The following is a 72089-nucleotide window of genomic DNA, read 5'->3' on the forward strand; positions in this document are numbered from 1 at the left end:
AAGCTGAAAACTGCCACGTGTTTAACAAATGATCCAAGTATGGCGGATTCAGGAAAACTATATACCCGCAGGCCACTCGTGTACGAGCACCCAAGGGCATAAAATAATCTTTCCTGAGTTCTGCTTGCTACTGCAGATACATGTAACACTTTGAAGTCACGTTTCGTACATTTTGAGCACTTCTTTTTTATTAAACTGAACACCCAGAGTTCAGGCCGGACAAATGTCATTTTCAGTTTTAAACCAAGCCTCGTTGGTGCTTGTACACAGGCTGCAAGGCAAATGCTGTAAAAAAAGGGAAAAGGTCACACACCAGCTTCTCTGCAGCTTCACATCTCCCTAAATGACAGGCCTTGTGGAATTTATCTAGTTCAATACCATGGATGCCACTGCAAGTTCTATCAAGGGCTTATTCATTAGAACATTTAGAATCTTGCAGATAGAACATGAAACCTTGAGAATTTTGCAGAAAGAACATGGCACATTTAGAATGTTGCAGAAAGAACATGGAAACTTTAGAATGTTTCCAATAGAACATGGAACCTTTAGAATGTGTCTGATAGAACATGGAACGTTTAGAATGTTGCCATATTTATATCCGCAGCAACCCTCTGACCATTGGACCCTGTTGAACAGCACACCCCCATGTCTAGTCATATTTGGTGTTTTGGCCTCACGGATGACAGACAGTGCAAACTCCCAACTGATGGTAAGACAAGACAACCTGTGTTAGATTCCCCTTCTCTCCATAAGAGCCTGCCGCCTCCGTGGAGTTGTTTTCTATATGGTCTAATGTTGTTTGTCAATCATTATCTCAGTCGCATGTTTAGTTGCTGCACCAGGAGAGATGGCAGGAAGCCGCCCTCCAAACTCCCTGGCCAGTGGTGGCGGGGCTGGCATCGGTCCTGCCGCCAGGCTCTGTTGGTTTAACAGCCTGGCCCAGACACCCAGCCTGAGCCCAGACACTGACTCAGTACCCACTCACACAGTGCCAGAGCATGGCTTTCACAGCACCACACTGAATAATAATAACACTACACGCCACTGAGCAGACACTTTCATCCAAATCGACTTACACCACAGTACAGTGCATACATTTTTTGTAAGTGTAGGCCTTTGTAATCCCTGTGGGAATTGAAGCCACAACCTTGGATTTAGCTAGCGTCCTGCTCTTACCAACAGAGCAACACAGGACTTCAATTCCAGCCAGGCAGTTATCAAGGAACATTCCTTCAACATTCTCGGAAGCAGAACCTTTTGACAGGCATGTTCTGTGGTTTGACATCTTTATAGTCTACTGTGCCGTGACACAGGGTTAGTAGTGCCTGGAAGGAGAAGCATCATGATCCCTGTCACACAGTGTAGATGTAGATCACTTCCCCCCTCCAGCTAGTGAGCACCCTCCTAGGCACCCTTCAACTGGGGAACTAGGGATGTTTATGGCCGATTCCTCAGGAGGACATTTTAAGTGTTGTGAAATACAAATATTTTAGGCTACTAATGCAACTAACTCCTGTGTCCTATTGTGAATATAGGTTGGTAATTTGAGCATTTTAACAGTTCGTAATGTAGTTTAGACTGTGTTTGATAATATGTCCAGAAGTTTGCTCTCTTGGGTTCCTGTCATAGTGAGTGACCTTAATGAAGTTGCTAGGTCTTTTCATTACATCTTCAGAAAACACATTGTGTCAACATCTGTAGTCCTTCTGGCCTGTTGCACCAAACCTGACATATCTCATGTGAAGATTGCTAACCTTTTCAGCTAGAGCAACCCCTCTTAGACACTTTTGATTTACTTCGTCTGGAATTGCCATAAAAACCCTGTCGGTCATGTCTCCTTACTGTGAGTTATAGGAAGGAGACAGGTACAGTGATGATGTTTCTTTCATATTGCAGTCATCCAGATGAGGTCTGGTACTTGCTATTCCATGAACTTGTGGGGTTACTGCTTGGAGTGGGTCCAAGATGTTACTCAAAGGTCATTGGTCAATGATGTTTTTCTCCTATTCCTTTTCTTTAACAGATAATTCACTCCATCCCTACGCTCTTAGAAAAAAAGGTGCTGTCTAGAACCTACAAGGGTTACTTGGCTGTCCCAATAGGAGAACCCTTTGAAGAACCCTTTTTGTTTCCAGATAGAACCCTTTCCACAGAGGGTTCTACATAGAACCCCAAAGGTTCTCCTCTGGGGACAGCCAAAAAATCATTTTGGAACCCTTTTGGTGTAGATCGCTGACCTACATGTACTCCAGACCTAGGTAAAAATTGTCACCGAAACTTTTGAAGTGCACATTACTTATGTGGTTTGACCAACATACAAGGTGGGCCAAGTTGGCACTTTTGGGATTATTACATTGACTTCATTGTAGGCTAGCCTACCGGTCAAGCTAAATCAAGTGCACTTCCATTTTTTTTGAAGGATTTGACTTATATTTGATCCAGGTCTACAGTACTCATGTGTTTTACCCCTTAAGTCATATTTAGTGCCATATTGGCCCTGTTGAGTTCTAGTAGCATGTCGGTGAGGGTTGGTATTTGACCCAGTGGATCATGGTAGAAACTCAATCACTCACAATTGAACCATGCATTGTGTGCTGGATGAGTAAGTGCTCACATTAAAATCTTCAAAGATCGAGTCGTAAAACCCTTCGGGGGCGGGGGGGGGGGGGGGGGGGGGGGGGGGGGGTCTGTGGGTTCAATAAGACTCAATTGCCTTGATTGACTCAATCGCCTACAGCTATGAATGTCAACATGTACAGTAGTAGTCCCACTAAGGTTATTTATTTGATTGTAACACATGAATAACATTAGAGGTTGGGTGGGAAGGATGTTGAAGGTTGATAGGCCACAATGTGGTTTATGCATAGGGCCTATGAATAAATATTATAGGCCAATAGTTGGCATTAATGATGACTGAGAAAACAAGGTGGTGGGACTGGCCTCAATATTGTAGAGTGAAAAAAACTGATTTACTATTGATGTTATCAATATGAAAAATGTGCAATAACCTAAACTCATTTTCCCCCATCAATCTGATAAGAATCAGCCCTGTAGCTTTATAAAATACTGGTAAAGGGAGGCATCCCCGTGCTGTTTGACAACAGTGCGGTGATAGGTGCGCTTCATAAATATTCAGTGTTCCCAGTGCAGCCCCCTCGTGCAGGTTTGAATCGATTCGAGCGGTCGATCACCGTTGCTCTCTCTTGCTTTAGGACTAAACCGGGGATAAGAAACTCGCCCACCGGATTATGTAATTGAGAACAAATGAGCGGACTATTATTGTGATTGATTGTATTTAAATGAGAATCAAGGTAAGGTTTAATTGAATTTAAACTATGTTATGTAACACATTTGTGTCAAGTGTAGGCTATTGAACACGTAGAGAGAATATTGTTGTAGACAATCCAATGACAATCGTATTTGTTGCATATTGTATTCCAGATTGAAATGTTTTTTATTTATTTTTTAAATAGTGATAATAATGATGAGTTCGGTGTTGTTTGCGCTTTTAAATCAATCAATCCGTTGATTTGATAGCATTAACTTGTTCTCCGAATAATTCTCGGGAATTATGCATTTACAATCACACATTTACAAGGAAATATTTGCAGCTAAATATTATGAATAAGGCTGGGACAAATTCAAATAACTCGATAAAATTAAATTCATGAAATAAAAAAATATTTTGTAACTAAATGGGAACATTTTCTGAAGAAAAAATTGTCTGACCATATCCTGAAAATTACTGCTGTAAAGGCAAACAGTAACTGGTAATAACTTTGGTAAAATAAACAGATGATTTCACACAGAGAGCAGTGATTCTGGTTTCCTGGGTAGTCATTATGAAGTTACAGCTGCAGCTATTCCCTCAGTGGAGGCTTCATGTACAACCTGTTCCCTTTGCTTGCAAACAAACGATGATATGGCATTAGCCCAAATTGATCTGGCGTCATTTAAAGTTGTATTATGGTGTTGCCGCCCTCTAGTGTGTACAGAAGTCATAGCACTCTTCTGTGACTAGAAGTGTGTGTGTGCGTGTGTGTCTGTTTGTGTGTCTGTGTGTGTTCTGAATTAGGAGAAGTTGTCTCAAACTCATGTTTGGTTGGTTCTAGGCTGAGCTGCTGGACAAGAGATCAAGATGAGGAAGGTTGTGGAGCTGTTGCTCCTCGTGTTGGTACTAACAAACACAGCCAGGGGTCAGGGCAGGAGGAGGAAGGGCCAGAGAGACGACAACCAGGTCCTCCAAAAGGAAGGGAAAAGTAAGTGGGTTTCATTCTTTAATTAATTAATCCATTAATTAATTAATTCATGTATTCATTCACTCACCTGCAATCCTCTCCACCCTGTCTCTCTTTCCACCCCCCCCCCCCAATAGTTCTGATCTGCCCGGTGGAGATCATGTTCATCCTGGACAGCTCAGAGAAGGCCAAGGTGCTGTTGTTTGAGAAGCAGAAAGACTTCGTCCTGCGTTTCAGCACGCGGCTCATGCAGATCCAGGCAGCAGGTTGGAGACTGAGGTTGAGGCTGGCTGCACTGCAGTACAGCAGGTTGGTACTGTAGAGGTTAGAGGGATGAGGCTGGCTGCACTGCAGTATAGAAGGTTGGTACTGTAGATGTTAGAGGGATGAGGCTGGCTGCACTCATCCCTCTACAGTAAAGCAGGTTGGTACTGTAGAGGTTAGAGGGATGAGGCTGGCTGCACGGCAGTACAGCAGGTTGGTACTGTAGAGGTTGGAGGGATGAGGCTGGCTGTACTGCAGTACAGCAGGTTGGTACTGTAGAGGTTTGGGGGATGAGGCTGGCTGCACTGCAGTATAGAATGTTGGTACTGTAGATGTTAGAGAGATGAGGCTGGCTGCACTCATCCCTCTACAGTAAAGCAGGTTGGTACCGTAGAGGTTAGAGGGATGAGGCTGGCTGCACTGCAGTACAGCAGGTTGGTACTGTAGAGGTTAGAGGGATGAGGCTGGCTGCACTGCAGTACAGCAGGTTGGTACTGTAGAGGTTAGGGGGATGAGGCTGGCTGCACTCATCCCTCTACAGTACAGCAGGTTGGTACTGTAGAGGTTAGAGGGATGAGGCTGGAAATCTCTAGATTTAACTGCTCTCCATCTAACGTCTCTAGATTTAACTGCTCACCATCTAACGTCTCTAGATTTAACTGCTCTCCATCTAACGTCTCTAGATTTAGCTGCTCTCCATCTAACATCTCTAGATTTAACTGCTCTCCATCTAACGTCTCTAGATTTAACTGCTCTCCATCTAACGTCTCTAGGTTTAACTGATCTACATCTAATGTCTCTAGATTTAACTGCTCTCCATCTAACGTCTCTAGGTTTAACTGCTCTCCATCTAACGTCTCTAGATTTAACTACTCTCCATCTAACGTCTCTAGATTTAACTGCTCTCCATCTAACATATCTAGATTTAACTGCTCTCCATCTAACGTCTCTAGGTTTAACTGCTCTCCATCTAACATCTCTAGGTTTAACTGCTCTCCATCTAACGTCTCTAGATTTAACTGCTCTCCATCTAACGTCTCTAGATTTAACTGCTCTCCATCTAACATCTCTAGGTTTAACTGCTCTCCATCTAACATCTCTAGGTTTAACTGCTCTCCATCTAACGTCTCTAGGTTTAACTGCTCTCCATCTTCTTCTTCTTATTTTTCTTCTCCTCCTAGTTCTGTTTCTCTGGAGCACAACTTCCGGGACTGGCAGGATGTGGATGTGTTCCAGAGCAGAGTGGCGTCCATGGCCTACATCGGACACGGAACCTACTCAGCCTACGCCATCACTAACGCTACACAGGTCTGCATATCATTATCTAGTAGCAGTTTACTTGGATTGTCCCTTGCAGATGGTTGATGGATGTTAAACTAACCATCAACTAACCGTTCAACTAACTCTCCACTAAACCTAAACCTAACCCTAGTCTTAGCCCCAAGCCAATAGTGTTGCATATGAAAGTTTGTTGATAGTTGGATTATCCATAGAGGACTATCCCCCCCAAAAAGTCAACCCAATTGAGAACAAAGTGCACCACACCAAAAAACAAGTGTTAGACCCAATATCAAAGTACAATCAAATGATTATAACACCCAGATGTTTAGCCGTGAGACAGCGGCCAACAGCCTGAGGGTGATGTTGCTGATGACTGACGGCGTGGACCATCCCCGTAGCCCCAGTGCTGTGACCGCCGCATCCGAGGCCAAGAACCACAACATTCGTCTATTCACCATCGGGCTGTCGGGTCTACCCAGGGATATGCCCACCAATGCCAGGTTACGTTCCATCGCCAGCGCCCCGCCACAGCAGCACGTCCTCAGCCTTACAGACAACCTGCTGGAAGATAAACTTTTCAGAGAACTGGTGAGTGGTGGTGGGAGTGAGCTGTCCTCAAGGATACCAACATGTCTTGACATTGCCATAAACTTCTAGATGTTTATGTTTTCCTTCACCCCCTAAATCCCAATTCAGGAGGGCTCACGCAGTGAGTTACCTGACCAGGATTAAAATGGCTCAATTTAAACATGTACATTACTGAGCACCTAAGTGTGAGATATCAAAATATAAAGTGCTGCTATTTCTTCTTTTTTTAGAACACGCTTGTCAACACAGGGGTAAGTATGTCCCTTTTTCTTGTAACCATCCATTTGGAATGTAAAGATGACTATCTCTGAGGTGTCTACTCAAATGTTGCTTCCCTTGGTTCCAGTGCCCACAGCCGAAGTCCTGTCTGTGTGATAAAGGAGAAAGAGGTCCCCCTGGAAGCCCGGTGAGTCCACTTCTGTCTCATCGTCTAACCCATTCTTGTTTTTGCTCAAAAGCATCCTCTAGTAGCCAGTACATACCATACGCTATAACTCTTCTTCAGTTTTTATTTTGTTGTCCTCTTCTGTCTTTTGTCAATTCATTCAATTCAGGATGTACACTGACGTTTTAATTCCAATTGTCGTCATTGAAAAGCACTGACTGGATTGATGAATTGACCTCATGTGTCCAGGTTGATGTGTCCAGGTTGATGTGTCCAGGTTGACAGTACAGAGGAGCAGTAATCCTCAGACAGGCCTGTGTTATTGCTGGCATGTTCACCAGTTGGACAACCTTGGGCTGTAACCCCCCTACATATCCTTTTGTATGCAAACAGAGGTTTTTCCAGTAATAGCCCCCCTGTCTCTAACCCACCCTAAACTGCTCAACGCCCCTGTAACACCCCTGAATACTCATAGCAGGTGCTCATAGCCGGGGCATCTGGCCTCTTTGTAGGCCTCTGTGTATACAAGAGTGGTCCTGGGCATCACATCAAAGAGTAGGAAGTGTTTCCCACACTGCAAGTGTAGCAGGCCTGTACTGTGCAAGGGGTCGAAGGGTCATGGCGTAAAATAAAAGAATAGAGTAGTGGGACTTGACTAGCAGGCCTTTTGAAGAGAGGCTTTTGGCTGGAAGCAGTGGTCAAGGATAGGAGATTAAGTGTGGGCAAACACACAGGGAGGGGATGAGCATTAGGGTGTTAGGGAGTTAACTGAGGTTATAAGGTACAGAGGCCCCTGACACTATTGAGTAAACTGAGGTTATACGGCACAGAGGCCCGTGACACTATTGAGTTATTTGAGGCTATACGGCACAGAGGCCCATGACACTATTGAGTTATTTGAGGCTATACGGCACAGAGACCCCTGACACTATTGAGTTATTTGAGGCTATACGGCACAGAGTCCCCTGACACTATTGAGTTATTTGAGGCTATACGGCACAGAGACCCCTGACACTATTGAGTTATTTGAGGCTATACGGCACAGAGGCCCGTGACACTATTGAGTTATTTGAGGCTATACGGCACAGAGACCCCTGACACTATTGAGTTATTTGAGGCTATACGGCACAGAGGCCCCTCACACTATTGAGTTATTTGAGGCTATATGGCACAGAGTCCCCTGACACTATTGAGTTATTTGAGGCTATACGGCACAGAGGCCCCTCACACTATTGAGTTATTTGAGGCTATACGGCACAGAGGCCCGTGACACTATTGAGTTATTTGAGGCTATACGGCACAGAGGCCCGAGACACTATTGAGTTATTTGAGGCTATACGGCACAGAGGCCCCTCACACTATTGAGTTGACTGAGGTTGTATAGGCTACCACTTAAGGTTTGAGACTGATAATACATAGAGAGGTCACAGGAAGAGCATAGACAGGGACACGCACCGAACGACCACGGTCACCTACTGTACGCACAAATCTACATACACTATGGGGATGTTATGGGAACAACCAGTGATGAAAAAGGGCCCCAAAAAGTCACATTCTGTCCAACGATCTGTCCTCTATACTCTGATGGAATGATCTCTGCATTCCTTTGAAATCTGCAGGGGAAATCAGCCCAGCCTGGATCTGACGGTTCTCCCGGTCCAAAAGGATTTCATGTAAGTTCTTCGTTTTGTCCTGAGATAATTCCACCATGTTCATTTGTAGTGACAGAAAGAATGCAGTGTTTTTATATACGTTGATGTTCGTTGGGATGTTTTTATAGACGTTGATGTTTGTTGGAATGTTTTTATAGACGTTGATGTTCGTGGGAATGTTTTTATATACGTTGATGTTTGTTGGAATGTTTTTATAGACGTTGATGTTCGTGGGAATGTTTTTATATACGTTGATGTTCGTTGGAATGTTTTTATAGACGTTGATGTTCGTGGGAATGTTTTTATATACGTTGATGTTTGTTGGAATGTTTTTACATACGTTGATGTTCGTTGGAATGTTTTTACATATGTTGATGTTCGTTGGAATGTTTTTACATACGTTGATGTTCGTGGGAATGTTTTTATAGACGTTGATGTTCGTTGGAATGTTTTTACATATGTTGATGTTCGTTGGAATGTTTTTACATACGTTGATGTTCGTGGGAATGTTTTTATAGACGTTGATGTTCGTGGGAATGTTTTTACATACGTTGATGTTCGTGGGAATGTTTTTATAGACGTTGATGTTCGTTGGAATGTTTTTACATACGTTGATGTTCGTGGGAATGTTTTTACATACGTTGATGTTCGTGGGAATGTTTTTACATACGTTGATGTTCGTGGGAATGTTTTTACATACATTGATGTTTGTTGGAATGTTTTTCAGACGTTGATGTTCGTTGGAATGTTTTTACATACGTTGATGTTCGTTGGAATGTTTTTACATATGTTGATGTTTGTTGGAATGTTTTTATAGACGTTGATGTTTGTTGGAATGTTTTTATAGACGTTGATGTTTGTTGGAATGTTTTTATAGACGTTGATGTTCGTTGGAATGTTTTTATAGACGTTGATGTCCGTTGGGATGTTTTTATATACGTTGATGTTCGTTGGGATGTTTTTATAGACGTTGATGTTCGTTGGAATGTTTTTATAGACGTTGACATTCGTTGGGATGTTTTTATAGACGTTGATGGATATACTGTATGGATGCATTCACTGTCTGGTCTCTGGTGTCACTGTAGGGGGAACCTGGTATCAACGGAAGGCCTGGGATGGAGGGTATCGAGGTACTGTAGCATAGATGACAAAAACAATCTATACAGGTATATTGTTGAATTATAACTGATGTATAGATTTTTATTGAGATCTCTCCTGTTGTTTTAGGGTCGATCCGGCACTAGAGGGGAAAAGGTGAGATACCAGTACTACTTGGTGACCGTAAATTAATTGTGCAAAGATAATTGACCCATGATGGATTAGATACTGAATCATAGTGAAACAGCTGGTCAAGATCCCCATGCTACCCTGACAACAAACAGTAGACTATAGTGTTTGTTCTGTACTACATGCTAGCTAGATAACATCAGTTTTAATCAGTACCCTGGTCTTCTGGCACGCCTCGGGTTAAAACACTCAGCGCAGTCAGAATTCAGTCTTCTCTGATTCAAATGTTTTCCAGGGGGAAAGAGGCGAGTGTGGCGTCCGCGGGATGAAGGGAGATCAAGTAGGTTTTTTATGAATGACTCTCTCTGCTCTCTCCATGCCTCTGCTCTGTTCATTATAAATGGCTATCCCCCCACTAAGTGCTGCTCAGTGCATTCGGATGAATTTCTGATTGAGGATTAACTGCATTGTGAAGAGATAGCTATACGCTAGACTCAACAGCTTGCAAGCTTGTAACTGGGAGTGAGAGTTGCACATGTCCTTTTAAAGTTCTTGTTACTTTTGGCTGCAACCTCAATAGGCTGTTATGTCCCTCTTCCCCGCCTGACTGTGACCTGTTCCCACAGGGGCCAGACGGACCTCCAGGCCCTCGGGGACCCAGAGGAGAGCAGGTGACTCAATATAATATAATACAACTTTATTGTCCATATGTTACAGCGAACAAAATGGTCAATATGGTGGTGGCTTGGTCATTTTGGAGACATGCAGATCAATGTTTTTCCCCAGAGGCCTCAGACAATGTTTGTTTGGTTGTCGATACAGACTTGGGGCCCTACAAAATAGATAGCCAAGTCCCAGGGATAAGTCAAAGTCATTATGTCTGTCCTGCTTGTGAATCAAAAAGAAAACTCAACTTCATATCGATTCTTTCTAACACACTTTAGCACTGTACCGGGAAAATATTATATTTGACTTACCCTGGAAACTAGAGGAGGCTGGTGGGATGAGCTACAGGAAGACGGCTAATTGGAATGCATGGAATGGAATTGATGGAACGGAGTCAAACGTGTTTTCCGTATGTGTGATGTGTTTGAGTCCGTTGCAATATTCCATTGCAGCCATTACCATGATCCCGTCCTCCTATAGCACTCCCCACCAGCCTCCTCTGCTGGAAACAGTAAAACAACTAGGTTTAATTGAATTAGGCCCTGAGTATCTTTAGAATCCAGGATATGTACTTGCATGTGTTCTAAATGAATGTCTTCGATGTACATACTGAGGAGAAATCCCCATGGCTTTATACATTTGGAAGAATCCCACTCGTCACACAACGCTCTGCCCATTCATACCTGTGTGTGAATGAGTGAGTGGTCAAATTGAACGAATCCTGTGTCTACACCCCCACATCTGACCCTCCTCCTGGAACCATCAGTATCTCATGGAGATGCACACTGAGTATGAAGCTCTTCTCCCAGTCTGCACTTATGGAATGTGAGTCCTGGCTTAGTCCTTATCCCGCCATAATGGAGCCTATCTAAAGCAGTCAATCCAAGCCTGCAGTTTATTATCTCCCACCAGACTATTGTCCTGCAGGATTAGTGTTTCGGCACGTTATCTACCCCCTTTAATTCCTCCTTAAACGCTTTTCACGCCCCTCCGGCGTTAGCATGACAACAGCAGTCCATCACCTGAATACGGTGGTGGTTTTTAGATAAAAAATTTTGCCCTGGTCCTAGATCATGTTCCCATGGGGACTAGGGAGTACCTATGCAAATAATTGTAGAACTAAGGAGGATGAGGCTAGTGGAAACATAATTTGATTGACCACACCCTGACCCTCCAAACTATACATGATCTGTTTGTCATACGATAACATTGACCAGAGAATGTGAAACTAAAGCTTCGCTGCTCACACCCATTTCCAATTACAAAAGAAGTTAGGGGGGTGGGGGGGTTCTATCCAGGTAAAACTCAAAGCCCTGTGAATTTAGTCTACTGTAGATTATTTCAATTCAGGCATTGACCGAGGTGTTTTCTTGTCTCTGTGGCAGGGTCTTAGTGGAGGTCCCGGGGACCAGGGCCCTGAAGGACTTGTAGGACCCAAAGTAAGGATGACGTTAAACTTCCAATACCTCCAGAAATGTTCTAGATACAAATACAGCTAAAATGTATTGGGGAAGCTGGGGTAAGGTGAATGATGCCCCTCTCTTTCCCAGGGTGACCGTGGACCTGGTGGAGTGACAGGACCTCCAGGGGATACTGGCATCGGCTTTCCTGGACCTAAAGTTAGTTTAGATATTCTTTATTTTTGGAGGTGTTACTTCTGTCACGCAATCTCTCTAGTGATCTCTCTAGTAATCCCTCTAATGATCTTTCAGACTCTAATCCTAATTTATCCTGTATCCCAGGGCAATAAAGGAAACCAGGGAAGGCCTGGACCCACCGGTCCCTTGGGTATAGGTGAACCAGGACTGCCGGTAAGTTCATAACATTCGTTAGGTGTTATGGCTAGATACAGTTGAAGTCGGAAGTTTGCATACACCTTAGCCAAATACATTTAAACTCAGTTTTTCACAATTCCTAACATTTAATCCAAGTAAAAACTCCCTGTCTTAGGTCAGTTAGGATCACCACTTTATATTAAGAATGTGAAATATCAGAATAATTGTAGAGAGAATTATGTATTTTAGTTTTTATTTCTTTCATCACATTTCCAGTGGGTCAGAAGTTTATATATACTCAATTAGTATTTGGTAGCATTGCCTTTAAATTGTTTAATTTGGGTCAAACATTTCGGGTAGCCTTCCACAAGCTTCCCACAATAAGTTGGGTGAATTTTGGCCCATTCCTCCTGACTGAGCTGGTGTAACTGAGTCAGGTTTGTAGGTCTCCTTTCTAGCACACACTTTTTCAGTTCTGCACACAAATTTTCTATGGGATTGAGGTCAGGGCTTTGTGATGGCCACACCTTGACTTTGTTGTCCTTAAGCCATTTTGCCGCAACTTTGGAAGTATGCTTGGGGTCATTGTTCATTTGGAAGACCCTTTTGCGACCAAGCTTTAAACTTCCTGACTGATGTCTTGAGATGTTGCTTCAATATATCATCATCATTTTCCTTGAAATTATGCCATCTATTTTGTGAAGTGCACCAGTCCCTCCTGCAGCAAAGCACCCCCACAACATGATGCTGCCACCCCCGTGATTCACGGTTGGGATGGTGGTCTTCGGCTTGCAAGCATCCTCCTTTTTCCTCCAAACATAACGATGGTCATTATGGCCAAACAGTTAAATTTTTGTTTCATCAGACCAGAGGACATTTCTCCAAAAAGTACGATCTTTGTCCCAATGTGCAGTGTGCAAACCGTAGTCTGGCTTTTTTATGGCGATTTTGGAGCAGTGGCTTCTTCCTTGCTGAGCGGCCTTTCAGGTTATGTCGATATAGGACTTCTTTTACTGTGGATATAGATACTTTTGAACCTGTCTCCTCCAGCATCTTCACAAGGTCCTTTGTTGTTTTTCTGTTATTGATTTGCATTTCTCACACCAAAGTGCGTTCATCTCTAGGAGACAGAACACGTCTCCTTCCTGAGCGGTATGACGGCTGCGTGGTCCCTTGGTGTTTATACTTGCATACTATTGTTTGTACAGATGAACGTGGTACCTTCAGGCATTTGGCAATTGCACCCAAGGATGAACCAGACTTGTGGAGGTCTACAATTTTTTATCTGAGGTCTTGGCTGATTTCTTTTGATTTTCCCATGATGTCAAGCAAAGAGGCACTGAGTTTGAAGCTAGGCCTTGATATACATCCACAGGTACACCTCCAATTGACTCAAATGAAGTCAATTAGCATATCAGAAGTTTCTAAAGCCATGACATCATTTTCTGGAATTTTCCAAGCTGTTTAAATGGACAGTCAACTTAGTGTATGTAAACTTCTGACCCACTGGAATTGTGATACAGTGAATTATAAGTGAAATAATCTGTCTGTAAACAATTGTTGGAAAGATTACTAGTGTTATGCACAAAGTAGATGTCCTAACTCAACTTGCCAAAACTATAGTTTGTTTAACAAGACATTTGTGGAGTGGTTGAAAAACAAGTTTTAAGGACTCCAAACTAAGTGTATGTAAACTTCGTACTTCAACTGTATGTAAGGACCCACACCGGACAGGAGAAGCAGGTACGGGGAGTCAGACATTTATTCGGGAACAGACATAGAACAAGACAGGAACAGCGTCAGCACACAGGAAACACAGACATATGAGAAACAATGCAGCAGCGGGAACAGAGCAGGGAACCGACAAATATACGGGAGGTAATAAACAGGTGATTGAGTGAGTCTAGGTGAGTCCAAAATCGCTGAAGAGTGTGACGAGGGAAGGAAGGTGTGCGTAAATGATGGTGGCAGGAGTGCGTAATGCAGGGCAGCCTGGCGCCCTCGAGCGCCAGGGGGGGAAGAGCGGGAGTTGTCGTGACAGAACCTCCCCTCTAGGGGCGCCAACCGGCGTCCCACCTGGGCGAGCCGGCCGAGACATGGGTGCTGGGCAAACCGGCTGGGGGTAAACTCCCCGCGAACCGGCAGGGGTGTGGGAGCCTGGTGAACCGGTATAGAACACGATAGCAACAGCGTCAGAACACGGGTAACACGCACATATAACAATCAATCCCGAAGCAGGGAACAGAGCTTGGGAACAGACAGATATACGGGGAAGGTAATGACACAAGTAATTGAGTCCACGTGAGTCCAATGATCGCTGATGTGTGCGATTGGTGGAAGGCAGGTGTGCGTTCTGATGGTGGCTTGAGTGCATAATGCTGGGGATCCTGGTGCCCTCGAGCGCCAGAGGGAGGAAAGAGCGGGAGCAGGCGTGACAAGAGAACTTTCTTACGTCAACGCTTGCTTGACATAGCCCTCTACAACAACAAGCTCTCTCTACCCTTAACCTTGTTCTGAACACCTCCAAAACAAAGGTCATGTGGTTTGGTAAGAAGAATGCCTCTCCTCCCATAGGTGTTAATACAACCTCTGAGGGTTTAGAGCTTGAGATAGTCACCTCATAAAATGATTTGGGAGTATGGCTAGATGGTGCACTGTCCTTCTCTCAGCACATATCAAAGCTGCAGGCTAAAGTTATATCTAGACTTGGTTTCCTCTATCGTAATCGCTCCTCTTTCACCCCAGCTGCCAAACTAACCCTGATTCAGATGACCATCCTACCCATGCTAGATTACGGAGACATAATTTAAATATCGGCAGGTAAGGTTGCTCTCGAGCGGCTAGATGTTCTTTACCATTCGACCATCAGATTTGCCACCAATGCTCCTTATAGGACGTATCACTGCACTCTATACTCCTCTGTAAACTGGTCATCTCTGTATACCCGTCGCAAGACCCACTTTTTGATGCTTAATTATAAAACCCTCTTAGGCCTCACTCCCCCCTATCTGAGATATCTACTGCAGCCCTCATCCTCCACATACAACACCCGTTCTGCTATTCACATTCTGTTAAAGGTCCCCAAAGCACACACATCCCTGGGTCGCTCCTCTTTTCAGTTCACTGCAGCTAGCGACTGGAACGAGCTGCAACAAACACTCAAACTGGACAGTTTTATCTCAATCTCTTCATTCAAAGACTCAATCATGGACACTCTAACTGACAGTTATGGCTGCTTTGTGTGATGTATTGTTGTCTCTACCTTCTTGCCCTTATACTGTTGTCTGTGCCCAATAATGTTTGTACCATGATTTGTGCTGCTACCATGTTGTGTTGCTACCATGCTGTGTTGTCATGTGTTGCTGCCTTGCTATGTTGTTTTCTTTAGGTCTCTCTTTATGTAGTGTTGTGTTGTCTCTTGTCGTGATGTGTGTTTAGTCCTTTTGGAGGCCTTTTGCCTTTTGGTAGGCTGTCATTTTAAATAAGAATTTGTTCTTAACTGACTTGCCTAGTTAAATAAAGGTTCAATAAAAATACAATTGTAGAATTACCCTGTAGTGTGTCAGGATATCCACTAGGTTTGAGATATATTGTTAATAATTGAGCTTTGCTCTTTGCTGACGGTCATTTCTATCCTCTTTATTATGTCTACTAGGGTCCATTTGGTCCTTCAGGGGTCCAGGGAACACAAGGGTTCCCAGGAGAGGGTCTACCAGGGCCTAAGGTGAGACACCGTCACTAGCTGTTCATACCACTGAATAGTCTAGCTTGGATATGTTCTGTATGTGTAGGCTATAGTGAGCTGTGCGTGAGATATGACATGTAGGAATCACATATCTTTCTTATTTATACAGTAAAGTGTGTACCTAGCTAATGGCTCAGGGTGTATTTTGTGTTTCAGGGTGACAGGGGTTACGAGGGTCCTAAAGGCACCCGCGGCACCCCGGGTTCAGGGTTGAAAGGTGACAAGGTATGTTGGCTCTAACCCTGACCCTAAACCATCAAAATTGTCTCTCTGATGCCAAGAGGGGGGGCTTTTAAATGTTCATTCCCAGGGGCCGAGACTTGGCAAGTCCGGCCATGCACTGCAGAAGCACTGTGTTCTGATATTATGACAGTGTCCCTGATGAAGTTGCTATCATAAAAGGGTCTCAGAAGCAAAAAAAAACAACGTTTGGGAACCCCTGCACTAAGGGACTACCGCTTATCCCCTGATCCCTTTAACCTCTGACCTCCAGGGAAACTCAGGAGCTCCAGGTTTGCCAGGATTGGTGGGTTTTCCAGGTGCAGGGATCCAAGGAGAAAAGGCAGGCCTATTAAATTATTCAGTTTCCACTGTGTTCCACTATTTCAATTTGTATCCAACCGACGTTCTGGTTTGTTTTATCACTCAATTATAACTAAACTGACTAATCTCTGTCCCTCTCTCTTCTTGCAGGGAGACAGTGGTCCATCTGGATCTTCCGGCCCTCGGGGGCCACCAGGGCTGGGAATAGTCGGCCCAAAGGTGGGTGGAACTAAATATGGTGGTGGGTGACCCTTACTCAAATCCAGACCATGAGGTCCGTACTACTGCTTGTTTTCATTCTTCACCTCTAATCAGGGACTGATCCAGTTGTCTTCTCCACAGGGTGACCAGGGCTTCCCAGGAGAGCATGGACCACAGGGAGAGAGAGGAGTCGGGGAGTCAGGGTCAAAGGTGAGTTAGAGGCAAAGGTCCCCAATGAAACATACAACACTGGATATTATGTACATTCACTGTATGTACAGCTGAGATGAGCAGGTGTTGAATGTGGAGGTGAGTGTCTGGTCTATGGTCTTCTCCAGGGTGAACCAGGACCTGACGGATCTTCTGGGATACCTGGTATACCTGGGGAAGATGGAGCGGTCGGACCTAAGGTAAGCAAGAGGTCAAAGGAGGTCAAAGTTCATTGGGCCCCATTGTATATTTACTAGAGTTTAAAGTAAGGAATGATTTGCTCTAAAGTTTAAGTAATCTTTATTCGTCCAACTGCTTTAAAATGCACACGCAAACGCACAGACCACAGACATTTGAAATAGTTCATTTGCTAACTTGTTCATTGTCTGCATTTTTGTATTCTCCTTGGTGTCTTGAAACAGGGTGAGATTGGTTTACCAGGACTGCGAGGGACAGAGGGTGAGCCTGGGAAAGGAATTCCTGGAGAAAAGGTAGAGTTCTTTTTTTGAAGGTTTCGGATATAAAATGTTTACCCAGACAACCACCCACAGTCCTATAGAAACCTTTGCTGGCATACCTACATACACCTACGTTAAACACAGGATTACCTGCGTCCAGTATAGGAGTCCGACCGATTATTAAACTCCACCTTAAGCAATACAGGAGGGGACTTCCTGAATGGTCAACCTTCAAAGTACAGAATAGACAAATATTGCGCTGGGCCTTACACAATTGAGTTGAGTAAGTTTACCGGTCAAAGGGTGTGACAACAGAGAAATCTTCATCATTACCGCCATATTAAACATGCCGTATAGATCAGGCTGGATGAATAAACATTTACTGAACATTTTTATCCAATACAACTAGACTCCCTGACCAGTGCTTCACCTTTGAAAAGCAATTCCAAGCAAGATTATACATCAGAATATAATAAGATATGAATGGCACCTGCATTGGAAACAGAAGTGCAAACACAGTATTGCTGCATTCCAGAGAAGCCTGACAGTGTCAGCATCCCAAATAGCACCCTATTCCCTATATAGTGCTCTACTTTAGACCATAGCTCTATGGTATGCACATCATAGGTTGGTACATACTTTCTCTGTCTTTGCATCTACATATCATTTTTTGAATGATTTCACTTGTGTGTTTATCTACAGGGTGATCGAGGTGACCGGGGGGTGAGGGGACTACCAGGAACGCCAGGGCCCGTGGGACCTGCAGGAGCCAAGGTATGTTAAAGCCACACTTCTTAGTTTGTGCATAGCCTTAAAAAGTTGTCCCCTGCACTCTCATCGAACAAGGTGTAATTTCGAAATTTGGTTGCCCATCAGCAATCAGTCAATTAGCCCATGTCAGCTAACATGTTTTAGATTGGTAAGTTAGTCTAGTGGCCAGATATCTAAACTTGTAGTATACATGGTCAAATTTCACCCATTGATCATCAGTTATCATATTAAAAAATGCAAACATTTGTCTCCACCCTATGACAAAAATGTGTAGAATTACAGGAAATTAGCTGTAAAACTGCACATTTTCTTTCCTCCGCATGGCAAAATGTGTCGAATTGACGCAAACTTGCTTTAAAATGGCAACATTGTCTCTACATCCCATGGCAAAATGTGTTTTTTTTGTGGACACCACCCCCATCATCCCTGCTGTAGTTAGTTAGATGTTAGGGAAGGTCAGGGTTCAAGTTACATGAATGGAATGCTGCTTGGAATTCTTCAACTTCATGTTCAGTCTGGGTGGTATTCTGACTTGAGATCTTCACGCATTTTTAAGTAAGTCTCCCATTGACATCAAGGATATCTGAGTTGTACCTATCTCAACACTCAATCAGGCCCTCTATGCAAACGCTTGCTCAAATTCCAAATATGTGCTCTGTTTCCTCAATGGTTCCCATAAGCATTGACAAGAAGCCAGCAACCATTGTGTTCCATCACTACATTTTACAGCCTGGTCTCATAGACTAGATGGAACTTAGTAAAGTAAATCTGGGGACACTCAAATTAGTAGGATATGTTATGTTTGGTATGGTTACAGAAGACAGAAGGTTACTTAAAGCAAAAACAAAAGGAGGATGGTTGGTCGTAGTGGATCGGTCAGTGCATAAAGAGAACATCTAGCAACCCAAAGATTAGCAACTTTTCAACTACTTTTTACCTACTTTGCAGCTACTTACGTAACCCTTCCCCTAACCCTAGCCTTAACCCTTTTAACTATCCCTAACCTTAACCCTTTAGCCTAACTCCTAACCTTAACCCTAACTCCTCGCCTAGCTAATGTTAGCCAGCTAGCTAATGTTATCGTTAGCCACCTAGCCACCCAGCTAACGTTAACCACAACAAATTGGAATTTGTAACATATCATAGGAATTGTAAGTCGGAACATATTATACTAAATGGATGATGGACATCCCCAAATTAATACATACCATACGAAACGTAACATATCGTACTATACCCAACAAGAATATAAATAAAGTGTTGAGGTTTGATGAGCTGAAATTCAAGTTTTCAAATTTCTCTCAAATTTTGTGCACAAAGTTGTTTACATTGTGCACAATGTTAGTCTTTGCTTGGTAAAGCCCCGCCTTATCTCAGCTCACTGGTCACCATAGCAACACACACCCGTAGCACGCACTCCAGCAGGTACATTGCACTGGTCATCCCCAAAGCCAACACTTCCTTTGGCCGCCTTTCCTTCCAGTTCTCTGCTGCCAATGACTGGAACGAATTGCAAAAATCTCTGAAGCTGGAGTCTTATATCTCCCTCTCTAACTTTAAGCATCAGCTGTCTGAGCAGCTTACCGATCACTGTACCTGTACAATCTGTAAATAGCACATCCGACTACCTCATCCCCATAATTTGACTTACCCTCTTGCTCTTTTGTACCTGTATCTCTACTTGCACATCATCATCTGCACATCTATCACTCCAGTATTAATGCTAAATTGTATTTTCGCCTCTAGGGCATATTTATTGACTACCTCCCTACTCTTCTACATTTGCACACACTGTACATAGATTTTTCAATTTTTCTTTTGTGTTATTGACTGTACGTTTCTTTATGTGTAACTCTGTGTTGTTGTTTTTGTCGCACTGCTTTGCTTTATCTTGGCCAGGTCGCAACTTGTTCTCAACTGGCCTACCTGGTTAAATAAAGGTGAAATAAAGAAATGACATTGCTGTAGTGATCAGTTCTCCTTTGCCAAGATAATTCATCCACCTGACAGGTGTGGCATATCAAGAAGCTGATTAAAAGCCATGATCATTACACAGTTGCACCTTGTGCTGGGGACAATAAAATTACACTAAAATGTACAGTTTTTTCACACAACTCAATGCCACAGATGTCTCAAGTTTTTAGTGAGCGTGCAATTAGCATGCTGACTGCAGGAATGTCCACCAGTGCTATTGCCAGAGAATTGAATGTTCATTTCTCTACTATAAGCCACTTCCAACGTCGTTTTTTGGGCTGTATGTCCAACTGGCCTCACAAACGCAGAACACATTTGCAACCACGCCAGCCCAGGACCTCCACATCCGACTTCTTCACATGTGGGATTGTCTGAGACCAGCCACCCAGACAGCTGATGAAACTGAGGAGTATTTCTGTCTGTGATAAAGCCCTTTTGTGGGGAAAAACTGATTCTGATTGTCTGGGCCTCGCTCCACATTGGGTGCACCCATGCCCAGTCATGTGAAATCCATAGATTAGGGCATAATTTATTTATTTAAATTGACTGATTTCCTTATATGAACTCTTAAGTCAGTAAAATCGTTGAAATTGTTGCATGTTGCGTTTATATTTTTGTTCAGTAAATCTGGGGTGTCTAGGATTTACATATAAAATAATACGAAATACTCTCAGACCAGGTTGCATTTTAGTGTCATCAATTCGCATCAAGTCACTTCCTTACAATGCAGTTTGTTTTACTGTCAGTGTTTGCCTTCATGGCATAATTCTCAGATTTCAAAGCACGGCAGGCGGCAGGTTTCCTAGTGTTTAGAGCGTTGGCCTAGTAACTGAAAGGTTGAAAGATCAATTCCCGTGGGCTGACATGGTAAAAATCTGTTGTTCTGCCCCTGAACAAGGCAGTTAACCCACTGTTCCTAGGCCGTCATTGAAAATATGAATTTGTTCTTAACTAACTTGCCTAGTTAAATAAATTTAAAACATTTAAAGAAGTATTGCTTATGTTACTTTACAAACTATTTGAGTTACTACTTTATTGGAGCTGTTGTATGAAATGGTTTGATTAAGGATAAAGAAGACATGAACAATATGCTTTATAACGACACCAGTAAGCTCTCCCACACAACTGTATTTTACATCTCTTTTAGGCTTGTTTACCCTATGAGAGGTCTTTTTTAACAAAACATTTATCATGACAATATCAGTAAACTCCCATTAGGCTCCTTTACAGTAGATTTGGCTCATATGAGATGTGGATTTTGACTGCTGGTTCAACATGTCAGCGGGACAGGTCGTGTGTTTTTGCTGTAGTTACCTGGCTATTGTTTGTTTGTCATCCGTGAGGTTCACGGTGTCATGTATCTCACGTCTCTGTTCTTCTGGTCAGGGAGAGCCTGGCAGTTTTGGAATGATGGGTCTACCAGGTCCTCCTGGCAGGGGCCTACCTGGGTCAAAGGTAAGTGGTAAACACACACACACACACACACACACAGCATAGTGTCTTAAAAATATCAGCTCTTGACCTGTGTTGGAAACCATGGTCCCCTGCGTGCCATAAGCACGGTAAACTAAAGCCTAGCCATTAACTCTAGGAACTCATTCAAGTCTTCAGGTCTCAGATAAAGTGACTACTGAGTAACACACCCATGCATGTAATGCTCTGTCATACACAGCACTAAAACCGTATGGTCCACATTGACAGGGTGACCTTGGACCAGTGGGGCAGTCTGGGCCTGTAGGAGACCCTGGAGTGGGCATCGCTGGGTCGACGGTAACCTCAACGGACAGTTAGAACATAGCCTAGCTTTATTACATTATTGCCAAGGTTTTGGCAGCAAGCTAGTACTACAATGAGACATATTTTTCTGTGTGTGTGTGTGTGTTTCTCTCCCATTCAGGGTGAGAGGGGGAACCCTGGACCTGTTGGACCACCAGGGTTGAAGGGAGACGGTTACACAGGACCTCAGGTGGGACTATTGATGTTGGTAGTTAGTTAAAAAACCTAGTCTAGTTCACCAGCCCTGTATCTCTGTATTTGAAGTTACTTGCAGATGTGTGGGAAATATATATAATATAATATAAAAACTGCACACTACGTTTGCCAGTATCACTTGTTTATTAAGTTACATAGCATCCTCATAGCCTTCATAAGAGATTTAGTATGCATTGAAAATTAAATCCCAACACATGAACCCAGTCTTGTTCTTGTTGGTAAACAGGGCCTCCCAGGGTTGCCAGGGCAACCAGGAGAGTTGGGACCTGAAGGGAAAGGATTACCTGGCCCTAAGGTAAGCGCTGAACTTACCTTATACACACAATGTTAACTCTAATCCTTCACACAATGAATCACAGTTTTACAGGCACGGTTTTACACTCTCTCTCTATCTCTCATGAGTGTATATACTGCACTGTATGTGTACAATGAAACATTATTTCACATTATGTTTGTGTTTCAGGGTGACAGAGGTTCATCAGGACTTCCAGGGCCAAAAGGACCTCCTGGCATTGGTCTGCTGGGACTTAAGGTCAGTGATGACTGGAAACACAGGATTAGTCCAGAAACAGCCTGCATCCCGTTACTCCTACCCCCTACTGCGTAGCCCCTACCCCCTTGCCCCTACCCTTTACCCCCTAACCCCTACCCCCTAGCCTAGCCCCTACCCCCGGCATAGATCCTTCATCTGCTGTAGATCTTCTTGTAGACACCTTTTGTCAACATCTCTTGTTTCTTTTCAATGCCAGTGTACTTTTAATTAAGGTTTATTTTTGAAAATTGTAATGTGGAACTGAACTAATGTTTGTTTTGCAGGGTTCTGTGGGTCAGCCAGGTCCACCTGGTCTGTCAGGAATCACAGGAGAGGGCATCCAGGGGCCCAAGGTAGGGCCTCATTATCATGCTGGACTGGCCTGAGATAGTGATCATAATGATGATAATGGTGTGATATTTATATCATGACACAAGGTGAGACCCAGATGCAGACACAGGAGGCAGATGGTTGGAGTCTTACAATGTTTATTAATCCAAAGGGAGTAGGCAAGAGAATGGTCGTGGACAGGCAAAAGGTCAAAACCAGATCAGAGTCCAGAAGAAGTGGCAGACAGGCTCATGGTCAAGGCAGGCAGAAAAGTCAGGCAGGCGGGTACAGAGTCCAGAAACAGGCAATGGTCAAAACTGGGAGGACTAGAAAAAGGAGAATAGCAAAAAGCAGAAGAACGGGAAAACCGCTGGTTCACTTGGAAAACATACAAGATGAACTGGCACAGAGAGACAGGAAGCACAGGGATAAATACACTGCAATAAGCGACACCTGGAGGGGGTGGAGACAATCACAGGGACAGGTGAAACAGATCAGGGCGTGACGATTTATTGGATACTTATGTCATAGTGACAATCTATCAACTGCAATTCTAATTAAATGCCAATGTAATTATAGTGCAGTATGTCATTCATGGCCCCAGAAACGAAAGACTGTGCTATGTTCAAGTGGGGAACCACAGGTAATAGGGCATTGGGCCACCACGTGCCAACAGAACAGCTTCAATGCACCTTGGCATAGATTCTATACTGGTCTGGAACTCTATTGGAGGGATGCAACACCATTCTTCCACAAGAAATTCAATGTTGTTGATGGTGGTGAAAAAACGCTCTCTGAGGCGCAGCTTCAGAATCTCCCATAACCATTCAATTGGGTTGAGATCTGGTGACTGACACACACCCTTTAAATTTATACATGACCCTAAGCATGATTGGATGTTTTAATTGCTTAATTAACTCAGGAACCACACCTGTGTGGAAGCACTTGCTTTCAATATACTTTTACTCAAGTGTTTATTTTATTTTGGCAGCTACCTGTATGTTCAGAGGGAAATTGGTTTTGGTACTATCAATCTGACATGGTACAATATTCTGTTGTATACAGTATTGTGAGCTGTTTTAACATTAGCAATGATTAATCATACTAATCATTAGTCTTGTCTTTTTTCAACATTCAGGGAGAGCCTGGGTTCGAGGGGCCAAAGGGCCCCCGGGGGCCTCCAGGGGACGGCTTTCCAGGAGAAAAGGTACAAACTTAACCAATGCTTTTGATCCCTGCAGGAATTGAACCAGCAACTTGAGCCACACAGGACTGTAACTGCCAAACCCACACATACTGGTTCAATGCCAACATGGACACACAACCATTTGCTGTTCAATATAAATGTTCTTGTTGATGTTCTTAACGATACTGTTGTCATATTACTGTACACAGGGAGACAGGGGGATTCTTGGAGACCGTGGGAAGAAAGGAGACAAGGGAGAATTTGGAGAGTCAGGATCTATAGGACCCATGGTATGATCGTCTTCTGGTCCCATCATGGTCATAAAATAACATATGTCATGGTTAATTTATATGTTGATCGCTAACCTGTGTTCAAACTTGCAGGGGAAATCCGGTGAGAAGGGCGATCCTGGCTTGACAGTGAGTAGAGCACAAAATCCATACAGTTTCATAATGGCACCTTTGTTATGTCTCTCAACCATATTTTAATATCTTAAATGTTTTCCTCTTCCACCCACAGAGAGAGGAAGTCATCAAAATTATCAGGGAAAGTTGTGGTGAGTTTAAACAGCTCATTGATTATTCATACCTACAGAACATAAACACCATTGATAAAGTGTTAGCCAACATTTGCACAGAGCTCCCTGGAAAACAGTGGCAATTGTTACTATTGCTGGACAATCCTTTGCTAAATAAATAACCATGAATAAATCAAATGTGCTTCTGTTTGCTCTTTGGGTTCTAGGCCAGGTTACTGTAAAACACTATGTGACAACTGCGGATGTAAAAATGACTTTTTAAATACATTTGATTGATTGATACAGACTGTCTCTATGTTTATGTTCTCAGGCTGTGGTGTGAAGTGCAGAGAGAGTCCTCTGGAGCTGGTGTTTGTGATTGACAGCTCAGAGAGCGTTGGACCGGAGAACTTCGAGGTGGTCAAGGACTTTGTGAACACCCTGATTGACCGTGTATCTGTGAACCGCGAGGCCAGCAGGATCGGTGTGGTCCTCTACAGTCATGTGGACATAGTGGTGGTCAGTCTGACGCAGCAGTCCAGCCAGAACGACGTCAAGGTCAGTAGTATTGAAGCAGATGAGTACCTGTCACATACTGAGTTCGAATCCCGGGTTTCCTGCATGCCACAACTGTATTAGCCCTCTGAGCTAAAGCCTAGACATTCTTGAAGCAGATCTGTGTTCATTCTGCTGTATCCTTTTTCTGTCTGATGTTAATTACACTCTTTCATCCCCTGGTATGTCTATCATCTATTTATATCTATCTGTCTGTCTGTCTGTGTAATTTCTCTCAGGCTGCGGTGAGGAAAATGCCGTACCTGGGCGAGGGCACCTTTACGGGTAGTGCCATTGGGAGAGCCAACCAGCTGTTCCAGGCCTCGCGGCCCGGTGTGCGTAAAGTTGCCGTGGTACTAACCGATGGGCAGGCAGACCGACGTGACGCAGTGCAGCCCGAGGAAGCTGCCAGGGAGGCCCACACCGCCGGCATTGAGATGTTTGTCATCGGCGTGGTGAATAAGAAAGACCCGCTGTACGCAGAGTTCCAATCTGAGATGATCGCTATCGCCTCCGACCCAGACGAGGAACACATGTACCTGATCGATGACTTCATGCTGCTGCCCAGTATGTGGTTCTAGATGAAGTTCAAGACTCTAGATGAAGTTGTAGACTCTAGATGCAATTGTAGTATCAAGATGCAATTGTAGACTCGAGATGAAGTGCTAGACTCTAGATGAAGTGCTAGACTCTAGATGAAGTGCTAGACTCTGCCTAGTATATGGTTCTAGTTCGGTTTTATTTACATCCACAGTCATAGCAGTCAATACAAAATTAAATCCATGTGAACGGCATCGGCCTATCTAAATACATATGCTTAAATTGATAAAAGAACAGACAACAGATCTATTCTAACAACTCTACTGACCAGCCCCATTAAGGGGTTTGTGAAGGAGATATCTTGATTTCTGTAGATCGGCACGGAACAGTGCCAAAATTGCTTTATAACAATAACGTGATAATGATATAACTTTTATATATAAATAGAATATTTCAAATGTAAGTATTTCAGTATAAACAAACAGTGTGAAAATGCATTGCACAAAACGCTGTCACTATAGTTGCAGTATTGTAAAGTCTTTAAGTGTGATAGATCATGTTTCATCACATCCCAACTATGCTCACTGCATGGCCTGTTTAAAAAGGACATTTGGGACATTGTCACCCTTATTCGTGATGCCTGCCATCACTGCCATCAGATACTTTAAAGAACGGCTGCCTTTAAAAAGCAACAAATCCATTTGAAGACGTCCTGTCTCAATGATATAAGTCAGAAACAGTTATTCTAGTGTCAAAATTGACTACAGAGTCAAAATAGGATCATTTTGGTCATAAAGTCAGTCTCGTCTAAAACGGAGCATAGACAGTGAGACAGACCTGCCCAGCAGCTCCGAATTTGTTTACATAAGACAACATGTCACACATTTAACTTGAGAAATACTGCACCAAACACCTTAGTTAGATGTAAAATTGTGCAACATCCTCGGCAAAAAATTCAAAATGAATTACAGATTTATTGAGTTACTGTATCTTAGCTTCATTCTGCAGATTTTGAGGAGGGCTTCCACGTATACAGTGTTTTATGGGGGACAAATATCATTAACCAAATGCAGAATCGGTCAGAAAACACACCTCCAAGACTGAAATCTCATTTTTCTAATGAGCAACAGAAAAACACATGTGCCAATCGACGTGTTCAGTCGCTCTTTAAAGTTTAAACCAAAGGTCAAAGGTTATATACATGACCAAGTGGTGGAGTTCCCACACACTAGCTAGAGAAACAAGCCAGTGACATTCTATTATGACTGGTGATGATTGTTCTGTGTTTTGAATCTCCCTGGATGACTATTTAATCCTTTAATGGGTTGAAATGAACTTGATTGAGGTTGATTACAGTCTTTTAAACTGTCTGTCTTGGCACAGCCCTGGAGAGTACGCTGCTCAGCCAGATCTGTGAGCACAACGGTGGAACCCTCTTCATCCACAACCCCATACCCACCCTTGAGGTTTACAGAGAAGTCCCAGACAGGGGGGGCATACCCAACTTTGAGGACGATTACAGAAGAGTAAGAGAAAACACTTTTAGGACTTACGGGATGAAGGAAAAAGGAAACCTCACACTGCTCTTGATCGTATCACGGATATTTAATAAGCTTACGTATTGGCCTCGCGGCCTTCGTCAGAGCTTTCAAAAGCTCTGACGAAGGATACGTAAGCTTATTAAATATTAAATATCAGTGATACTATCAAGAGCAGTGTGAGGTTTCCTTTTTCCTTCATCTTGTTCAACTGTTGCCATGCACCTGCAAAAAATATTGCTACGGTGTGCGAGTGACTTTTGAATTTTGTAGGACTTACGGGAGGAACTTACTAAGACACTTAAGACGAACAAATGGACAAAACCACATTAAAGTAGACATTACAAACATTGGCCAAAACCACACTAAAGTAGACATTTCACATTATCATACCAATACACAAATTACACTCCAACAAACTATGTATTACACTCTAATAAACTACACTCTAACAAACTACATAGGGCTGTAAATAGCTGCATAAGACTCTAACATCCAGTCTGTTACCATGACTGCTGCAGTGATCACTATGTCTGGATTGCGTAGTCATTTGATATTTCTTCCTCTGTATATTTCTCCCTCCCCAGCCTGGCCCACCAATATTTGAGAATGAGAGCCCTCCCTCCTCACGGGCCCCAGAATCCCCCGGCTTCAACGAGAATGAAATCGACACTGGCAAGACATCGGTCTTCGAGGTACCCCTGAACAAGCTCCCAGACGTCATGACAGCAGCATCAGGGGGCCAAGGGGGGAAGCAGCAACCCCCTGTTATCTCTATGGTGGGACCCCAGACCCCCCAGACACCCACCAACTGGCAGTACATCCCCAAGACCACCCAGCCTCTGCCAGACATCTTTGTACCAGGTGAGTCTCTTTTTTTTATGACCATTTGAGAAATTACATTATGTAGGATACATCTCCAACTGTACAAACAATTGATTGGGAAACATTTCCTCATTATTAATTTAAAATGTTTTGTCTATGGTATTTATTTATCCTTTATTTAACTAGGAAAGTCAGTTAAGAACATGTTCTTATTTACAATGACGACCTAGGAACAGTGGGTTAACTGCCTTGTCTGGGGAAGAACGACAGATTTTTACCTTGTCAGCTCGGGGATTCGGTCTAGCAACCTTTGGGTTACTAGTCCAACGCTCTAGCCACTAGGCTACCTGCCTAGTCCAACGCTCTAACCACTAGGCTACCTGCCTAGTCCAACGCTCTAACCACTAGACTACCTGCCTAGTCCAACGCTCTAACCACTAGGCTACCTGCCTAGTCCAACGCTCTAAGCACTAGGCTACCTGCCTAGTCCAACGCTCTAAGCACTAGGCTACCTGCCTAGTCCAACGCTCTAAGCACTAGGCTACCTGCCTAGTCCAACGCTCTAAGCACTAGGCTACCTGCCTAGTCCAACGCTCTAAGCACTAGGCTACCTGCCTAGTCCAACGCTCTAACCACTAGGCTACCTGCCTAGTCCAACGCTCTAACCACTAGGCTACCTGCTGTTACCTGGTAGACTCAGATCTGTTTACTTGTTCAGGATTGTCACATCTTTAACAAACAGACGTATTAACCCATTTGTCTCTCTGTTAGTCTGTGTGTGTTGAAGTATAAAGTCCTATAAGTATTTATAAAATAAGTGTGATGCTTTATAACTTGTTATTAGGATGAAGAAGCCTTTATAAAGTCTTACAAAAACTGAAGAGAAGAGACGAGAAGAGAATCATTAGTTTTGGTACTGTCCATATGTAGTTGTTTTTGGTCGCAGCTTCAGGAATGGCTGCTGAAGTCATAGTCAATCGATCAATAATATAATAATACTCTTAGCAATGTGTATCATCCATTTAGAATCAGAACTTTTCTGAAACATCACAGTACAGTTAAAATATATGACAATTAGAAATCATAACCGGATGGTGTTCAGAGATAGTTGGGAGGGTTGAGTGGAGCTGAAGGATGGGACTCAAAACAAACAAAAGATAACTATTGTAAAATATACTGTCTCCATCAAATGTATTTAGTATGTATAATCTGGAAGGAGAAGCCTAAGAGTTGTTGTCCATTAGTTTACTCCAATTAGGGGAGGGATGGTAGGGTTAGGGGAAAATAATAAAGGAAAGAATATACAGTGCCTTGCGAAAGTATTCGGCCCCTTTGAACTTTGCGACCTTTTGCCACATTTCAGGCTTCAAACATAAAGATATAAAACTGTATTTTTTTGTGAAGAATCAACAACAAGTGGGACACAATCATGAAGTGGAACGACATTTATTGGATATTTCAAACTTTTTTAACATATCAAAATCTGAAAAATTGGGCGTGCAAAATTATTCAGCCGCCTTAGGTTAATACTTTGTAGCGCCACCTTTTGCTGCGATTACAGCTGTAAGTCGCTTGGGGTATGTCTCTATCAGTTTTGCACATCGAGAGACTGACATTTTTTCCCATTCCTCCTTGCAAAACAGCTCGAGCTCAGTGAGGTTGGATGGAGAGCATTTGTGAACAGCAGTTTTCAGTTCTTTCCACAGATTCTCGATTGGATTCAGGTCTGGACTTTGACTTGGCCATTCTAACACCTGGATATGTTTATTTTTGAACCATTCCATTGTAGATTTTGCTTTATGTTTTGGATCATTGTCTTGTTGGAAGACAAATCTCCGTCCCAGTCTCAGGTCTTTTGCAGACTCCATCAGGTTTTCTTTCAGAATGGTCCTGTATTTGGCTCCATCCATCTTCCCATCAATTTTAACCATCTTCCCTGTCCCTGCTGAAGAAAAGCAGGCCCAAACCATGATGCTGCCACCACCATGTTTGACAGTGGGGACTGTGTGTTCAGGGTGATGAGCTGTGTTGCTTTTACGCCAAACATAACGTTTTGCATTGTTGCCAAAAAGTTCAATTTTGGTTTCATCTGACCAGAGCACCTTCTTCCACATGTTTGGTGTGTCTCCCAGGTGGCTTGTGGCAAACTTTAAACAGCACTTTTTATGGATATCTTTAAAAAATGGCTTTCTTCTTGCCACTCTTCCATAAAGGCCAGATTTGTGCAATATACGACTGATTGTTGTCCTATGGACAGAGTCTCCCACCTCAGCTGTAGATCTCTGCAGTTCATCCAGAGTGATCATGGGCCTCTTGGCTGCATCTCTGATCAGTCTTCTCCTTGTATGAGCTGAAAGTTTAGAGGGACAGCCAGGTCTTGGTAGATTTACAGTGGTCTGATACTCCTTCCATTTCAATATTATCGCTTGCACAGTGCTCCTTGGGATGTTTAAAGCTTGGGAAATCTTTTTGTATCCAAATCCGGCTTTAAACTTCTTCACAACAGTATCTCGGACCTGCCTGGTGTGTTCCTTGTTCTTCATGATGCTCTCTGCGCTTTTAACGGACCTCTGAGACTATCACAGTGCAGGTGCATTTATACGGAGACTTGATTACACACAGGTGGATTGTATTTATCATCATTAGTCATTTAGGTCAACATTGGATCATTCAGAGATCCTCACTGAACTTCTGGAGAGTTTGCTGCACTGAAAGTAAAGGGGCTGAATAATTTTGCACGCCCAATTTTTCAGTTTGATTTGTTAAAAAAGTTTGAAAAATCCAATAAATCTCGTTCCACTTCATGATTGTGTCCCACTTGTTGTTGATTCTTCACAAAAAAATACAGTTTTATATCTTTATGTTTGAAACCTGAAATGTGGCAAAAGGTCGCAAAGTTCAAGGGGGCCGAATACTTTCGCAAGGCACTGTATGTATGGGTGATTGGAAATGATGCAGACGATTACATTGATGGAAGCTACAATCTATCGGCAATATTAAAGCTGATCTACCCCCTAAATATTAATAAATAAATGAAACAGTATTACAAAAACCTCTTGTCTGTTCCAGTGGTGGGGTGTAGACAGGCGTTGGACCCTGGGCCGTGTCGTCAGTATGTGGTGAGGTGGTACTACGACCTGGAAGCCAACTCCTGCGCCCAGTTCTGGTACGGAGGTTGCCAGGGTAACGGAAACCAGTTTGAGTCGGAGGCCGGGTGCAGGAGCGTTTGCGTCCGCACGTAACAGACATTTGTGCTTCGTTTAAAGAGAGAAGGGCCGTGTGCAAATTCCCCAATGATAATGTCAGAGGGATGCACTGAGGACATGGGCTCCTATCTATCTATGGCTGCGTCCCAATTCTCCTGAGGATGGGGAGTGTGTAAGTACATACTTCGCAGAAGGGTGGAGAATCGGGACATGGGCTTTCTATCAGTTACAGTTCGACCAAAGCTCAGGCGAACGACAGCACTGCTACACTGATGCTCCAGAGAGGACCTGTATACTGTCTCTTTATTTCTGTGTTCTTTATGTAGTCTGTGAACCAGCCCCTGTACTGTACAAATGTTCAACCTGTTTACATTTTCTCTATTTTCACACACTATTGTTTTTACCCATTGTGTTGCTTCAAATAATTGTCCAATAAAAAGACACCTTAATAACTTCCAAACCATAAACCCTGTGATCTGAACAGATTCTCACAGGTCAGGATTCTCATGACATAATGACATATCTACTGTATGCGTGTTGTATTTAGTCCAGTTCTATCTCAGTTTCATCTTTCGCTAACAAACTGAGTGTTATATATCGTGCTCAACCTCCAGAAATCTGTAGAAGACATGAAGTAGATACTTCTAGTTTCATATTAACAAACTACCATGTTAAACCTTTGTTTTACTGTAAGTTGTAAAAAATGAACACTTGGCTGTAAAATATATTTTTGTTTAATATTGTACAACAAAAGCAAAGAAGGAAATGTGAAGCTCACACAACAAATCATAAGCACTTTCAGCTACAATAAGTATCATATGTACTATTGAATGACATAAACAGGGGAAATGACTGACACTTGTGGTCAGTATTACAAACCTACAGTTAAAGGCAGTCTGGAAGATTCCCTGCTTCTCAAATCAAATTTGATGAATGATATACAATAAATAGTAAATGCCTTATGAGCTTACTTACTACTGTCTCACCCTTTCACAATAACTCTAGAGCTTCATTGTTAATATAGTTGTTGTCATTTGAGTCGTTGTAAACAAACCATGTATCGTTTCAAAATATGTTTAAAACCACCATGTGTCGATGAATTTGAGAGTGGTTCCAGTTCCCCAGCCTCATCGCTCAGCATACCAAACAAAGTGGCAGGGGTCAGCTGTTGTTTCTGGCATTTAAACATTACACAGTCATACATACTTTCTTCAGTGCAGTAGTCTGTCTGTGTTATCTCTGTGTTAGGCAGAGACAGGTGTGGGTGTGTTACTCTCACTTTCAGTTCCTGCAGAATCAGGGTTGTACCTGTACTGGTATCCGTAGGGTCGTAGGTTATAGGTCAGATATTCCAGCATGTACATCTGTACATTGTAGATGTAGTGAAAGGATACGGTGTGATCTGAACAACATTCTGGGCCCTGGGAGAAAGAAAGGCTGTATTAAGCCTGTGTAAAACTTTATACACCGAACAAAAATATAAACCCAACATGGAACAATTTCAAAGATTTTACTGAGTTACAATTCATATAAGGAAATCAGTCAATTGAAATAAATAAAGCCATAATCTATGGATTTCACATGACTGGTGTTGGATTCAGGGTGACACTTTGAACATTGTTATACTCAGAGGTATAGGAACATAGGTTACAAAAGAGACATGAGGGGAGCCATAAAGAAGCTTGGGAGGGGCTGAGTGCAGGGAAAACAATCCCATGTGACAGCACTGATAAGGGGAGGAACCGTTGAAGGCTCATATCACTTAGCTCCCTGATTACCAAGAATTATGCAATGTTTCGAGACAAGGAGGAGACGCCACCCAAAGCGGGGTATGAATAATACCACGGGGGAAGCCATGTCTTTTTCTGAATTACAGCAGTATCGACCCTTTGGGAAGAATAGAACTTGGTTAAGCTTCACTGGTGTCCGTGGAGTCATTTACTCTTAAAGATTAGAACCTAACACTGGGAATACAGATATCCATCTGTTGGTCACTGATACCCTAAATAAAAGTAGGAGCGTGGGTCAGAAAACCAGTCAGTATCTGGTATGACCACCGTTAACCTCATGCAGCGCGACACATTTCCTTCACATGGAGTTGATCAGGCTGTTGATTGTGGCCTGTGGAATGTTGTCCCACTCCTCTTCAATGGCTGTGTGAAGTTGCTGCATATTGGTGGGAAGTGGAACACACTGTCATACATGCCAGTCGATCCAGAGCATCCCAAACATGCTCAATGGGGGACATGTCTGGTGAGTATGCAGGCCCTGGAAAAACTGGGACATTTTCAGCTTCCAGGAATTGTGTACAGATTCTCGTGACATGGGACTGCATTATCATGCTGAAACATGAGGTGATAGCGGCAGATGACTGGCACGACAATAGGCCTCAGGATCTCGTCACGGTATCTCTGTGCATTTAAATTGACATCAATAAAATGCAATTGTGTTCATTGTCCATAGCTTATGCCTGCCCATACCATAACCCCACCATAGGGCACTGTTCAAAACGTTGACATCAGCAAACCGCTCACCCACAAGACACCATACACACTGTCTGCCATCTGCCAGGTGCAGTTGAAACTGGAGTTCATCCGGGAAGAGCACACTTCTCCAGAGTGCCAGTGGGCATTGAAGGTGAGCACTTATCCACTGAAGTAGGTTACGACGCTGAACCACAGTCAGGTCAAGACCCCGGTGAGGATGACGTGCATGCAGATGAGCTTCCCTGAGACGGTTTCTGACAGTTTGTGAAGAAATTCTTTGGTTGTGCAAACCAATAGTTTCATCAGCTATCCCTGTGGCTGGTCTCAGCCACACCTGTCATGTGGATGGTTTATCTTGGCAAATGAGAAATGCTCTCTAACGTAAGCCAAGGTTTGTGCAAGGCTACTAATTTATAATAAGTACAAAGCCATGAGTAAATCTATGAGTAAAGATTTACTTTAGCTAGTCAGTCATTACACTGTGAATGACAAACCCTAAGCACCTATGACAACTCTCCTATACTACACATGATTGAGAGAGCATCACAACCACACACAGAGTTGAGAATAGAATAGAATGGTATGAGTGTACTTGTAAGTGAACAGTTGATTAGGGGAAAGGGTATGATTACCTCACTGGGTTTGTAGTAGTCATACGAGAGAAACCAAGGCCGTTTTCTGGGTGGCTTTTTGATCAGGTACTTGTCTGGTGGGTAGGGATGAAACGTCTGCCTTCCCTTCACATCTCTGGAGTCTCCCGGCTCCACACCCATTGTCTCCATACACTTCCCCAGAGCCATGTCTTCTATGATGGAAAAGTGGGTACATTTCGCCATGTCGAATCCCTCAATGAACCTTCTGACGGCTTCTTTACTGAGGACATAGCCGGCTCCACCGCTCATGTAACCCTGGTGGACAAACGGGCGGAACCTTCGCCCAAAGTACACAGGCTTCTCCGGGTCCTGTTTGGACAAGGTGTAGCGGAGGTTTTCGATGACCACGAACGTGTCATCATCAGCTTTGAGGACCCAGTCGTAGTCGTTGCGGTGGTGTTGGTAGATGTACTGGAAGGCTCTGATGGTCTTCCAGTAGAGCTGGTCTCGTCCCTCGGTTACGTTGAGCCCCACTGTGGGGAATTCTGTCTCCACTGAACTCATGTAGAGGATTTTGTTGCATCGGTTGGCCCAGGTGGCCCGGATGTGCTTGGTTCTAGACTCCAGGTTCTTAGGTCCAGTCATGATCCAACATAGCAGACGCACCTTCTGGGACAGGTTGGCTGCAACACTCCTGTTCTCTGAAAGAGATCATTTATAGATAATTAATGAAAATTGTGGTCATTTAGCACAGTGGTTCCCAAACTGAGAGGACGCCCCCCTCCCCCCGAACTGAGTCCGGCTTTCAACTTACTTTTTAAAGTTGTAATAGTAGAATGCACAAGGTGCAATTTCGAAATTGAGTAGTTTTCCTCAGTGTGTGGATTGTTTGGGGTCAATTCCATTTCAATTTCAGTCAATTCAGGGAGTACAATTAAATTCCAACTCCAATTCCAATTATCTTCCAATGCTTTTCAATTAGGACACTTTTTTAGTTGGAATTGGTATTTAATTTACTTTCTGAATTGCCTGGAATTGAAATGGAATTGACCCAAACCCTGATATGTGTCCTCTATATGGGAATCAAACACCTAGTGTTTCCAGCACTGTGCTCTCTAACCTCTTGGAACCACAATGCTTTCAGGAGTAATAGATGTTTTACGATTCACTCACACACATCCAATACAACTCCAGGGCAACAAAAACACTACTTATACTTAGACGTAAGGCTGGATTGCACTTACACTGAGTGTACAAAACATTAAGAACACCTTTCTAATATTGAGTTGCACCCCCACAATGTAGTGTAGATTTCACATACAAATGTTATACTGTACTTCCGAATTCAGAATCAAATATGCTTCCCAAAAATACCATGGTCACTGTGGTAGAACGTTTATTTTGATTGGCAATTTTCTGCATTTATCAGAGTGCCATCAGGTAGCCTGGTTTCAAATCAAATCATATTAGTCACATGTGCCGAATACAACAGAATACAACTTACAATGAAATGCTTACTTACAAGCCTCTAACCAACAATGCAGTTTAAAAATAGACAATAACAATAGCGAGACTATATGCAGGGGGTACCGGTACAGAGTCAATGTGCTGGGGCACCGGTTAGTTGAGGTAATTGAGGTAATATGTATATGTAGGTAGTGTTATTAAAGTGACTATGCATAGATAATAATAGAGGGCAGCAGCAGTGTAAAAGAGGGGGGACAATGCAAATAGTCTGGGTATCCATTTGATTAGATGTTCAGGAGTCTTATGGCTTGGGGGTAGAAGCTGTTTAGAATCCTCTTGGTCATAGACTTGGCACTCCGGTACCGCTAGCCATGCGGTAGTAGAGAGAACATTCTATGACTAGGGTGGCTGGAGTCTTTGACAATTTTTAGGGCCTTCTTCTGACACCGCCTGGTATAGAGGTCCTGGATGGCAGGAAGCTTGGCCCCAGTGAGATACTGGGCCATACACACTACCCTCTGTAGTGACGTGCGGTCGGATGTCGAGCAGTTGACATACCAGGCAGTGATGCAACCAGTCATGCTCTCGATGGTGCAGCTGTAGAACCTTTTGAGGATCTGAGGACCCATGCCAAATCTTTTCAGTCTCCTGAGGGGGAATAGGTTTTGTCGTGCCCTCTTCACGACTGTCTTGGTGTGCTTGGACCATGTTAGTTTGTTGCTTGGACCATGTTAGTTTGCTGCTCCACTACAGCACCGTTTATGAGAATGGGGGCGTGCTCTGTCCTCCTTTTCCTGTAGTCCACAATCATCTCCTTTGTCTTGATCACATTGAGGGAGAGGTCGTTATCCTGGCACCACACGGCCAGGTCTCTGACCTCCTCCCTATAGGCTGTCTCGTCGTTGTCGTTGATCAGGCCTACCAGTCTTGTGTCATTGGCAAACTTAATGATGGTGTTGGAGTCGTGCCTGGCCATGCAGTCATGAGTGAACAGGGAGTACAGGAGGGGAATGAGCACGCACTCCTGAGGGGCCCCTGTGTTGACGATCAGCGTGGTGGATGTGTTGTTACCTACCCTTACCACCTGGGGGCGGCCCGTCAGGAAGTCCAGGATCCAGTTGCAGAGGGAGGTGTTTTGTCCCAGGGTCCTTACCTTAGTGATGAGCTTTGAGGGTACTATGGTGTTGAACGCTGAGCTGTATTCAATGAAAAGCATTCTCACATAGGTGTTCTTTTTGCCCAGGTGGGAAAGGACAGTGTGGAGTGCAATAGAGATTGCATCATCTGTGGATCTGTTAGGGCAGTATGCAAATTGGAGTGGGTCTAGGGTTCCTGGAATAATGGTGTTGATGTGAGCCATGATCAGCCTTTCAAAGCACTTCATGACTACAGACGTGAGCGAGACGGGTCAGTAGTCATTTAGGCAGATTACCTTAGTGTTCTTGGATACAGGGACTCTGGACGGTCTGCTTAAAACATGTTGGTATTACAGACTCGGACAGGGAGAAGTTGAAAATGTCAGTGAAGACACTTGCCAGTTGGTCAGCGCATGCTTGAGGGTACACGAGGCTCGTGTCATCTGATAGGCTCGTGTCACTGGGCAGCTCTCGACTGCGCTTCTCTTTGTAGTCTGTAATGGTTGCAAGCCCTGTCACATCTGACGAGCTTCGGAGCTGGTGTAGTATGATTCCATCTTAGTCCCGTATTGACACGTTGCCTTTTTGATGGTTCGTCGGAGGGCATAGCGGGATTTCTTCTAAGCTTCTGGGTTAGAGTCCCGCTCCTTGAAAGCGGCAGATCTAGCCTTTAGCTCAGTGCGGATGTTGCCTGTAATCCACGGCTTCTGGTTGGGGTTTGTACATACAGTCTCTGTGGGGAAGACGTCATCGATGCACTTATTGATGAAGCCAATGACTGATGTGGTGTACTCTTCAATGCCATAGGAAGAATCTGGGAACATATTCCAGTCGGTGCTAGCAAAACAGTCCTGTTGCTTAGCATCTGCTTCATCTGACCACTTTTTTATTTACAGAGTCATTGGTGCTTCCTGCTTTAATTTGAGCTTGTAAGCAGGAATCAAGAGGATAGAATTATGGTCAGATTTGCCAAATGGAGGGTGAGGGAGATCTTTGTATGCATTTCTGTGTGTGGAGTCAAGGTGGTCTAGAGTTTTTCCCTCTGTTTGCACATTCAACATGCTGATAGAAATTTGGTAAACAGATTTAAGTTTCCCTGCATTGAAGTCCCCGGCCACTAAGAGCGCCGTCTCTGGATGAGCGTTTTCTTGTTTGCTTATGGCCTTATACAGCTCATTCAGTGCGGTCTTAGTGCCAGCATCGGTCTGTGGTGGTATGTAGACAGCTAATAAAGATACAGGTAGATAGTGTGGTCTACAGCTTATCATGAGATACTCTACCTCAGGCGAGCAAAACCGTGAGACTTCCTTAGATATCGTGCACCAGCTGTTGTTTACATATATGCATAGGCCCCCCGCTCCTTGTCTTACCAGATGCCACTGTTCTATCCTGCCGATACAAGGTATAACCATCCAGCTGTATGTTGATAATATAGTCGTTCAGCCACGACTCCGTGAAGCATAAGATATTACAGTTTTTATGTAACCGTATAAGGATCATAGCTTTCACCTGGATTCACAAAGTCAGTTTGTCATTGAAAGAGCAGGTGTTCATAATGTTTTGTACACTCACTGTACACCTCCATATTAAGAGGAAAGAGACCCAATAACCTAGTTGTTTCAATAAAATTCCTTTTTTATAACTGAATGATATTACATTGTAATAAAAAATAAATTACAGCAATTTGTCATTTATTATCAATAATAAGTAATAAGGCAATTACCTAAGTGCATGTGTCTTGGAACCCCCCTGTCATACTGAACTCCATTGGAGTTAACCAGAAGGAAAACAGCAGGTTCTACAGTGCTAGGGTCTGAGTAAACAATGTATAGGACAGACAGAAATCCTATACACAGCCCAGACACAAAGAATACAGTTGAAAGATTGATCCTCATTCCCCTCTCCTTCAGATCAAACCCTGTGAGTGATACAAATATGAAGGAGAAGTGAGTTTGGGCAGATGAACAAAGACGTGTTACTTCAAACTTGTTAAAATAATATACAAACATGCAAATATACTGTATACAGTATACAACTAACATTAATTGTGCTATCAGTTTCAAGATCAGCTTACAAGGGGGAAAAGTCTTTGAAAAAGAATGCATTGTAATAATGGATCTCAACCAAAATCATTGTTGCTTTTAAAGTTACAAAAACACGTTTGAATATTTGAATAATTATATTAGCTTACCTGTTCACACAAACATGTCTTGAAATATTGGTATTATTCTCCTCTGATTGTGGATAATGCAACAGTGTTGAAAAATGGAGCTGTCGGGAATAATGGATTTGCTCAAGGTGTGAAAAAAGTTGAACCCAAGCAGGAGGCAAACAACTTCTATATTTAATGATTAAATAGACAAACAATAGACAGACACATGCATATGGGGAGACAGACTCGTTCTTCTGAAAGGTTCATAGCAATCTGCAAACCTCCTCAAGGGCAGGCAGGCATAAATACTCGTGATTATCTGTTTGTTCTCCAAGTGTTCCGGGACCCTGGTCAAAACAATGTAGCGTAGTTGAATATTGCATCGGGTCAAAGTAGGCTAAACATTTGAACATCTTGCTTGGGAGTCACCCTGGCTGGATTACAGCTAAGGGCCCGATTACCAAGTTACCAGGTTCTGCTTTATGGTGACCTCTGACCTTAGAGAGGTTACCCAGAGGCTAAGTACCAATTGGGAAAAAACATTCTTAACATTCTCTTTGGAGAAGAGACTATTTAAAACCCTTCCTGAAAAGGAAGAATGATATAAGGAAGGTAAAAATACTGAATGGGACTCTACTGGATAAATGTACTAGGCAGGCAAAACAACTAATTGGATATAATTGAGGGGGAAATCCTTTACAGCATTAACAATCAAAATACAATAACAACAATAATTACTTCAGGGATGCAAGGGATGCAACTTTGGTCATTATGTCAGATTACATTTCATAAAATGCAACAGGAGGTAGATAGTAAAGTAACAAAAATCGGAAGTTAACATACACTTAGGTTGGAGTCATTAAAACTCATTTTTCAACCACTCCACAAATTTCTTGTTAACAAACTACAGTTTTGGCAAGTCGGTTATGGCATCTACTTTGTGCATGACACAAGTCATTTTTCCAACAATTGTTTACAGACAGATTATTTCACTTATAATTCACTGTATCACTATTCCAGTGAGTCAGAAGTTTACATACACTAAGTTGACTGAGCCTTTAAACAGCTTGGAAAATTCCAGAGAATTATGTCATGGCTTTAGAAGCTTCTGAGGCTAATTGTCATCATTTGAGTCAATTGGAGGTGTACCTGTGGATGTATTTCAAGGCCTACCTTCAAACTCAGTGCCTTTGCTTGACATCATGGGAAAATCAAAAGAAATCAGCCAAGTCCGCAGAAAAAATTGTAGACCTACACAAGTCTGGTTCATCCTTGGGAGCAATTTCCAAACGCATGCAGTTACGTTTGTCATCTGAAAAAACAATAGTACGCAAGTATAAACACCATATAAACACCGTTCAGGAAGGATATGCGTTCTGTTTCCTAGAGATGAACGTGCTTTGGTGCGAGAAGAGCAAATCAATCCCAGAAAAACAACAGAGGACCTTGTGAAGATGCTGGAGGAAACAGGTACAAAAGTATCTATATCCACAGTAAAACAAGTCCTATATCGACATAACCTGAAAGGCCGCTCAGCAAGGAAGAAGCCACTGCTCCAAAACCACCATAGAAAAGCCAGACTATGGTTTACAACTGCACATGGGGACAAAGATCGTACTTCTTGGAGAATGTCCTCTGGTCAGAAGAAACAAAAATAGAACTGTTTGACCATAATTATCATAGTTATGTTTGGAGGGAAAAGGGGGAGGCTTGCAAGCCGAAGAACACCATCCCATGAAGCACGGGGGTGGCAGCATCATGTTGTGGGGTTGCTTTGCTGCAGGAGGGACTTGTGCACTTCACAAAATAGATGGCGTCATGAGGGAGGAAAATGCTATGGATAGAAGCAACATCTCAAGACATCAGTCAGGAAGTTAAAGCTTGGTCTTCCAAATGGACAATGACCCCAAGCATACTTCCAAAGTTATGGCTTAAGGACAACAAAGTCAAGGTATTGGAGTGGCCATCACAAAGCCCTGACCTCAATCCTAGAGAAGATTTGTGGGCAGAACTATAAAAGCGTGTGTGAGCAAGGAGGCCTACAAACCTGACTGAGTTACACCAGCTCTGTCAGGAGGAATGGGCCAAAATTCACCCAACTTATTGTGGGAAGGTTGTGGAAGGCTACCCGAAATGTTTGACCCAATTTGAAGGCAATACTACCAAATACTAATTGAGTGTATGTAAACTTCTGACCCACTGGGAATGTGATGAAAGAAATAAAAGCTGAAATAAATCATTCTCTCTACAATTATTCTGACATTTCACATTCTTAAAATAAAGTGGTGATTCTAACTGACCTAAAACAGGGAATATTTACTAGGATTAAATGTCAGGAATTGTGAAAAACTGAGTTTAAATGTATTTCGTTAAGGTGCATGTAAACTTCCGACTTCAACTGTAATCATACCGGAATAGGCACCTGCTAAAGTTAAACAATCCCAGAGCCCCTTTCACTTGTAATCTTATTGTACAGACCTGTTGCATTGACAAATGCCTGCATTCTGTACTTTCTGTCACTGGGAGATCAAATAGTCAAAATATGAAACTTGTTGTTTAGTAAATCTGCTAGGGCCTTCAAAAGTTGGTGCCAGTTTATCAGCTTTTTTCTGGTTCACTTGTACTAAAAACATTCCTATGGATCTAACTTAATTTAATTTTGGACAGTTTTCCATGAAAATTACTGTCTTATGTCACTGGCGTTATTTAAACTATCGAATTGAGAAATAATAATTAGAAATCCACTTAGATTGACAAAAATGTATCCTATTCAATTATTCATATAGCCTAACTCTGTTCCAATTTGTCCACTGTGTCTCTTACAGGCTGTCACAACGTCAAGGGCACAATTTATCTTTAACCCAAACACTAGATATGCTGTGGAGGGAGAGAAATGGTGACCTATGATTTAATATCAGTTGATAGCTGTTCACTTAGGAGCGTAATAAAATCGCAATAAAATCAAACAATAGGAAGCTGTTAAATGTGTCATGTGACCTTGTATTAAAACCTTAGCTTCAGATTTCTACCTTGTCAGGTTGGGGATTTGAACTAGAAACCTTCTGGTTACTGGCCCAATGCTCTAACTAGACCTTGGCACCCCAAGCGGGGTTCCCACACTAGAAAGAATTTAATTAAAAAACACATTTCTATTATATTACTCTATAGTTTAAACCACCCCAGTTGGTTTTTATTAATTTGCTCTATATTCATTCATGTCTATTATGTTGAAGATTAGTATGTAACCAGGGTTGGGGAGTAACAGATTACATGTAATCCATTAAAAGTAAGGGATTAAAAAAAACGGTAAATGTAATCTGTTACATTGCCAGCAAAAATATTGTACTCAGATTACAGATACTTTTGAATCCAGAAAGGATGTTTGCGAAAAACATATATTTGACACTTCTTTGTTTTCTCAATGACATTCAAATCAGCACTAAATTTAAATTTGTTCCACTTGAGCGAGTATGACCGTAAATCAGAGACCACTATGATGACACCAAATGTGTTTGATGGATTGTGGGTAAAGTGCAGGAAACGGCATTTGCAGGCCACAGTCCAAGCTATGTCTTCCAATGGTGCGACTGCTGTCGGCATCCAAAGATGATCCAACTTGAATAAATGCTTGGAGGTAAGGATGACCGCAGTGGTGTAGTCTACGGCGATACGGACATAATTTATTATTGATATCTAAATAGCGCATTGATGTGTATCACACTGCTGCTCTCTCATTTAGCTATTTGCGCCTTATGGATTGTGGTTGTTGTGGATGGCTGTTCACAAATCTAAATGTGTATTTGAATCCAATAATGGTTGAATTCAAGAAGTTTAAACTGCCTATCAATCATTGTTTTTGACAGCCAATGAAAAATGTGATCCCAGCCAATGGTATAAAAGTGAAGCTTTTATTGCTCAATCTAAATTTGATAGACTTAAAGGGTAATCTGTAGCTGCTACATACGTGTGTGTGTGTGTGTGTGTGTGTGTGTGTGTGTGTGTGTGTGTGTGTGTGTGTGTGTGTGTGTGTGTGTGTGTGTGTGTGTGTGTGTGTGTGTGTGTGTGTGTGTACGTCCAACTATATACATATAGTACCAGTCAAAAGTTTGGACACACCTACTCATTCTAGGGTTTTTCTTAATTTTACTATTTTCTACATAGTAGAAATAACACATATGGAATCATGTAGTAACCAAAAAAATGTTAAACAAATCAAATTATATATGTACTATCTGAGATTCTTCAAAGTAGCCACCCTTTGCCTTGATGACAGCCTTGCACACTCTTGGCATTCTCTCAACTAGCTTCATGAGTTAGTCACCTGGAATGCATTTCAATAAACAGGTGTGCCTTGTTAAAAGTTACTTTCCTCCTTAATGCGTTTGAACCAATCAATTGTGTAGTGAAAAGGTAGGGGTAGTATACAGAAGATAGCCCTATTTGGTAAAAGACCAAGTCCATATTATGGCAAGAACAGCTCAAATAAGAAAAGAGAAATGACAGACCATCAATACTTTAAGACATGAAGATCAGTCAATCCAATTCCTCAAGTGCAGTCGCAAAAACCATCAAGTGCTGTGATGAAACTGGCTCTCATGAGGACCACCACAGAAAAGGAAGACTCAGAGTTACCTCTGCTGCAGAGGATAATTTCATTAGAGTTACCAGCCTCAGAAATTGCAGGCCAAATAAATGCTTCACAGAGTTAAAGTAACAGACACATCTCAACATCAACTGCTCAGAGGAGACTGCATGAATCAGGCCTTCGTGGTCAAATTTCTGCAAAGAAACCACTACTAAAGGACACCAATAATAAGAAGAGATTTGCTTGGGCCAAGAAACACGAGCAATGGACATTAGACCGGTGGAAATCTGTCCTTTGGTCTGATGAGTCCAAATTTGAGATTTTTTTGTTCCAACTGCTGTGTCTATCTATGTGAGACGCAGAGTAGGCGAACAGATGTTCTCCGAATGTGTGGTTCCCACCGTGAAGCATGGAGGAGGAGGCGTGATGGTGCTTTGCTGGTGACACTATCAGTGATTTATTTAGAATTCAAGGCACAGTTGACCAGCATGGCTACCACAGCATTCCACAGCGATACACCATCCCATCTGGTTTGGACTTAGTGGGACAATCATTTGTTTTCAACAGGACAATGACTCAACACACCTCCAGGCTGTGTAAGGGCTATTTGAACAAGAAGGAGTGCTGCATCAGATGACCTGGCCTCCACATTCACCCGACCTCAACCCAATTGAGATGGTTTGGGATGAGTTGGACCACAAAGTGAAGGAAAAGCAGTCAACAAGTGCTCAGCATATGTGGGAACTCCTTCAAGACTAGTAGAAAGAGGAGGAAAGGAAGCGCTACTAAGGTACACAACAGTACATTTTGGTAGATAGAAGGTGCTCTTTGGTAAAAGGGGTAAATTGGACATCAAAAAGAAAGTAGGACCAAGGCACTCTTCATATAATTGTCACGCCCTGGCCTTAGTATTTTGTGTTTTCTTTATTATTTTGGTCAGGCCAGGGTGTGACATGGGTGAATTATGTGTTTGTCTTGTCTAGGGGTTTTGTAGATTGATGGGGTTGTGTTTAGTATAGTAGTCTAGGTAAGTCTATGGTTGCCTAGAGTGGTTCTCAATCAGAGGCAGGTGTTTATCGTTGTCTCTGATTGGGAACCATATTTAGGCAGCCATATTCTTTGAGTATTTCGTGGGTGATTGTTCCTGTCTCTGTGTTTGTTTGCACCAGATAGGCTCAGTCCCTTTGGTTTTTCTTTTTTCCTTGTTTTGGAAGAGAAGAGAACGAGCGCCATTCTCCTTGCGGAGATGGTGCAAAATACATCAACACGGTTGGTCCCTGGGATTGGGCTGGCCAACACGATTCGGTTTGCTTGGAAGGAAAAGGAGTTGGAGCCTTTAGGACGGGAAACTTTTGGAAGGATAATATTGATGGGGATTCTAAAGCTGACGGTGAAGGACGTGTTTTGTTTCCAAGGCAACTCGTTGGAGGGAGCATACGACGTGGCACTATATACAGAGGAGAAAAACGATGATATCCTGAGAAGGGCAAGAGCAGTGGGAGGTGAGAGGCCGATGAGCCACTATGAAACAAGCCTGGCGAAGAACAACTTTAGGGTTGTAACTGTCAACATTTACAACCCATATGTTAAGGATGAAGAGGTGAGGGCCTTTCTGGGGAGATACATGAATAACGTCTCCTCAGCAAGGCACCTCAAAGACTCCCTTGGGTTTTGGAATGGGAGGAGAGGCTTCCAGGCCCTCCTCAGGGAGGACCCAAAGGGACATGGTGGCTACCTCCATCCTCCTGCTATGTTCTCCCTAGGGGCTGACAGGGGGACGTTGTTTTATGCACGTCAGCCCCCATTTTGCAGGCGCTGTATGGCCTACGGCCACATTTTCGCCTCGTGCAGCACAAGAAAATGCAGATTTTGTGGATCTGAGGAACACGAGGCGAGGGATTGTGACAAGCCTAAGGCGTGCCACGGGTGTGGCTCGTCAGCACACCTGTGGCAGGGGTGCCCGGCTCATCAGAGGTCATATGCGTCTGCGGCTGGGGGGGAGCAGGAGCGGGGGATGGGGGAAGAAGAGGAGGGGAAGGAAGCACGCCTCATGACCAGAGTACAGGTCCAGAGGGGAAGGCCGCAAGGAAGGAGGAGGAGCAAGAAGCGGCGGATGGAAGAGAGAAGGAAACAGAAGGCACGGGAGTAGGAGGACCAGGAAAAGCGGCAGAAGAAGGCAACCGAGTGGAGGAGCATGAGAGAGAAGAAAGCGAGGGAGGAGTGTTGGAGAAGGAGACGGTGGAAGAGCAAGTGGAGTGGGGGGAAAGTGCCCTGGTGGAAGAGATGAGGGGTATGGTGGAGGAGCTGGCGGGGGGGGGGGGGGGGGTGGTATCTCTCCACTGCCGCCATCACCAAAGAAGAGAATGAAGAGGAGGGTGCGATTGGCCAACAGTGAGAGGGAGGGGATGGTCAAGAGAGTGATGGGGGTGGGAGAAACCTCTGGGTTGCTGCTGGTTTCCCCAGGCCCTCAACTTCTGTTGGGTGGGGACACACCTAACAAGACTCAGGACTGGGTACAGGAGGAGGTGGGGAGTTTTTTGTTTGGGGACTCAGCCTCCCAGATTTTTTTCCAAACCAGCTGCAGCACTGGGGAGGGGGAGGAGTGTGGGGGTAGACCCAGGGTGCAGGGCACCCCGGAGCCAAACACTATTCCTGCATCCTGGGTTGGTGAGATGGAGGAAGAGGGGGGGGATGTCGGGAGTACGGATGGTGTTCTCACCGGTAGATATGGAGCAGGGGAGCATCGGGTGAGTCTCCTGTTTTAGTTTTTTTTCTGTCTGGGTTTAGAATTTGAGTCTATTACATGTTTTTATTTTATTCTTTCATGGGGTCTAATTTTACTTTTGTTAGTTTAAATGTAAGGGGTTTAAGGGATTTTGTTAAGAGGAGGGCGGTTTTTAGTTATTTGGAGGGTGTGGGGTTTGATTTTTGTTTTTTACAGGAGGTTCACCTGAGGGATGGAGGGGATGTTAGTAGGTTTAAGAGGGAGTGGTACAAGGGGGAGTCGGTTTGGGGTATTTGGGGGGTGCACTCATCGGGGGTAGGGATTTTGTGTGGGCACAGGGAGGTAAAAGTGGAGGATTATTTTGTGGTAATGCAGGGGAGGGTTATAGGCGTGGATGTCACGATAAGGGATTGTACATTTAGATTAGTGGTGGTGTATGGGCCACAGGTGGTGGCAGACAGGAGGGAGATGGTGGACTGTCTGACGCCCCTGTGTGTCACAAATAGGAAATTAGTGATAGGGGGGGATTTTAATACAGATTTAGGAATAGGGGGGGATAGCAGTGCAGGTGCCATTACCGGGCTAATGGCTTGCCATGGTCTGGTTGATGGTGGTCTGCACACTACTCCGAAAATGGCCGGTCCTACATGGCGCAACTCCAGGGGGGTTGAGCGGAGGCTCGACTATATTTTTGTACCCAGGTCTTTGGGTAAGTTGTCTGGGCGGCTGTTGCCTGTTTTTTTTTCGGATCACAACAGGGTGCTCCTGCAGGTGGGGTCGCCAGTCTGCCTCTTTGGTAGGGGGTACTGGAAGTTAGATCGGGATGTGCTGGAGGAGCAGGCTTTTGTTGACGGGTTTTATGGTTTCTTTTGGAGGCTTGAAGGCCTCCGGTCCATGTGTGAGGGGGTGTTAGAGTGGTGGGAATTAGTTAAGGTGAGGATTAGGGCTTTTATAATAGGGTATTGCAAGAGGGAAAAAAGGGAGGAGAGGAGGGAGGTGGATCGTATCCAAAGGTTCATTGAACTCGAGTACGAGGCAGGCAACCTCGGCGGGTCGTTTGACTGGGAGAGATCCGCAACCCTAAAGGCGCAGCTCAGGGAGTTGCAGGAGCGGAAGGCTCGAGCTTTCCTGGAGCGTGCGCATAGTGGCTTTCTAGAACACAATGAGACTTGTTCTGCTATGTTCTTTAAGTCGGTTAGGGCCAGACCGAGTAGGAAGGTAATGCATGGCGTTAGGGAAGAAAATGGTAGTATAGTTAGAGAACCAGAGGATATGGTCAGGGTGACAACTGATCATTTCCAAGGTTTATTTAAGGAAAGGGAAATAGATGTAGAGCAGGGAAATGTGTTTTTAGAACACTTGTCCAGGCGGTTGCCGGAGGACATTAGAGAAGTGATGGAGGCCCAGATTTCACTAGAAGAGGTTGAGAGCGCTCTTAGGAGGATGGGAAAAGGGAAGGTGCCTGGGATGGATGGGCTGCCGGCTGAGTTTTATCTCAAGTTTTGGGGTATACTTGGACCAGTGGTCCTCGAAGTCTTGAAGGCCATCCTTGAGACGGGGGTCCCGGGGGGATCAATGACTGTTGGTGTGCTGTCACTTTTATATAAAAAGGGGGAAGTAACAGACCTTGGCAACTGGTGGCCGTTGACCATGCTGTGTGTAGATTACAAGCTACTTGCAAAGGTTTTAGCAGACCGGTTGCGCACAGCCCTTCCCTACGTCGTCCATGAGGATCAGACGTGCGGGGTAGAGGGCCGCTCTATTAGATGGAACCTACAGTTAATCAGGGACTCCATCGCTTGGGTTGAAGATAGAGGACTGCCTTTAATGGTAGCAGCGCTAGATCAGGCGAAAGCCTTTGATCGCGTGAATAGATCCTTTTTATTCAGAGTGTTAGGTCGATTAGGATTTGGGGAGAAGTTCATAGGATGGATTCGTACATTATATGTCGGAGCGGGGTGCCGAGTTAGTGTAAATAGTCACTTGGGTGACGTTTTTGACCTCTCGTCTGGGGTCAGGCAGGGGTGCCCACTCTCGGCTCTCCTCTTCGTTCTGTACATGGAGCCTCTGGGGGCTGCCATTAGGGCAGACACAGGGGTGGAAGGCTTGTTGATCCCTGGAAGTGGTGGGCTGCGTGTTAAGATGACGCAGTACGCCGACGACACTTCCTTGCTGCTGTGCAAGGACTCGTGCCTGACAAGGTCCCTTGCCATCTTTGGGGATTTCACCCGAGCGTCGGGAGCGGTTCTGAACCATGCAAAGTCTTCCGTCAAGTTTTTCGGAAGATGGCGCGGTAGAACGGATGTGCCTGGGGGGTTATCTCTCTGTGAGGGGGCCCTGAGGATTCTCAGGGTCCATTTTGAGACCTCCGGCTCAGCGACGCTAAACTGGAACATGCGTATCGCAGTGGTACAGAGGAAGATAGCAATGTGGAAGGCTAGGTATTTGTCTTTTATGGGCAAAGTCCTGGTCCTAAAGGTGGATCTGTTGCCGTCTCTTTTGTATTTGGCGTACATCTACCCATTGCCGGCTTGTCTGAGGAGGCCTCTAGTAAGGCTTGTGTTTCAGTTCATGTGGAGTGGCAGGTGCGAGTGGGTCGCCAGGGCACGCATGCTCTGTCCCATCGGGGAGAGAGGTAGGGGGGTACCACATTTCCCCCTCAAGCTGGACACAATTTTTGTTTGTTTCTTGTTAACGGAGCTTGCTCATCCAGTGATACACCCGTCCGGTTACCTCCTGCGGGTGTTCTTCTCGTATCAGGCGAGAAGCGTAATGGTGTGGTCTAACACGGGTCCTCGGGCGGAACAGCTGCCGTGGCACTTTGGTCATGCGGCCAAGTGGCTGCGTGTGCACCCTGAGGTTGAAGTTGCCCGAGTAGGTTTAGATCACAGGCACCTGTACGAGGAGGTCAGAAAGGCAGGGAGTCTGGCGCCTGTAGTGGGCATCTCGGAAGTGGTCTGGGAGGGAGTGCAGGCACGGGGTCTGGACAACAGGCTCAAGGACCTGGAACGCTGCATTTTGGTCCTCCTCTCCTTCGACGGAATAAAACCGTAACAATAATTAATTTAAATGCCTTTATTAGTATGGCATGTTCAATAGAAACAATTTTTTTTAACCAACGGCTGCATGGCCTTCGTCAGCAGGTACAAAAAAAAACACAAAAAAAAGGAATACAATGTCCTCTTTTGAACAGCTTTTCCAATTAGCCCTAATTGGAAGAGGGAGTGGTTACTAAATTGATTGGACACACCTAGTAAGCAATCTTATACACAATAAAAGGTGAAATACTGTAGCTATGTTATCATAAATATAGAACCCCAAGCTAGAAGTATCAGGATACTAAAAGGTAGTTCCAACCTTTATGACTGGGAGAGGTGTCAAGAATAAGAAAGCAATATATTCCATAGTACACTAGAACACAGCAAAACATGAACAACAACAGTCTAAACATAGCTGAGGGCAATTGAGCAAAATGTCCACTAGATGACAGCAAATGGACCCATCACGACCCTACAGTAAGGGTGAGAAATCCATATCTTCATTTAAACCAGGGTATTTAGTGGCCTGTAGTTTGTAAATCCCAAAACTTTCCCTTTGGTTTAACTGTTTTAAGACGGTCCCCTTTTAGACGGTCTCCTTCAAGACTGTTGGAAAATCATTCCAGGTGAAGCTGGTTGAGAGAATGCCAAGAGTGTGCAAAGCTGTCACCAAGGCAAAATGTGGCATTAGCAAATGCACATATGGCATTCATTTTTCACATGTAAATAGCACTTTTCAGTAGTGCTCAAAGCATACCATTCCATGAGTGCAGCACATGAGTGCAGCATTTATTTTTCAACTCGAATCAATGAGCCAAATCACTCCTCCATGACGACAAAATCATAAACAACAGAGTAGACCTGGCTAATTAGTTTTTGGGTTATGCTAATTAGTCCTTAGTTTTTGGGTTATGCTCTGTAAGGACCGACGCCGGACAGGAGAAGCAGGTACGGGGAGTCGGACATTTATTCGGGAACAGACATAGAACAAGACAGGAACAGCGTCAGCACACAGGAAACACGGACATATGACAACAATGCAGCAGCGGGAACAGACATAGAACAAGACAGGAACAGCGTCAGCACACAGGAAACACAGACATATGACAAACAATGCAGCAGCGGGAACAGAGCAGGGAACTGACAAATATAGGAGAGGTAATAAACAGGTGATTGAGTGAGTCCAATATCGCTGAAGAGTGTGACGAGGGAAGGCAGGTGTGCGTAAATGATGGTGGCAGGAATGCGTACTGCAGGGCAGCCTGGCGCTCGAGGGAAGATGACATGCTCAGGTAAAATAATTTGGCTAATCTATACTTCCATATTTCCAGGTCCTATTCTTGAAGATCAAGGGGTATAACATTTATTGGAATGACTGGAATTTTTTCTGGAGTTTTTTAATATAAAGATATAATTTAATCGTGCTATTATATGTTAGAATAAGCTTACATAACCAACCCATAAAGTAATATTTAACATCCATATATGACCAGCTATGTAAACTTTTACATTGATTTATCCTGCAATAGATGTTGTTCAATTGGTAACATGCCTTTTTCATTTTTCTAATGCCTCTTAAAAGGGTAAAGCAATCTAAAAGTAACTAAATGTAATCAGATTACGTTACTGAGTTTGGGTCAACCAAAAGTTATGTTACTGATTACAATTTTGGACAGGTAATGGATTACATTTAGAAAGTAACCTACCCAACCCTGTATGTAACACGCCCAAATCATGAACCACATCAGCCATATAGCAAGTTCACCAATTAAAACATAGTAACTGTATCCTTTAATTATTCCTTACAGCTTTACAAAAACAAATCTTAATTATGCAATTTGTCAGTTGGCTATAAAAGAGCTTCACGTTAAAAACAGACAAGTACATTGCACTTGTCAAACGAACAAAATGCAGTGAATTGATATTCAGAAGTCAAGTACCTGGGTGCATGTGTCTTGGAACCCTGCTGTCATAATGATCTCCACTGGGGTTACCCAGTGAGAAAACAGCAGGTTCTACAGTGCTAGGGTCTGAGTAAACAAAGTGTTGGATATACATCAATTCTATACACAGCACAGACACAAAGAGTACAGGTGAAAGTGTGATCTTCATTCCCCTCTTTCAGACCAAACCCTGTGAAAAAAAATGAAGGAAAAGTGAATTAGGGCAGGGGAACAAACACGTGTTTACTTCCAACCTGTCAAAATAATATGCAAACATGCACATATACTGAATACAGTATACAACTGCAATTGATTGTGCTATCAGTTTCAAGATCAGTTTACAATGGGGGGGGGGGGGGGGGGAGTATGATTTTTTTTTTAAAGTATTGTAACCAAAGACATTGTTGCTTTTTAATTTAAAGTTTAAAAAAACACATTTTGTAATATTTTTGTTTTACAGGGGATGATACCAAGTAGGTTTGACTGGATGTTTCCTTGCCTGATACATCTGATGATGAGACTATAAATACAGTTGAAGTCGGAAGTTTACATACACCTTAGCCAAATACATTTAAACTCCGTTTTTCACAATTTCTGACATTTAATCCAAGTAAATATTCCCTGTCTTAGGTCAGATAGGATCACCACTTAATTTTAAGAATGTGAAATGTCAGATTAATTGTAGAGAGAATGATTTATTCCGTTGGGACGGTGTTCTTCGGCTTGCAAGCCTCCCCCTTTTTCCTCCAAACATAACTATGATCATTATGGCCAAACAGTTCTATTTTTGTTCCATCTGACCAGAGGACATTTCTCCAGAAAGTACAATCTTTGTCCCCATGTGCAGTTGCAAACCGTAGTCTGGCTTTTTTATGGAGATTTTGGAGCAGTGGCTTCTTCCTTGCTGAGCGGCCTTTCAGGTTATGTCGATTTAAGAGTCGTTTTACTGTGGATATAGATACTTCTGTTCCGGTTTCCTCCTGCAACTTCACAAGGTCCTTTGCTGTTATTCTGGGATTGATTTGCACTTTTCACACCAAAGTACGTTAATCTCTAGGAGACAGAATGCATCTCCTTCCTGAGCGATATGACGGCTGCGTGGTCCCATGGTGTTTATACTTGCGTACTATTGTTTGTACAGATGACAAACGTACCTTCAGGCGTTTGGAAATTGCTCCCAAGGATGAACCAGACTTGTGGAGATCCACAATTTTTTTCTGCGGTCTTGGCTGATTTCTTTTGATTTTCCTAAAATATCAAGAAAATAGGCACTGCGTTTGAAGGTAGGCCTTGAAATACATCCACAGGTGCACCTCCAATTGACGCGAAACATTTTTTTTTACCTTTATTTAACTGGGCAAGTCAGTTAAGAACTTCTTATTTTCAATGACGGCCTAGGAACAGTGGGTGAATTGCCTTGTTCAGGGGCAGAACGACAGATTTGTACCTTGTCAGCTCTGGGATTCTTGCAATCTTTCCGTTTCTAGTCCAATGCTCTAACCACTAGGCTACCTGCTGCCAAACGAAGCTATCAGAAGCTTCTAAAGCCATGGCATCATTTTCTGGAATTTTCCAAGCTATTTAAAGACACAGTCAATTTAGTGTACGTAAACTTCTGACCCACTGGAATTGTGAAAGAGTGAAATAATCTGTCTGTAAACAATTGTTGGAAAAATGACTTCTGTCATGCACAAAGTAGATGTCCTAACCGACTTGCCAAAACTATAGTTTGTTAACAAGAAATTTGTGGAGTGGTTGAAAAACGAGTTTTAATTACAACCTAATTTAACAGTATAGCTCCCCCCCCTTTCCCCGCCCATACCTGGGCTTGAACCAGGAACCCTCTGCACACATCAACAGCTGCCTCCCACCAAGCATCGTTACCCATCGATCCTTAAAAGCCGCGGCCCTTGCAGAGCAAGGGGAACAACTACTTCAAGGTCTCAGAGCGAGTGATGCCACCGATTAAAACGCTATTAGCGCGCATCCTGCTATTTAGCTAGCCATTTCACATCGGTTACGCTAAGTGTACGTAAACTTCCGACTTCAACTGTATGTAAACTAATAGGCTATATATAATTGACCGATTTTCAGTCTGTGCATTCAACGATTCACCTGCAGTCACAAGAATGTTCTAGGAAACAAAAATAGATTTCGTCAGTTTCACATTAATGTTTCCTCTTTATTTGTAGGGAGGGAGCTCAAATAAAATGTAACAATTCTATAATTTAATTGTCGTAATAATTCTATAAAAATGTAATAACCATTATTTATAATATTTGTGTCTTAGGTTACGATGGAAATTGAGAATATGATGTAATTGCGTGTTTAGGCTACTTAGTGCTTCATATCATTTGGTGCAAGTAAAATCCAATGACTATGAAATGCACGTCGATAACGTTATCCAAAGACAAATTCACCGCTAGAGGACACTAAAATAAAACATATGCATCTTGACGTTTCGAGAGTCAAAGAAAATTCAACTTTCGGGAATAAACAAGGGAACGCTTTTCTGTTCCGTTGAATAACTGTCCTTGTTGTAATATGAATGTAAATTTGCCAAAGCTGCAAATCTACAGAGACATGCTTTTTATGTGACTGAGTATTTATCACGAAAGGACTTGCCTTACATAGTAGCGAACGCGTCGCTTGGCTTGAAGGTGTGAGCTCGAGCTAGCAATCACACTACTAATTATAGTTTAATTTTCACCTGTCATACAATCGGCTACCAAATTATCTTTAAAGAAAAGTCAAGTAAGTAACCGTTATATACATAGTTACCTAGCTAGGATTCTAGATGTATTTGTTTTACGTGTTTCTCTTACCAACGACTTTATGGCGAAACCTTCCCATGTATCGAGAGTTTGCTCATTGTACAAGAGGATTTTGCTGTTGCACTAGTTCCTGCCCATGGATTTGAGAGCGCTGGGAGACCAGTATGTGAAAGATGAATTCAGAAGGAACAAAACGGCGGCGCCCGAGGAGGTTGGCAGCAGTACATAGTCGCAATGTCATTGCAAGTGCACAGTCTTTGAGGAGACAGGGGAGATTTAACCAGTATGGTTGGTCACTTTATTATAGAAAAACATGTGGCTTTTTCAAACCCTCGCCGAACGATGGCAGTGTTTAACATCATTTCAGAGACTTGACTGCGCCTCTGATACCAGATTTTAGAAACACAACAAAAGTATGTGGACACCTCGTCGAACATCTCAAAAGACATAGGCATTTATATGGAATTGGTCCCCCCATTGCTGCTATAACAGCAACCACTCTTCTGGGAAGGGTTTCCAAGATCAAATCAAATTCTGTCACATGCACCAGAATACAACAGGTGTAGAGCTTAGCGTGAAATGCTTACTTACAAACCCTTAATTAATCAACAAGGCAGTTTAAGAAAATATTTACTAAATATAAAAAAGTAACACAATATAATAACAATAATAAGGCTATATACAGGGGGTACCAGTATCGAGTCAATGTGCAGGGGTACAGGTTAGTTGAGGTAATTTGTACATGTAGGTAGGGGTAAGTGACTACGCATAGATAGTAAACAGCAAGTAGCAGCAGTGTAAAAACAGGGGGGGGGGGTCAATGCAAATAATCTGGGTGGCCATTTGATTAATTGTTCAGCAGTCTTCTGGCTTGGGGGTAGAAGCTGTTAAGGAGCCTTTTGGACCACCACATGGCCAGGTCTCTGACCTCCTCCCTATAGGCTATCTCATCGTTGTCGGTGATCAGGTCTACCACCGTTGTGTCGTCAGCAAACTTAATGATGGTGTTGGAGTCGTGCTTGGACACGCAGTCGTGGAAGAACAGGGAGTACAGGAAGGGGAATAACCACGCACCCCTGAGGGGCCCTCGTGTATAGGATCAGAGTGGCAGATGTGTTGTTGCCTACCCTTTCCACCTGGGGGCAGCCTGTCAGGAAGTCCAGGATCCAGTTGCAGAGGGAGGTGTTTAGTCCCAGAGTCTTTAGTTTATTGATGAGCTTTGTGGGCAATATGGTTTTGAATGCTGAGCTGTAGTCAACGAACAGCATTCTCACATACAGTACCATTCAAAAGTTTGGACACACCTACTCATTCAAGGTTTTAATTTTTTTTAAAATAAATTGTAGAATAGTGAAGACATAAACTATGAAGTAACTCATATGGAATCATATAGTAACCAAAAAAGTGTCAAACAAATCCAAATATATTTGAGATTCTTCAAAGTTGCCACCCTTTGCCTTGATGACAGCTTTGCACACTCTTGGCATTGTCATATTGTTTTCCTTTATTCAACCATATGGTTGTCTTTTATTCATTTTTTGGTCCACCACCTGTACCTTTGTAATACAACCACTCTTCAGGATCATTCCATGTCATTTCAGTATACGATTAGTATTTCTGCAGCGTTATTTTTATGCAGCGTTATTTTTATGAAATATAATTTGATCTCTGAGAAATTAAGCTAATATTTAGCACCCAAATCAACAGAGTTTTCTAACAATGAGTAAGGCATGAGGAATCCACAGAAATGGTCAAAAGCCACCCACGGACCCCCTACATCCCACACCAATCCCACCCCAACAACATGTGTATAGTATCAATTCTCCATGTCTTACAAATAGTATGGAGCTGCAGCTTGGAGTATTGTCTCTTCATCATATGTAATGTATTCTCAGTGAATTTGGTGATGGATTTTTTTTTCCTGATCATAGAAATTATTCATTTTAGTTGTTAGGTTTATGTCCCATGCTACATCCTGATATTACCAGGTTCTTACCACTAGATGGTGCTGTTCTGTTAAATGCATGCTCCTTCTGAATTCATCTTTCACATACTGGCCCTCGCTTCTTGCTATTAGGTGACTTTTTAAAGAATCACCCCTTCTCCTCAATGTTAGTGATAGTTCACCCAAATTACAAAATTATATATTGGTTTTCTTACCTGTAAGCAGTTTATGTACAAGGTATGACAGCAACCCATGCTTTTCACATATTTTGCCAAAACAAGTAAAGTTATAAAAAATATATATATTTTGTTATGTCTAAACGTATATTTTGGTGGGCTTAATACGTATACAAACCCACATTTTAAGTTTGGTTAATGACATTATAAATTATTATTATTATTATAAATCTTTGTTGAAAACTAAGGAACATTTTCGATTCACACAGAGAGGCTCTGACGCATTTGATCTGCCAAGCCTCCTTTGTGATGTCCCTGAGGTGGTTCAAAAGTCCTCTTAAGATTTTGGTTCTCAAAAATGGTCATAAAGCATGATGTTGTTAGATACACAGACACACAAGCAAAAACATCATTACTTTTACGATACGTGTTTTTGGCGTTATGTGCATTAGTAGCACAATTTCTAACTAAATTTCCTGACAAATTAATGGAGTATAACACAGATGGTGCTGTCTGACAGTGGCACTCAGTCCTGTATCTGGAGTGAGACTAGACTACTTATTCCGCCATTCGATATGAGTCTTTTTGGATTCTGCTAGTAAAATGACTTCACAGGCAGGCCTGTGTCCTGATAGCTTCCAAGGATTCATTTATCAAACTATTTATGTATTATTTATCCAACCAAGAATGATTATGTAGGCTTTCGACTCTGTCAATCACCGCATTCATATCGGCACACTCAACAGCCTTGGTTTCTCAAATGACTGCCTTGCCTGGTTCACCAACTACTTCTCAGATAGAGTTCAGTGTGTCAAATCGGAGGGCCTGTTGTCCAGACCTCAGGCAGTCTCTATGGGGGTGCCACAGGGTTCAATTCTCGGGCCGACTCTTTTCTCTGTATTACATCAATGATGTCGCTCTTGCTGCTGGTGATTCTCTGATCCACCTCTATGCAGACGACACCATTCTGTATACTTCTGGCCCTTCTTTGGACACTGTGTTAACAAACCTCCAGACGAGCTTCAATGTCATACAACACTCCTTCCGTGGCCTCCAACTGCTCTTAAATGCAAGTAAAACTAAATGCATGCTCTTCAACCGATTGCTGCCCGCACCAGCCCGCCCATCTAGCATCACTACTCTGGACGGTTCTGACTTAGAATATGTGGACAACTACAAATACCTAGGTGTCTGGTTAGACTGTAAACTCTCCTTCCAGACTCACATTAAGCATCTCCAATACAACATTTAATCTAGAATCGGCTTCCTATTTTGCAACAAAGCATCCTTTACTCATGCTGCCAAACATACCCTCGTAAAACTGACTATCCTACCGATCCTTGACTTCAGCGTTGTCATTTACAAAATAGCCTCCAACACTCTACTCAGACTACATCCAATTTGCTATCACAGTGCCATCCGTTTTGTCACCAAAGCCCCATATACTACCCACCACTGCGAGCTGTATGCTGTCATTGGCTGGCCCTCGCTTCATATTCGTCGCCAAACCCACTGGCTCCAGATCATCTATATGTCTTTGCCAGGTAAAGCTATACCTTATCTCAGCTCACTGGTCACCATAGCAGCACCCACCCGTAGCATGCACTCCAGCAGGTTTATTTCACTGGTCATCCCCAAAGCCAACTCCCCCTTTGGCCGCCTTTCATTCCAGTTCTCTGCTACCAACGACTGGAACGAATTGTAAAAATCACTGAAGCTGGGGTCTTATATCTCCCTAACTAACTTTAAGCATCAGCTGTCAGAGCAGCTTACCGATCATTGCACCTGTACACAGCCCATCTGTAAATAGCCCACCCAACTACCTCATCCCCATATTATTCTTTTTTTTTGTTCCTTTGCACCCCAGTATCTCTACTTGCACATTCATCTTCTGCACATCCATCACTCCAGTGTCTAATTGCTAAATTGTAATTATTTCGCCACTATGGCCTATCTATTGCCTTACCTCCCTAATGTTATTACATTTGCACACACTATGTATAGATTTTTCGAATGTGTTATTGACTGTACGTTTGTTTATCCCATGTGTAACTCTGTGTTGTTTGTGTCGCACTGCTTTGCTTTATCTTGGCCCGGTCGCAGTTATAAATTAGATCTTGTTCTCAACTGGCCTACCTGGTTAAATAAAGGTGAAATATATATATATATATATATATACATATTTTAAAATGTATTATGTAAAGGTTCTACAGCTGCACCATCGAGAGCATCCTGACTGGTTGCATCACTGCCTGGTATGGCAACTGCTCGGCCTCCGACCGCAAGGCACTACAGAGACTAGTGCGTACGGCTTCCTGCCATCCAGGACTTATATACCAGGCGGTGTCAGAGGAAGGCCCTAATATTGTCAAAGAGTCCAGCCAACCTGGTCATAGACTGTTCTCTCTGCTACCGCACGGCAACCGGTACCGGAGCGCCAAGTATACATCCAGGAGGCTTCTAAACAGCTTCTACCACCAAGCCATAAGACTCCTGAACGTCTAATCAAATGGCTACCCAGACTATTTGTATTGTCCCCCCCTTTTACGCTGCTGCTACTCTCTGTTATTATCTATGCATAGTCACTTTAATAACTCTACCTACATGTACATATTACCTCAATTACCTCGACTAACCAGTGCCCCCGCAAATTGACTCTGTACCAGTACCCCTTGTATATAGCCTCACTATTGTTATTTTGCTGCTGCTCTTTAATTATTTGTTACTTTTATTTCTTATTCTAATTTTTTGTAGTTATTTTTTTGCATTGGTGGTTAAGGGCTTGGAAATAATCATTTCACTGTAGGGTCTACACCTGTTGTATTTGTCGCATGTGACAAATACAACTTGATTTGATCTTCTTATTCATGAATTAGTCATAATCGATAGGATTGATGTAGCCTTGTTTTTCTACCAGATGCTCAATATGCTTCACATGAAATGGGAGTAAACTGAACCCAGATATCTCCCAGTTTGTATTACTATGGCTGTATGAGAGCAACCTATAGAGTGTTTTTCCAGTGTAATGATGAATTAGAGAGGAAGGGAATCCATCTACCAGCAGTAATGATTCTAATGAAGTAGTGATGGGATGGCAGCTGGATGCCAGAGCAGAGAGAATGTAGTCCTTTTGTCTTTGACCACGGCGGTGGCCCCGACTGACGTAGAATGGGAATCCACGGGGGATGGAGCTGCTGCTTACTATTCTATTCTTCTTTTTCTTCTTCTTCTTCTCTCCTGGCTCCATACAAGCCTCTCCTTTACTTGCTGTTGTCTTGGTCCAGATGCTCTTGCGAAAGAAAATGTTTCTGATATGATAATAACCTGGTTTAAATAAAGATGAAATAAAATATTTAAAATAATCTGTAGAAACGCCTTATGTTTATCTTTAGGCCTAGGCCAGGGTTCCCCAGCTGGTGATTTTCTGCACGCGGGTGATTCTATCTGTCACCCCAAGTTGTCTGTGCCGAAAAAATATATATAATAATGTGTGTGGAATTTTTGTTGTTGGACATAAAAGACTGTAAAAACACCAGGAAATCAGCTCTGTCGTTTTAATTTAAGAAATGTGTTCCCAAGTATTGCCATGCATCATAGAAAGACACATGGTCATATACAAATGTATGCAAGGTTTTAAATTATTATGTTTTCCTCAAACATTATATCCGTTTGGGCTTCTTGCGGTCAATTTGCAGTCTACAAATGATTTGTAATTATGTTCTGTCCCCTGACCATCCGCTCCATTAAATTGTCCTGGGCTGAATCTAGTTGATGATCCCTGGCCTAGGCTATATCAGAGTGGTTTGGAATGTACTCGGATGTTTGTTTTTTATAAGGAGCACATGTGCCCCAATGAAGGAATAGTGTTTTGATGATAAGAAATTACAAAAAGTTCAAAAATACAATGATTTTGCCGTGTTCCACAATGTACCCTCAAATATTTCAGTAATTTAGTTGCAACAATGTTCAGCTGCCCCTTTAAGGGCTGGAGGTTGCCGTGGTGACAGTGAAACTCTCATGTCTCTAAGTGAGACTGAATTTCCATTGAATTTTTGCTAACACTTGCAGCAAACTCAAAATAACATTGAAAAATAACCTAGCCTGTGAACAAAATGATGTAAATAGCCAAGAAACACGAGGACAAAGTTACACTTTAGTAGACTTTCCGGTAAATTAGACCAGCTTCTATGCCTGTGCTGTGGGGCGGGCTTCTAAAAATGAATCTTTCAGCACTTCACCAAAGATGTTCTTATCTATCTGTGACATGTTTCCATCCAATTGGTGACAGATTTTCATGTGAATATTCTAAAATCTGCATAAAAACCATATGTGCATTTTCCCACCAGAGATGTTTCAATCAAATTGACTTGTTGCGGTTAAAATGATATGTATGATGACGTAGTGCACATAAAAATACCTTACGCGGTTAAATTCCCATGTACCCGAGTAAATGGGTTTCCATCACATTTTCAGCTCTACTGATGTTTTTCTCACCAATATTTTTGTGTTATGTAGTGAGTGTGCCCACTCTGCTATTGGCACCTGTACTCTAGCCAACAGTGCTAGAGTAGTGTGGCTAGAATGCAGGTATAGCCTACATGGTGACATTATTATTATTATTATTATTATTATGGACAAAAGAGCGAGATCTTTTGTATTTGTCAAACGGCTGTCAAGCATCAATCATGATGTCACCAAAATAAGACCCTCAATATTTATTAGAAAACAACATCAAGCCCATCTCCGTGCACTTTCACCACCCTTTGAAATGTATCATCATTTAGTTAATCTGTAGCCTAATAAACTACTGTTGGTTTCCCAAGTCATAGTGAGATGACCACACACCATATCATCGCGTGACTCCAAATTTACTTCGATATGATGGTTATTATATAAATATTTGTGCAGAAAGGCGTTTCCACTGCCATTTCCCGCATAATTTGTTTTACAGACACAAAAAGATCCCACCATGTCGAACAAATAAATGATCTGTTGGCATTTATAACATTTTCCATCAGAGCTGTCTTGATTTTTGTAGATGGAAACGTGGTTACTGATGGCATTATGGGTGGACTGGCAGCCATTGTGAGGAGCAAAGCAGGAATTGTACCCATCAATATGTGCTGTGATTTGTTAATTCAACTCAACTGACATTACAAAATGTTGCATGAAAATGTTGCATGAGCCACATCAGTTAACATCATTTGAATGAACATTATACAGATAACTACCAAAATAAAGGAAACACCAACATAGTGTCTTAATAGGGTGTTGAACAGCTTCAATGCACCGTGGCATAGATTATACAAGTGTCTGGGACTCGGAAGGATGCGGCACCATTCTTCCACGAGGTATTCCATAATGTTGCACCGTGGCATAGATTATACAAGTGTCTGGGACTCGGAGGGATGCGGCACCATTCTTCCACGAGGTATTCCATAATGTTGCACCGTGGCATAGATTATACAAGTGTCTGGGACTCGGAGGGATGCGGCACCATTCTTCCACGAGGTATTCCATAATGTTGTGTTTTGTTGATGGTGGTGGAAAGCGCTGTCTCCGGCGCTGCTCCAGAATCTCTCATAAGTATTCAATTGGGTTGAGATCTGGTGACTGAGACGGCCATGGCATATGGTTTACATCGTTTTCATGCTCATCAAACTATTCAATGACCACTCGTGCCCTGTGGATGGAGGCATTGTCATCCTATGGGGGCATAGGATAATAATGGGGGCATAGCCAAAATAATTGCATGCCAAATTCGTATCATATGTTATGAATCCAATTCGTACAATTTACAATTTTGCTACATTTTATTTTAGTATTTCGGTAACACATCTATTTTTAGTCGCAAATGCGATTCAAATGGTCGCACTGTAGAGCCTGATGTAACCAATGTGCCAGAACGTAGAATCTCTATCTTGGCTCTCTCTCTCTCCTTCCCTCTCTCTCTGGTGAATCACCGTTCCCTCCCTCCTTCCAAGCTGGCTCTGAGAATTGTAGAAGGGCGGCAGGCAGAGCCCAAAGAACAGACGAGGAGAGAGACTCCTAAATGTGATTAAACACACACACACACACACTCACATTCTTTCTCATGCGCACACACACACACACACACACACACACACACACACACACACACACACACACACACACACACACACACACACACAAAGCTTCCTAATCTGATTATAAGCTCTACGTGTTCATTCTGATCCAGTTATAAAGGCCCCCTTAAAATAGAGAGGGGGGGGGACACCACAGGAGCAAGGACCAGGCCTGGTTAATACGGCCGGCATGGTAGGGACTCAGTACACTGAGAGGGTGGAATGGGAATTACCTTGACTTTGACCAAGAGATGCAGAGTAAGGGGGAGAGAGAGAGAGGTGTGTGTGTCATTAGTTGATTGGCAGCCGACCATCTGTTTGAGTCATGTCGAGAGTCAGAGGGAGGTCTTGACCTCAAAGTACCACATTTTGCATATCCAACTCCCAAGTGTAAGGGCAGAACTAACCAAAGCTTCCCTAACAAGACTAGGGAATACTTTACCCGAGCAAATCCAGTCAGACTAGAGAAAATAGGTTTATTGAAGTGATGCGTTCAAAATGTACCATGAGAAAGTAGAATCGATAGATCAGCTTAATACTGAATTTCCAACAAATTTCTCTTACCAATGTACAAATAAAGTTGTACTGTAACCTTGAGAAAGTTGTTGTTTCTGCATGACAGCCTTCAAAAAGTGAGAGTATAAATATGACATTGAAATTTCGGTCTCGGGTCTCCACGACAACCCCAAAGTGTTCTTACTAGTGACTTCAGCACACGACTGCTCTCCTCTGTCTCCAAGAATTATGACCGCTTGGCCAACACTCAAAATAATTCCATTATGTACATGACAGGAGAAAGGTTTTTGACAAATAGCCTGTTATTTCTTTAAATTGAGCCACTTCCAAAACCTTACGATGTTTTTGTGAATGGCTCGATGCGAGGTCGTAACATTTGTTACAACTCCAGACAGGGATTTTTATTTCCTTTTTTGTTTGAATGAAAACTGACCTTTATCTCCTTGTTGTTGTGATTCAGAAGTGGTCTTGGCAGATTTGGCGGGTCTGTCTGGCTAGAGTCAAATGACACACTGTTTCCTGATGTTGTCTTGGACATGGTCCAGCGGAGATGATGCTAGCTTGATGGACGTCATCTGTCCCAGTATGATAGCAAGGAGGATACAAGGGAAAAGGAATCATTGAAATGGAATCGATGACTGTTCTGTTACCTGTATTTGCCATACAGTGCACTCCACGGTTATAGTGATCAACCGCTTATATTGATCAGCTTGACCTGCACAAATGTGATCACTCTGCAGAGTGCACTTACTGCACTGTATTAGTTAAGTGGTTTGGTCCTCTTTGTGCAGTAATGTGTGCTTAGAGAGCTGAAAGTCAGAGAGCGTACTCTGAAGGGTTGACATTTTAGGCAATAAAAATGTATTCCCGTCCCCCATATCTCTTATAGTCAGCCTCAGCCCAAGACTCTTGCCTTGCCTGATATTGTACAATGTAGTGTGACAGACTGGCATATTGGATGACATCTTTGAATTGAAAAAGTATTTGCTGCTAGCCGTGAACAGTTCTGAAAGACAACTCTCTGCAAATACTCTTTAAATGGCTTCTTCGATGCAGCAATCTCTATGTATGACCTGCACTACATTGCAGGTCAATCTCCATTTCTGACCAGGTCCGACTGGCTGTGTTGCAGGTCAGGTGTGGGATATGACCTCTATTAGCCCTTTAAATGAGCTCAGGTCTTCTGCCAGTGACCCCTGTAGTGTCCGTGTCAAATCCCATGATAGATTCAGGAATTCCGAGATAAGAATTAGGAAAGACTCCACGGGACCCCTTATACCCAATCAACCTTACAGGGTGCTATTTAATAGATTCATGCTATAGAATGGATTGATTCATGCATATCATGTTTTCCCCAATGAGAGTAGTACAGCAGGCCAATAATTTGACTGGAGATATGTGCTTTCCATATTGATGTGATAGGCTATGTATGAATACATGTACATCTGTGTACAGTCGTGGCCAAAAGTTTTGAGAATTACACAATTATACATTTTCACAAAGTCTCCTGCCTCAGTTTGTATGATGGCAATTTGCATATACTCCAGAATGTTATGAAGAGTGATCAGATTAATTGCAATTAATTGCAAAGTCCCTCTTTGCCATGCAAATGAACTGAATCACCCAAAAACATTTCCACTGCATTTCAGCCCTGCCACAAAAGGACCAGCTGACATCATGTCAGTGATTCTCTCGTTAACACAGGTGAGTGTTGACGAGGACAAGGCTGGAGATCACTCTGTCATACTGATTGAGTTCGAATAACAGACTGGAAGCTTCAAAAGGAGGGTGGTGCTTGGAAGGAGGGTGGTGCATTGTTCTTCCTCTGTAAACCATGTTTACCTGCAAGGAAACACGTGCTGTTTATGATTACTTTGCACAAACAGGGCTTCACAGGCAAGGATATTGCTGCCAATAAGATTGCACCTAAATCAACCATTTATCGGATCATCAAGAACTTCAAGGAGAGCGGTTCAATTGTTGTGAAGATGGCTTCAGGGCGCCCAAGAAAGTCCAGCAAGCGCCAGGACCACCTCCTAAAGTTGATTTAGCTGCGGGATCGGGGCACCACCAGTACAGAGCTTGCTCAGGAATGGCAGCAGGCAGGTGTGAGTGCATCTGCATTAGAGGTCGACCGATTAATCGGAATGGCCGATTAATTCGAGCCGATTTCAAGTTTTCATAACAATCGGAAATCTGTATTTTTGGACACCGATTTGGCCACTTTTTTATTTAACTAGGCAACTCAGTTAAGAACACATTCTTATTTTCAATGATGGCCTGGGAACAGTGGGTTAACTGCCTCGTTCAGGGGCAGAACATCAATGCCTTTCTTAAAATAAAATAAAAATAGGAAAAAATCTAAACCTACATATTTAGCAAAAAGAAATCCAGGTTAACAGGCCATATTAACCAGGTGAAATTGTGTCACTTCTCTTGCGTTCATTGCACGCAGAGTCAGTATATATGCAACAGTTTGGGCCGCCTAATTTGCCAGAATTTTACGTAATTATGACATAACATTGAAGGTTGTGCAATGTAACAGGAATATTTAGATTTATGGATGCCACCCGTTAGATAAAATATGGAACGGTTCCGTATTTCACTGAAAGAATAAACGTTTTCTTGTTTTCGAGATACTAGTTTCCGGATTCAGCCATATTAATGACCTAAGGCTCGTATTTCTGTGTGTTATCATGTTATAACTAAGTCTATGATTTGATAGAGCAGTCTGACTGAGCAATGGTAGGCAGCAGCAGGCTCATAAGCATTCATTCAAACAGCACTTTCGTGCATTTGCCAGCAGCTGTTTATGACTTCAAGCCTGTCAACTCCCAAGATTAGGCTCGTGTAACCGATGTGAAATGGCTAGCTAGTTAGCCGGGTGTGCGCTTGATTTTATAGATGTATTATATTAAGTTAAAATAAGTGTTCATTCAGTATTGTTGTAATTGTCATTATTACAAATAAATAAAAAATAGTCAGATTAATCGGTATTGGCTGTTTTTGGTCCTCCATTAATCAGTATCCGTATCGGTCGACCTCTAATCTGCATGCACAGTGAGGTGAAGACTTTTGGAGGATGTCCTGGGCAGACAAGAAGCCTATTCTCTCCAGGAAAAACATCAGGGACAGATTGATATTCTGAAAAAGGTATAAGGATTGGACTACTGAGGACTGGGGTAAAGTAATTTTCTCTGATGAATCCCCTTTCCGTTTGCTTGGGGCATCCGGAAAAAAACTTGTCTGGAGAAGACAATGTGAGCGCTACCATCAGTCCTGTGTCATGCCAACAGTAAAGCATCCTGAGACCATTCTTGTGTGGGGTTGCTTCTCAGCCAAGGGAGTGGGCTCACTCACAATTTTGCCTAAGAACACAGCCATGAATAAAGAATGGTACCAACACATCCTCTGAGAACTTCTCCCAACCATCCAGGAACAGTTTGGTGACGAACAATGCCTTTTCCAGCATGATGGAGCACCTTGCCATAAGGCAAAAGTGGTAACTAAGTGGCTCAGGGAACAAAACATCAATATTTTGGGTCCATGGCAAGGAAACTCCCTAGACCTTAATCCCATTGAGAACTTGTGACCAATCCTCAAGAGGCGGGGGGACAAACAAAACCCCACAAATTCTGACAAACTCCAAGCATTGATTATGCAAGAATGGGCTGCCATCAGTCAGGATGTGGCCCAGAAGTTAATTGACAGCATGCCAGGGCGGATTGCAGAGGTCTTGAAAAAAAGGGTCAACACTGAAAATATTGACTCTTTGCATCAACTTCATGTAATTGTCAATAAAAGTCTTTGACACTTATGAAATGCTTGTAATTATACTTCACTATTCCATAGTAACATCTGACAAAAATATCTAAAGACACTGAGGCAGCAAACTTTGTGGAAATTAATATTTGTGTCATTGTCAAAACGTTTAGCCACGATTGTACAGTGCCTTGCAGAAGTATTCATCCCCCTTGGCGTTTTTCCTATTTTGTTGCATTACAACCTGTAATTTAAATGGAGTTTTATTTGGATTTCATGTAATGGACATACACAAAATAGTCCAAATTGGTGAAGTGAAATTTTTAAAAATAACATCTAGTGGAAGCCCTAGGAAGTGCAACTTCATTAATATCTCAATGGGATTTCAATAGGAACTGTGTTGAAAATCTACCATCCTCAGATTTCTCACTTCCTGTTTGGAAGGTTTTTGCCTGCCATATGAGTTCTGTTATACTCACAGACATCATTCAAACAGTTTTAGAAACTTCAGAGCGTTTTCTATCCAATACCAATAATAATATGTATATATTAGCAACTGAGACTGAAGAGCAGGCCGTTTACTCTGGGCACCTTATTCATCCAAGCTACTCAATACTGCCCCCCAGCCATAATAAGTTTAAACAGAGAGTCTGGGAACATCAAGCAAGTGGAGGGAAAGGAACCATATTTCGGTAATAGAACCAGTTGGAAATATGCGTTGGTACTTAATGAATATGATGTCAGTTCAATTATGACTGATGACAGGACAACGTAAACTGTATCTGGGAAAGTCTAGACATTATAGTTATCAGATTCACATGGAATTGTTGTGCAATTCAAATGTTTGAATCTAAAATTATTGGTGAAAAGATTAAATGTAATCTTAGCTTCCATATGAGAGATTTGGGTTTTCATAAGGTTAGGGCTCTGCTCTATCAGTGGCCTGCCCATGTGAAGAGACATGGGCTATAAACTATGAAAGACACCCTTCTCCCTCCACTATATAAGCCCTTGTTGAAAATGTAACCTCCTTTTCCAGGTACATTAGGATGATGATCCGATGTCAGAAGGATTCAGATAATAACTACATAACGAAGCCAACCTCAGCATGAGCTTTGGTTGCGAATGGTATGAACTTTGAACTCTTATTCGCTACAGAAGTGATACCTCCTAGCCGTTGAGTTAGCAGCGGCCGCTGTAAACATGGGCTAGGAAAGGACGGACAGAGTATCCCGTCTACCAGATAACGACGACGCTACAACGTTTCCCGTTCACCACCAGAGACACTCTTCAAAGGACAAAGACTTAGTTGGGCAACATGGCCTTCTATCTACCACCAACCTATTGAAGCGTAGCTCAGAGTAAATATTTATTGCATTTTCCTTTTCCAAATGGGCGGTAATTTAGAATGCATAAGATTCTGTATTTACGATAGAGTAGCTGCCTACGGCCCAATAGAGACATCGCTTCTCCCTTTGTTCTTCAGTCTTCCCGCTCTTTCACTCAAACCCAACCCCCTTTTGTTTGTGTAACCAGCTGTCATATATGTTCCGTCTGCTAGGGACATTTTCCTTTATGACATAATTTTTTATCAATGTATGATTCATTCTGTGTATATGTAATTCTGTGTGATTAGTTAGGTATTTAGTAAAGAAATAATTAAACCCAATTTTGTATTGCTTATTCAACTTGTTAGCCAGGGTTCGTGAAGATAACCAAGAATTTACAACTTTCAGATGAGACTGAAATAAGGTGACGATTAATATTGACTGCAATTGATGTAAAATATTACTAGGTCTTTAAGAGTTTATTCGGAAGATAACAGCTCTATAAATATTATTTTGTGGTTCCCCGACATTCTAGTTAATTACATTTACTTGATTAGCTCAATCAGGTAATATTAATTACAGAGAAAGGATTTTATAGAATAGCATGTCATATCACTTAATCCGGCATAGCCAAAGGCACGACACCTCACTACCCTCTGGAGAGCCTTACGGTTGTGAGCGAAGCAGTTGCCTTACCAGGCGGTGATGCAGCCCGACAGGATACTCACGATTGTGCATCTGTAAAAGTTTGTGTGTTTTTGGTGACAAGCCGAATTTATTCAGCCTCCTGAGGTTGAAGAGGCGCTGCTGAGCCTTCTTCACCACAATGTCTGTGTGGGTGAACCATTTCAGTTTGTCCGTGATGTGTACGCTGAGGAACTTAAAACTTTCCACCTTCTCCACTACTGTCCCATCGATGTGGATAGGGGGCTGCTCCCTCTGCTGTTTCCTGAAGTCCACGATCATCTCCTTTGTTTTGTTGAGATTGAGTGTGAGGTTATTTTCCTGACACCATACTCCGAGTGCCCTCACCTCCTCCCTGTAGGCCGTCTCGTCTTTGTTGGTAATCAAGCCTATCACTGTAGTGTCGTCTGTAAACTTGATGATTGAGTTGGAGGCGTGCAGGGCCACGCAGTCATGGGTGAACAGGGAGTACAGGAGAAGGCTGAGAACGCACCCTTGTGGGGCCCCAGTGTTGAGGATCAGCGGGGTGGAGATGTTGTTCCCTACCCTCACCACCTGGGGTGGCCCGTCAGGAAGTCCTGGACCCAGTTGCACGGTGCGGGGTCAAGACCCAGGGTCTCGAGCTTAATGACGAGTTTGGAGGGTACTATGGTGTTAATTGCTGAGCTGTAGTCGATAAACAGCATTCTTACATAGGTATTCCTCTTGTCCAGATGGGTTAGGGCAGTGTGCAGTGTGATTGCGATTGCGTCGTCTGTGGACCTATTGGGGCGGTAAGAAAATTGGAGTGGGTCTAGGGTGTCAGGTAGGGGGGAGGTGATATGGTCCTTGACACTTCATGATGACGAAAGTGAGTGCTATGTGGCGATAGTCATTTAGCTCAGTTACCTTCGCTTTCTTGGGAACAGGAACAATGGTGGCCCTCTTGAAGCATGTGGGAACAGCAGACTGGGATAAGGATTGATTGAATATGTCCGTAAACACACCAGCCAGCTGGTCTGAGCATGCTCTGAGAACGCGACTGGGGATGCCTTCTGGGCCGGCAGCCTCGCAAGGGTTAACACGTTTAAATGTTTTACTCACATTGGCTGCAGTGAAGGAGAGCCCGCAGGTTTTGGTAGCGGGCCCTGTCAGTGGCACTGTGTTGTCCTCAAAGCGAGCAAAGAAGTTGTTTAGTTTGTCTAGGAGCAAGACATCGTGGTCCGCGACGGGGCTGGTTTTCCTTTTGTAGTCCGTGATTGACTATAGACCCTGCCACATACCTCTCATGTCTGAGCTGTTGAATTGTGACTCTTTGTCTCTATACTGACGCTTAGCTTGTTTGATTGCCTTCCGAAGGGAATAGCTACACTGTTTGTATTTGGTCATGTTTCCGGTCACCTTGCCCTGATTAATAGCAGTGGTTCACGCTTTCAGTTTTGCGCAAATGCTGCCATCAATCCACGGTTTCTGGTTAGGAAATGTTTTAATAGACGCTGTGGGTACAACATCACCGATGCACTTGCTAAGAAACTCGCTCACCGAATCAGCGTATTCATCAATGTTATTGTCCGATGCTATGTGGAACATATCCCAGTCCACGTGATCGAAGCAATCTTGAAGCGTGGAATCCGATTGTTCTGACATGCATTGAACAGGCCTGAGCACGGGAGCAACAAAAATGGAGTCATGGTCAGATTTTCCAAAAGGAGGGCGGGAGAGGGCTTTATATGCGTCGCGGAAGTTAGAATAACAATGATCCAGGGTTTTTCCAGCCCAGGCCACGCATTCGATATGCTAAAATTTAGGGAGCCTTGTTTTCAGATTAGCCTTGTTTTCAGATTAGACTTGTTAAATTCCCAAGCTACAATAAATGCAGCCTCAGGATATGTGGTTTCCAGTTTACATAGAGTCAAATGTAGTTCTTTCAGGGCCGTCGATGTGTCTGATTGGGGCGGGATATACATGACTGTGATTATGATCGAAGAGAATTCTCTTGGTAGATAATGCGGTCGGCATTTGATTGTAAAATCTGGTGCAACCAATTACCTTCAGAAGTCACATAATTAGTTCATTTGCACACAGGTGTCACATGAATTGTCACATGATCTCAGTATATATACACCTGTTCTGAAAGGCCCCAGAGTCTGCAACACCACTAAGCAAGGGGCACCACCAAGCAAGCGGCACCATGAAGACCAAGGAGCTCTCCAAACAGGTCAGGTACAAAGTTGTGGAGAAGTACAGATCAGGGTTGGGTTATAAAAAAATATCAGAAACTTTGAACATCGCACTGAGCACCCTTTAAATCCAATATTTAAAAATTTAAAGAATATGGCACCACAACAAACCTGCCAAGAGAGAGCCGCCCACCAAAACTCACGGACCAGGCAAGGAGGGTATTAATCAGAGAGGCAACAAAGAGACCAAAGATAACCCTGAAGGAGCTGCAAAGCCTCACAGCGGAGATTGGAATATCTGTCCATAGGACCACTCTAAGCCGTACACTTCACAGAGCTGGCCTTTACGGAAGACTGGCCAGAAAAAAGCCATTGCTTAAAGAAAAAAAAGAAGCAAGCACGTTTGGTGTTCGCCAAAAGGCACGTGGGAGACTCCCCAAAATATGGTGCTCTGGTCAGATGAGACTAAAATTGAGCTTTTTGGCCATCAAGGAAAACGCTATGTCTGGCTCAAACCCAACACCTCTCATCACCCTGAGAGCACCATCCCCACAGTGAAGCATGGTGATGGCAGCATCATGCTGTGGGGATGTTTTTCATCGGCAGGGACTGGGAAACTGGTCAGAATTGAAGGAATGATGGATGGCGCTAAATACAGAGACATTCTTGAGGGAAACCAGTTTCAGTCTTCCAGAGATTTGACACTCGGGCGGAGGTTCACCTTCCAGCAGGACAATGACCCTAAGCATACTGCTAAAGCAACACTTGAGTGGTTTAAAGGGAAACATTGAATTGTCTTGGAATGGCCTAGTCAAAGCCCAGAACTCAATCTAATTGAGAATCTGTGGTATGACTTAAGATTGCTGTACACTAGCAGAACCCATCCAACTTGAAGGAGCTGGAGCAGTTTTGCCTTGAAGAACGGGCAAAAATCCTAGTGGCTAGATGTGCCAAGCTTATAGAGACATCCATGGGGGTAAATAGTTATGTACGCTCAAGTTTTCAGTTTTTAGTTTTATTTCTTGTTTGTTTCACAATTACAATATTTTGCATTTTCAAAGTGGTAGGTGTGTTGTGTAAATGAAATGATAAGTCCCCCCAAAAAATCTATTTTAGCTCCAGGTTGTAAGGCAACAAAATAGAAAAAATGCCAAGGGGGTGAATACTTTCGCACGCCACTGTATTTCCTTATTAATTCAATGGAATTGACTATTGAAAATCCTCGGTAGGCATAGGTTTGCCAGAGTAATGGATTCAATGAAGGGGAATGGAAAGGTGAGATCTTTGATATGTCTAAAGCAGTGGTTCTCTGGG

The 72089-nt window shown here is 43.0% G+C and overlaps 2 protein-coding genes and 1 long non-coding RNA gene across 3 annotated transcripts; 1 reads left to right on the top strand and 2 right to left on the bottom strand.

The window, feature by feature from the left end:
* Nucleotides 1–3109: 3109 nt before the first annotated feature.
* Nucleotides 3110–32159, top strand: col28a1a (collagen, type XXVIII, alpha 1a). The gene is made up of 38 exons (XM_020507303.2): nt 3110–3311; nt 4113–4259; nt 4376–4547; nt 5684–5810; nt 6105–6371; nt 6602–6622; nt 6718–6777; nt 8376–8429; nt 9494–9538; nt 9636–9662; nt 9931–9975; nt 10262–10306; nt 11687–11740; nt 11852–11920; nt 12044–12112; nt 15732–15800; nt 15978–16046; nt 16315–16383; nt 16515–16583; nt 16707–16775; nt 16904–16975; nt 17198–17266; nt 17936–18007; nt 21365–21433; nt 21680–21748; nt 21876–21944; nt 22197–22265; nt 22434–22502; nt 22787–22855; nt 23971–24039; nt 24228–24308; nt 24402–24437; nt 24538–24574; nt 24867–25093; nt 25330–25657; nt 27014–27156; nt 27756–28032; nt 31063–32159. The coding sequence occupies exons 2-38, from the start codon at nt 4139–4141 to the stop codon at nt 31233–31235; spliced, it is 3519 nt and encodes a 1172-aa protein (XP_020362892.2). The 5' UTR covers nt 3110–3311; nt 4113–4138; the 3' UTR covers nt 31236–32159.
* Nucleotides 32160–32219: 60 nt separating this feature from the next.
* On the bottom strand, nt 32220–34969 carry c1galt1a (core 1 synthase, glycoprotein-N-acetylgalactosamine 3-beta-galactosyltransferase 1a). The gene is made up of 2 exons (XM_031793405.1): nt 34318–34969; nt 32220–32620 (listed from the first exon to the last, which is right to left on the bottom strand). The coding sequence occupies exons 1-2, from the start codon at nt 34921–34923 to the stop codon at nt 32444–32446; spliced, it is 783 nt and encodes a 260-aa protein (XP_031649265.1). The 5' UTR covers nt 34924–34969; the 3' UTR covers nt 32220–32443.
* Nucleotides 34970–51157: 16188 nt separating this feature from the next.
* Nucleotides 51158–54411, bottom strand: LOC116354400 (uncharacterized). Its single transcript, XR_004203612.1, has 2 exons — nt 54150–54411; nt 51158–51514 (listed from the first exon to the last, which is right to left on the bottom strand). It is a non-coding gene; the product is annotated as an uncharacterized LOC116354400 (long non-coding RNA).
* Between the last annotated feature and the right edge of the window lie 17678 nt (nt 54412–72089).

This window comes from Oncorhynchus kisutch, linkage group LG17 (genome assembly GCF_002021735.2).
Source record: "Oncorhynchus kisutch isolate 150728-3 linkage group LG17, Okis_V2, whole genome shotgun sequence".
NCBI classification, from domain to species: domain Eukaryota; kingdom Metazoa; phylum Chordata; class Actinopteri; order Salmoniformes; family Salmonidae; genus Oncorhynchus; species Oncorhynchus kisutch.

Excerpts from the sequence above, each read along its gene's own strand:
- c1galt1a (XM_031793405.1), bottom strand. The coding sequence starts at position 34,923 with ATGACTGGACCTAAGAACCTGGAGTCTAGAACCAAGCACATCCGGGCC. Across the intron at positions 32,621-34,317 it reads ACTACTACAAACCCAGTGAG|GGCCCAGAATGTTGTTCAGA; the intron begins GTAATCATACCC and ends TCTTTCTCCCAG.
- col28a1a (XM_020507303.2), top strand. The coding sequence starts at position 4,139 with ATGAGGAAGGTTGTGGAGCTGTTGCTCCTCGTGTTGGTACTAACAAAC. Across the intron at positions 16,976-17,197 it reads ATGGAGCGGTCGGACCTAAG|GGTGAGATTGGTTTACCAGG; the intron begins GTAAGCAAGAGG and ends GTCTTGAAACAG. Across the intron at positions 21,945-22,196 it reads ACGGTTACACAGGACCTCAG|GGCCTCCCAGGGTTGCCAGG; the intron begins GTGGGACTATTG and ends GTTGGTAAACAG.